The 72,089-nt window shown below is 39.8% G+C and overlaps 1 long non-coding RNA gene across 1 annotated transcript; it reads left to right on the top strand.

Moving 5' to 3' along the window:
• The first annotated feature begins 35,874 nt into the window (after window positions 1-35,874).
• LOC132539301 (uncharacterized) lies at window positions 35,875-47,481 on the top strand. The gene is made up of 2 exons (XR_009550557.1): window positions 35,875-36,011; window positions 47,288-47,481. It is a non-coding gene; the product is annotated as an uncharacterized LOC132539301 (long non-coding RNA).
• Window positions 47,482-72,089: the final 24,608 nt, after the last annotated feature.

The raw sequence follows: 72,089 nt of genomic DNA, 5'->3' as shown, positions 1-72,089 counted from the left end.
ATGCATCTGTAAAAATATTAAGAAGTATTCCATAAACAGTTATGGAAGATTTGTGAGATACACTATTTTTTTTAATTTCTTTATTGGGGAATTAATGTTTTACATTCAACAGTAAATCCAATAGTTTGTACATGCATAACATTTCCCAGTTTTCCACATAACAATACAACCCCCACTAGGTCCTCTGTCATCCTTTTTGGACCTGTATTCTCACCGCCACCCCACACCCAACCCAGAGTCATTTACTTTGGTGCAACATGCTAATTCCAGTCCAGGTTCTACTTTTGTTTTCTCTTCTGATCTTATTTTCAACATCTGCCTGAGAGTGAGATCATCCCATATTCATCCTTCTGTTTCTGACTTATTTCACTTAACATGAATTTTTAAAGCTCAATCCAAGATCGGCTCAAAATGGTGAAGTCACCATTTTTAATAGCTGAGTAGTATTCCATTGTGTATATATACACCAACTTGCTCAACCACTCATCTGTTGTTGGATACCTGGGTTGCTTCCAAGTTTGTTTATTACAAATTGTGCTGCCAAGAACATATGTGTACACAGACCTTTTTGGATGGGTATGTTGGGTTCCTTAGGATTTATCCCCAGAAGAGGAATTGCAGGATCATAGGGTAGGTCCATTTCTTTTTATTTTATTTTATTTTATTTATTTATTCCCTTTTGTTGCCCTTGTTGTTTTATTGTTGTAGTTATTATTGTTGTTGTCATTGTTGTTGGATAGGACAGAGAGAAATGGAGAGAAGAGGGGAAGACAGAGAGGGAAAGAAAGACAGACACCTGCAGACCTGCTTCACCGCCTGTGAAGGGACCTGCCTGCAGGTGGGGAGCTGGGGGCTCGAACCAGGATCCTGACAGGTAGGTCCATTTCTAGCCTTCTGAGAGTTCTCCAGACTGTTCTCCACAGAGGCTGGACCAATTTACATTCCCAGCAGCGGTGGAGGAGGGTCCCTTTGAACCCACAACCTCCCCAGCATTTGTTGCTGCTACCTTTTCTGATGTATGACATTCTCACAGAGTGAAGTGGTATCTCATTGTTGTCTTTATTTGCATTTCTCTGACAATCAATGACTTGGAGCATATTTTCATGAGTTTCTTGGCCTTTTGTACCTCTTCTGTGGTGAATATTCTGTCCATGTCTTCTCCCCATTTTTGGATGGGGTCATTTGTTTTCTTGTTGTTGAGTTTGGCAAGCTCTTTATATATATTTTTGGTTATTAAACTCTTATCTGCTGTATGGCATGTAAAGGTCTTCTCCCATTCTATGAGGGGTCTCTGTGTGGGTAGTAGTTTCTTTTGCTGTGCAGAAGCTTTTTTTTTTTTTCCTCCAGGGTTATTGCTGGGCTTGGTGCCTGCACCATGAATCCACCGCTCCTGGAGGCCATTTTTCTCCCTTTTGTTGCCCTTGTTGTTGTAGTCTCGTTGTGGTTATTATTATTGCCATTGTTGATGCTGTTCATTGTTGGATAGGACAGAGAGAAATGTAGAGAGGAGGGGCAGACAGAGAGGGGGAGAGAAAGATAGACACCTGCAAACCTGCTTCACGGCCTGTGAAGCCACTCCCCTGCAGGTGGGGAGCCGGGGGCTTGAACCGGGATCCTTATGCCGGTCCTTGCACTTTGCTCCACTGCCTGACCCCCGTACAGAAGCTTTTTAATTTGATGTAGTCCCATAGGTTTATGCTTGCCTTAGTCTTTTTTGTAATTGGATTCATCTCATTAAAAATGTCTTCGAAATTTATGCAGAAAAGAGATCTGCCAATTTTTTCCTCTAAGTATCTGACAGTTTCTGGCCTAACATCCAAGTCCTTGATCCACTTGGAATTTACTTTTGTAATTGGTGAAATATAGTGGTTCAGTTTCATTCTTCTGCATGTTTCAACCCATTGTTTCCAACTCCATTTGTTGAAGGGACTCTGCTTTCCCCATTGAATAGAAGGGGCACCTTTGTCCAAGATTAGATGTCCACAGGTGTGGGGCTTACTTCTGGGCTCTCAATTCTATTCCACTGGTCAGTGTGTCTATTCATGCTCCAGTACCAAGCAGTTTTAATGACAATGGCCCTATAACACAATTTGAGATCTCGGAGTGTGATGCCTCCAATTCTCTTATTTCTTCTCAAGATTGTTTTGGCAATTCTAGGTCTTTTTTGGTTCCAGATAAACATTTGTAGTAGCATTTGTTCTATTCTCCTAAAATATGTGGTTGGGATCTTGATGGTGACAGCATTAAATTTGTAGATGGCTCTGGGTAGTATATTCATTTTGATGATGTTAATTCTTCCAACCCATGAACATGGAATGTCTTTCCACTTCACTGTGTCTTTTTTCAATTTCCTGGAGTAGTGACTCATAATTTTCAGTATACAAGTCTTTCACTTCTTCGGTTAGGTTTATTCCTAGATATTTTATTGTTTTTGTTGCTATAGTAAAAGAAATTCATTTCTGAATTTCATCTTCTTCTAACTTAGTGTTTGTATAGAGAAATGCCTCTGACTTTTGAATGTTAATTTTGTAGCCTGACAACTTACTGTATTGCCTGATGATTTCCAAAGCTTCTTGCTGGATTCCTTAGGTTTTTCTCTGTATACTATCATGTCATCTGCAAATAGGGAGAGTTTGACTTCTTCTCTTCCAATCTGCATCCCTTTAATTCCTTGATCCAGCCTGATTGCTATGGCAAGAACTTCCAACACTATGTTGAATAGTAATGGTGATAGTGGGAAGCCCTGTCTAGGACCTGATCTGAGTGGAAATGCTTCCAGTTTTTACCATTGAGTATGATGTTGGCAGTAGCTTTGACACACACACACACACACACACACACACACACACACACACATATATATATATATATATATATATATATAGAGAGAGAGAGAGAGAGAGAGACTCCACTATCTTCAGGAATTTTTTGTATTCCACCTTTTTTAGTGTGTTGATCATAAAGGGATGTTGTATTTTGTCAAAGGCTTTCTCTGCATCTATTGATATGACCATGTGGTTTTTGGTACTGCTTTTACTGATGTGGTGGATCACGTTGACTGATTTACGTATATTAAACCAACCTTGTATCCCTGGGATAAACCCCACTTGGTCATGATGAATAATCTTTTTAATATACTGCTGTATCCCATTGGCAAATTTTGTTCAGTATTTTAGTGTCTATGTTCATCAGAGATATTGGTCTGTAGTTTTCTTTTTTGGTTGTGTCTGTGTCTGCTTTTGGCATCATAATGATGTTGGCTTCATAGAAGCTGGAAGGGGTGTTCGGGCGGTAGCACAGCAGGTTAAGTGCACATGGCGCAAAGTGCAAGGACCAGCATAAGGATGCCAATTCAAGCCCCAGGCTCCCCACCTGCAGGGGGTTTGCTTCATGAGCGATGAAGCAGGTCTGCAGGTGTCTATCTTTCTCTCCCCCTCTCTGTCTTCCCCTCCTTTCTCCATTTCTCTCTGTCCTATGCAACAACTACATCAATGGCAATAATAACAATAATGACAACAACAAAGACAACAACGAGGGCAACAAAACAGGGGAAAAATAGGTCTCTAGGAGCAGTGGACTCGGAGTGCCGGCACGGAGCCCCAGTAATAACACTGGATGCAAAAAAAAAAAAAAAAGCTAGAAGTGAGTATTCCAGTGACATCAATCTTCTGGAAGTCTTTTAATAGTAGAGGTTCTTCTTTGAATGCTGTGTAGAATTCATTTGTAAAACCGTCTGGTCCAGGACTTTTATTCTTGGTAAGGTTTTTGATAACTGTTTCAATTTCATTAGCTGTGATGGGCCTGCTCATGTTATCCACTTCCTCTTTACTTAATTTGGGAAGTTCGTAGGTTTCTAGGAAACCGTCCACTTCTTCCAGGTTCTCTAGCTTGGTAACATAGAGTTGTACATAGAAGTCTTGCATGTTATGCTGAATTTCTGTGTTGTCTGTTTTGATATCTCCTCTTTCATTTATGATAGGATTTATTTGGGTCTTCTCCCTTTTTTGTTTTGTGAGTCTGGCTAAACGTTTGTCGATTTTGTCCACGCTTTTGAAGAATCAACATTTACTTTCATTGATCTTTTGTATGGTTTTCTTATTTTCAATGTTAGTGATTTCTGCCCTAACTTAGTGATTTCTGTCCTTCTGGTTGCATTAGGTTCCCTTTGTTCTTCTTCTTCTTCTAGGTCTTTAAGATGTACAATCAGGCTGTTTATTGTTACTTTTTCTTGTTTTCTAATGTGTGCTTGTATGGCTATGAACTTCCCTTTCAACACTGCCTTAGCTGTGTCCCAAATATTTTGATAGCTTGTGTCTTCATTTTCATTGAACTCTCGAAACATTATGATTTCTTCCTTTATTTCCTCTTTGACCCAGAAGTTGTTCAGAAGTGTACTGTTGAGCTTCCACATTTTGGGACTATTACCAATTTTTTTTGTTGGTTGTTAAGTGTTCGTTTAATTCCACTGTGGTGTGAGAAGATGCTTGGGATGATTTCAATGCTCTTGAATTTTCTTTTTATTTTTTTAAATTTTTTTTAAAGTTATTTCTTTATTGGGGAATTAATGTTTTACATTCAACAGTAAATACAATAGTTTGTACATGCATAACATTCCCCAGTTTCCCATTTAACAATACAACCCCCATTATGTCATTTATCATCCTTCGTGGACCTGTATTCTCCCTACCCACCCACCCCAGAGTCTTTTACTTGGGTGCAATATGCCAATTCCATTTCAGGTTCTACTTGTGTTTTCTTTTCTGATCTTGTTTTTCAACTGCTCTTGAATTTGCTGATGCTGTCTTTGTGGCCTAACATATGGTCTCTCCTTGAGAATGACCCATATAGACTTGAGTAGAATGTGTATTCCAGTTTCTTGGGATGAATGACTATGAAAATGTCCAATAGTTCTAGTTTATCTATCTCTTCATTTAGCTCCCTCATGTCTTTATTGATTTTTCTGCCTGGATGATCTGTCAAGTTGAGAGAGTGGGGTGTTGAAGTCCCCTACTATGACTGTGTTGCTGTTAATATATTGCTATAGCTCTTTCAGTAGACGTTTGATGTATTTAGATGGCTTCTCATTGGGTGCATAGATGTTAATTATTGTTAAGTCCTCTTGATTGACTGATCCTCTGAGTATTAAGTAGTGTCCATCCCTATCTTTTTTAATTTTATTGATTTTAAAGTCTATCATGTCAGATATGAGGACAGCTGTTGCTGCCCTTTTTTGTGGGCCATTGGCTTGTATGATAGTTTTCCATACTTTCACTTTGAGTCTGTGTTTGTCTTGTTGAGTTAGGTGGGTTTCCTGTAGACAGCATGTTGATGGGTTGTATTTTCTCACCCATTTCCTACTCTGTGTCTTTTAATAGGTGAATTCAGGCCACTGAAATTTATTGATATCAAAGATTGAAGATATTTTAACGCCATTCTTGTAGAGTTTTAGAGTGTTCTGATATATGACACATTTATGGTGGTCTGACTGCTTATAGGAGACCTTTCAGAACTTCTTTCATGGCAGGCTTGGTGATAGTTGATTCCTTCAACTGTTGCTTGTCTGAGAAGGTTTTTATGCCACCATCTAGTCTGAATGACCCTCTAGCAGGATATAGTATTCTTGGTTGAAAGCCTTTCTCATGGAGCACTCAATAGATATCTTGCCATTCTCTTCTGGCTTGTAGTGTTTGTGTGGAGAAGTCTGCTGCTAATCTTATGGGTTTTCTTCTGTAGGTGACTCTTTGTTTTTCTCTTGCAGCCTTCAGGATCCTTTCTTTATCCTTATTCCTCTCCATTCTAAGTATGATGTGTCTTGGTGTCTTTAAGTCTGGGTTAATTCTGTTTGGGACCCTCTGGGCTTCTTGAATCTTTATGTCTTTTATGTTGTCTAGACTAGTGAAGTTTTCAGCTATTATGGCATGAAGGATGCTTTCGTCCCCTCTCTCTCTTTCTTCCTCTAGTAAGCCAATAATGCATATATTGTTTCTTTTGACGTCATCCCATAGGACTCTGTTGTTGTTTTCAGCATCTCTTAATCTCTTTTTGAGATCTCTTACTTCTTTTTTAGTTGTCTCTAATTTGTCCTCGATCTTGCTAATTCTGTCTTCAGTCTCATTGATTGTATTCTCTCTGCCCTCTACTGTTTTCTGGAGTTCATCTATTTTGTTACCCTGTTCTGATACTGTTTTAGCTTGTTCAACTAGTTGTGTTCTTAGCTCAGCTATTTCAGCTTTCAGCTCTCTAGTAACCTTGAGATAATTAGTGTTTTCTTCCAGAGTCTCAGTTGTTGTTCCTGTATTTCTGATGACAATTCTTTCAAACTCTTTACTCACTCCTGTGATTATTTCATTAGCTAGTGTTTGGATGTTGAACTCGTTATTTTGTGCTTCACCCTTTGGGGTTTTTTAGCTGGACTCTTGTCCTGGTTTGTTTCTCCATGATTTCTTCTTGTTGGTTTAACCATTTTATATATTTGTTATGAGTTCCCTCTCTCAGTACTTTTCAAATTACTGATTACTCTTGCCTGGATTGACTTGTGTCTAAGTAAGGTAATTAAAGGGTTCACAGTTGTGGAAACTGACATTTGTTTCAATAGTATTTTAATCTCTGAGTTGGAGCTCAGTGGCCTAAAAGTCTTTTTTTTTTTTTTTTCTTTCTTCCCCTGTAGACTATGGGAGCCTGAGGGCTTTTAAACTAAAAGTAGGCTTCTTAGCTTAATCACTGACTCCTCACCAAGAGATAAAGCAGAGATAATCCATTGGTTATGCAAAGAGACTGTGAGATATACCATTAAGTGAAAAAGAAAGATACCAATAAGTACTTGCAGTATGTATTCTTTCTTAAGAGGAGGAAATTGAGTCTGTATAACTAGTAAAGTATACATAGAAAAAGTATATAAGTACTGTGGTAAAATCTGAATATATAAAGAGGAAAAATACGCAAAATCAAATTTCCACCTTCAAATGTTCTGTTTTCTTCATTTCTTTTTTAAATCATGAGGATGTATTAACTAAGTATTCAGTGTAAGAAGGCAGGGGCACAGGGGTGGAACCAGGGAAATACCAGAGAATGCCTAGAAAAACAAAAAGTAGTGAAATACAAATTTACATTTCAGTTGCCCCATGCTGCCTTCGGTGGTCAATAGGCATTAGTGCAAGGAAAGAAAAAAGAAAGAAAGAAAAAGAATGAATTAATGATGAATGAGTTTTGTACAAAGTAAATAATGAATTAGAAAGGATGGTCATATAAGCTACCATAAGGAAGGCATATTATTTATTCTCAACATTTAAAAACAAAAAGGAAAATTTTGCTTGCAAATGGAAACCATCACTGTGTACATATAGTGTTGAACATCATAAACAGAAATTGCTCCTAGGAATTAACAATCTATAAGAAGTATGGGGTTATACTAGCTTCTTAGTATAAACCAAGGGATTTCTTTTTTTTATTTTATTTTATTATTTATTTATTTATTTATTTTTAATTTTTTATTTAAGAAAGGATTAGTGAACAAAAACATAAGGTAGGAGGGGTACAACTCTACACAATTCCCACCACCCAGTCCCCATAACCCACCCCCTCCCATGGTAGCTTTCCCATTCTCTAGCCCTCTGGGAGCATGGACCCAGGGTCATTGAGGGTTGCAGAAGGTAGAAGGTCTGGCTTCTGTAATTGCTTCCCCGCTGAACATGGGCGTTGACTGGTCAGTCCATACCCCCAGTCTGCCTCTCTCTTTCCCTAGTAAGGTGTGTCTCTGGGGAAGCTGAGCTCCAGGACACATTGGTGGGGTCTTCAATCCAGGGAAGCCTAGCCAGCATCCTGGTGGCATCTGGAACCTGGTGATTGAAAAGAGAGTTAACATATGAAGCCAAACAATTTGTTGAGCAATCATGGATCCCAAGCTTGGAATAGTGGAGAGGAAGTGTTAGGGAGGTACTCACTGCAAACTCTAGTGTACTTCTGCCTTCAGGTATATATTTTGCAGTAGTTTATGGATACGTGTGCACATAAGCTCTCTCTCACAGAAACTGGTGTATATCTAGGTTATGGGACTTTGTTAGAAAGTGAACTACCTGAGATGAAATTAGAGTGTACTATAAAAGGAAAGGTCTCACCCGAGTAATGAAGCTGAAGGGTTGTCATTCCACACGTGAAGTCTCTGCATACAGTCTGAGGTGAAGCATGTTGAGGTGGCATTCGTTGCTTTGGTTAGGTTGTGATCGGCGGATGCAATATTATTTGGTTTGGATTGGGAGATGCATACGGGAAAGTGGGCCCTATCCAAGGGTTCCAGGACTGGGGGAAGTAGGGGCTCTATAGTGAAGATGTGAGGTTCCTGCTGTCTTAGGGTTCAAAAAGACAGTCGATAGTTAATATTATCATCACATTATTTGTTAATTGGGTTAACTTTGAAAAGTCCCTTTGTTATGGTTTGCTGTACAGTACCCAGTATCTTGTATATAGCTGTGCTATTGGATGCTTCTAATCTACTTGGTCTAGGCTTTTGAGAGAGTCCGCATATCAAATACATAGCCTATATATTAAAAAGATTCAGTTTGTCTTTTGAGAAACTTTGAGACATACAATTGATTTCCCCCTCTCATATTAATTAACTACTGATTTATATGTCTACATTTTGCTAGGAGTGTACATAAACACCATTCCCACCACCAAAGGAAACCAAGAGATTTCTGTCCTGTTGTTTTCACTATGTTACCATGCAAATAATTCCTTAAAATTATACATCTCTAAGTAGCCTGTTTTATAAAAATATCACTAGACTCAAATGACCTTTTTTTTTAAATGTGGATTTCATTGCAGTATTATCTCATAATCCCCAATGACTTGTGATGTTCTAGTCCTTAAATGTAGTTTTCAAGTAGGATGTAGAAGAAAGTGAGCACATTTGTCTTTTAAAAATTTTTTCAAATGACCTTTTTATTGAACATGAAAGCCCCCCAACTGATAATAATTTAGTCTAAATAAAACTAAAATCCTACTGTTAGCAAACATCAAAAGTATTGCCCCATCCTGAGTTTATCAGCAAAGACATTCACAGTCTATGTTACATTTCTAAACCTAAAATAGGGTGCAATCAAGCCTATTTACAGATCAAGTACAATTGATCTCCCCCAGTTTCTCTTCCTAATAACTGAAGGATTCTACTTATTACATCAGCAACCAGCTTTAGAGTCTGAGATGGGGTTCTCTAGGGTTGAAGTTTTAACCAAAAAGAATGAGAGGCTAGAGAGATAACTCACTGGATAGGGGACATACCTTATTATATTTAGTACCTAGGTTTGAATTCTAGTGCCAAATGAGATGCCCCATGGCACCTGAAGAAGCCTTAGTACTATGGTGTCTCTCTATATATATTTCCTTTTCTGAATGGAAAAAAAAAAAAAGGAAAACATGAGAATTAAGGTCTTAACACTGGGGTGGGGGGAGAGAAAGAAAGATGGGGAAGGAAAAAGGACAGAAAGGAAGGGGAAGGGAGGGAAGGGGAGGGAAGAAAAGACAAATTACTGTATTTCACTATAATTCTATCTACAGCCTTTAAAAAAGTTCATCATAGACTCCACTATAATCATAGTGACAACTAGCCTCTCAGCAGAAACACTGAAAACCATAAGACAGTGCAATTATATCATCAAAGGACTAAAAGGAAAAATGGCGATTTAAAATTCTTCTCCAGAAAGAAAAACCCTCAGAAATACAAGTAAAGTTATTTTAAGTCAAATGACAGCTAAATGATCACACCAACACCAGTACTAATGTTCTTCATGTCACAGTAATTAACTCCAGAAGCTCTAAATTGTAGGAATACCTTGGAACAATGTAAGGGGAAATTTCTAGAGAATGTAAATAGATAGATTGTATGGAATAGTACTAAAGAAATCTTATAGAGGGGGCTGGGTGGTGGCGCACTTGGTTGAGCACACACGTTACAGTGTGCAAGGAGTCAGGTTCAAGTCCCCAGGCCCCACCATAGGGTGGAAAGCTTCACAAGTGGTGAAGCAGAGATGCAGGTGTCTCTCTGTCTGTCTCCCTCTCTATAACCCCCTTCCCTCTCAATTTCTGGCTGTGTCTATCCAATAAATAAATAAATAAATATATTTTTTAAAAAATGTTAAAAGAGGGAGTCAGGAGGTAGCACAGTGGGTTAAGCGCAGGTGGCACAAAGTGCAAGGACCAGTGTAAGGATCCTAGTTCGAGCCCCCAGCTCCTCACCTGCAGGGGAGTCGCTTCACAAGCGGTGAAACAGGTTTGCAGATGTCTATCTTTCTCTCCCCCCTCTGTCTTACCCTGCTACCTCCATTTCTCTCTATCCTATCCAACAACGACAACAATAACTACAACAATTTAAAAAAATACAGCAAGGGCAACAAAAGGGAATAAATAAATAAATATTAAAAAAGAAAATCTTTAAAAAATTAAAAAATGTTAAAAGAAATCATATAGTGATTAAAATTGATAGACTTCAAATATGTAACAATCACATAAAAGTTTGGATGGGATTAAATTGTTCTCAAATATTTGTATTTTTCACACATGGTAAAGCGTGCTCTCTACTGAGTGAGCTAGCTCATGGCTCCAGTAAGCCCAGTTTTCTGGGACCAAGCTCTGTCCAACATGCTACATCTTCCTCTTTACACTTCTGCTATAGTAGACAGAAATTGTCTCTAATTCTTGAGCCACCGGCACACATGATACCCCTCATACATATATATATATATATATATATATATATTTCTTTTAAAGAGCTATTTTTAACCTTGTACTACAAATAAATTGCAAGAGTAAAGGCATCTAGAAAATGGAAAACAAACCAACAACCTTTGACTAAACCACCTGCCCGTGAGGATTGTTGCACTTTTCACTATTGTGTCAAAGTGACACCAGATAAAGAATCAAAATTCCTTCCTTCTGGCAAAGGACCTGGTCCTTTCACTCTAAACACAGTGTTTGCTGTTATCATTCTGGGACATCAGAAATGACGCTAGATTTACATCTGAAATGTACTTTTAAAAATGTTTTTATTTTTTATTTTCTTTATTTATTAGATAGAGACAGCCAGAAATCAAGAGGGAGGGGATGATAGAAAGGGAGACAGACACCTGCAGCTCTGCTTCACCACTCCTAAAGCTTTCCCCCTGCAGCTTGGGACCTGGGGCTCCAACCCAGTTCCTTGAGCATTGTAATACATGCGTTCAACCAGGTGTGCTACCACCTGGCCCCTAAACTGTTTATTTTTTACCAACGTTGTCAGCTATTTAATTTTTATTATTTAATTTACATAAGTAATGTAATTAAATTAGATACTATAAAATATTAACTGGTCCTTTTTCCAGCCATGACATCATCTCCCCAGACAACAACTTGGGTTCACCTGCATATCAGATGTCAGACTCAGGTTAAAAAAAAAAAAAAAAAAAACTAGTAAAATCATAGGCCCTTTGGAATATAACTAAAATAGGCCTACGAACTATCTACAAAACAGCGACCCCCAAATCTTCATCTGCACTATTCCAGCCTTTAGGTTCATGATTAGTCAACAATTTGTTTGGCTTTATATGTGCCAGTCTAGTGTGGGAGTGCCTCTTCTCGGGCAGGTACTCTCTGGGTTGGAGCGAACGTGACCGGAGCCAGCCTGAGTTGCTACTCAGCGGCGCTAGAGAGATGACCCAGGAAGAGAGCTGGTGGTGGCGAGGCGATTCAATCACATCTGAAATGTACTTTAACCACCTCACCCCACCCCGTTTTTTCATAGCTCACAGTACATTTAACTATCAATAATTTTGTATTGATAGAAGATTTGCACACAGTAAAGCAGACTTCAGGCCTGTATCTCTGAACATATTTGTCATTGTAGGGGTGACAAAAATGTCTTCTCAATTGGGTTCTAACATACAAAAGTTATATAAACATTCCACAAAATGGAAGGACTTTTCTTTTTTTTTTTTTTTTTTTTGCCTCCAGGGTTATTACTGGAGCCCGTGCTTGTACTACGAATCCACGGCTTCTGGAGGCCATTTTTCCCATTTTGTTGCCCTTGTTGTTATTATTGTTATTGTTGTTGGCTAGGACAAAGAGAGATTGAGAAAGGAAGGGAAGACAGAGGGGAGAGAAAAACACCTGCAGACCTGCTTCACCGCTTGCGGAGCAAACCCCCTGCAGGTGGGGAGCCAGGGGCTCCAATGTGGATCCTTATGCCAGTCCTTGAGCTTGGCCCCATGTGCACTTAACCCGCTGCGCCACCTCCTGGCCTCGGAAGGGCTTTTCTTTACACACTAATGTTGACGAAGCATATTCTTGACAGAAACAAGTTCTAGAAATTCACGTGAGAAGAGAGTTTTTCAGATAGGAAATCACAGACCATTAATGAATCCCAATCATTTTGGGAAAGAAAAAAAAGAGCACCAACCCCCAGCATTAACCCTGGGAGCAAAATAAATGAATAAATAAATAAATAGAAATGATAATAAAATGACCTACACCAGAATATATCAGAGTAAATTGCCTATAGTAAGTGCGGTTTCATGAACCCTTTGTTTCACGTGATGTGTCTGTGTGTGGAAGTATGTATTTCCACATGCATACATACATTTGCATGTATTGAATTGTAATATAAAATGCTTGTCTTAACGTGAGATGGGGTAAAAAAATTTCTGAAAAGCCTTTCTTAGATTATATTTTCCTTCTGTACCCTACAAGATTCATATTAAAGCTATAGTCACTTGTTCACTTCTTGTGGTAATTTAGATTGGAAGAAAGAAATGTTCAAATGGATAGTGTGTCAGAGCACTGGCTTAATCCATCTGAGCCAGTAACTTGATAGTGGCTCAGAAGCAAATGGATGGCCAGCTGACTAACATGAGCTCAAGAATTCTGTAACTTCACTGAGCTAACGCAAGGAACAACTATTCTGCACTGTTATTTTTAATCTGGTTCAAAGGCAACAAAGAAAGGCACAGCTGACTACAAGATTAGTCCTCTAGCTGATCCTGACAACCACCTGACTGCAAAACCACTCAGGTTATCATCCTTCAGTTACAGATGTCAACTGAAAAGTCTAAAGAGAAACTTCATCATCTGTTACAGCAATCCTCATATCGTGATGTTTTCTATCTTTATTCCTAATGGGAAGGGGGTTAGCTTTATTTGATTTATGAAGGAGATTATAGGCCGATAGCACGGTGGGTTAAACGCACTTGGCGCACAGCGCAAGGACCCGCATAAAGATCCCAGGTTGGAGCCCCCGCTCCCCACCTGCAGGGGCGTTGCTTCACAAACAGTGAAGCAGGTCTGCAGGTGTCTATCTTTCTCTCCCCCCTCTGTCTTCCCCTGCTCTCTCCATTTCTCTGTGTCCTATCCAACAACAATAACATCAATAACAATAATAACTACAACAATAAAACAAGGGCAACGAAAGGGAATAAATAAATATTACAAAAAAATTAAAGGGTTGGGGGTTCAGGTTCTGGAACGAGGTGGCAGAGGAGGACCTAGTGGGGGTTGAATTGCTATGTGAAAAACTGGGAAATGTTATGCATGTACAAACTACTGTATTTTACTGTTGACTGTAAACCATTAATGCCCCAATAAAGAAATTAAAAAATAAAATAAAGATGGGGTAGGGCTAGTGAAGTAGCTCATTTTGATACAATGGCGTTTTGCCATGCATCATGTAATCACCACTGCTCTAAAAGGAAGCTGTGGTTTCTTTTACTCTCCCTCTTTGCCTCTCTATCTCTATTCAAAATAAATAAATAAATAATACTAGTAAAGCTCTGGATCCTGTATTTTTCCAAGATCAGATGAAATCAGGGTGTATTCGGGGTGGTTTGGCCATAGACTGGATCCTGCTTTTTTTTTTTTTTTTTTTTTTTATCAATGAGAGGGATAGGAGGAGAGAGAGAGGACACCAGACATCACTCTGGCATATGTGCTGCCGGGGATTGAACTTGGGACCTCCTGCTTAAGAATCCAATGCTTTATCCACTGCTCTGCCTCCTGGACCACCTTTTTACTTTTTTAAGGTTTATTTATTGTATGATAAAGACCTTCATGTGTTCATCTTGCAATGTAACGGTGCTGGAGATTGAACCTGGAATCTCTGGGGCCTCATGCATACAAGGCCTGCGTTCTAATACTGAGATATCTGCCTGGCTGTGTCCTGTTTCCTAATTCAAGCATCTCTTTCCAGTTTCAAAGTCATTACCGCATATGCTACAGTTTGATTGAACTGAACTGTTGGGCAGTACGCCAGCTTCCCCCTGCTTATCCCTGCGGTCTATTTATATAACCAGTTACCTAGGAACCACCCTGCCTGCAGGGCATTGGTTTAATCCCCACTGGTTCTCTATGTCTTTTTGCTCCGCCCCCTCTGGTAGTCACCCCGATTTCCATCAGTCTCTTTTCACTCCACCCTCTCTACGTCACATCCTGTTTCCACCCTACTTTGCGAGTATATATACAGCTGCTCTTCTGGTTTTCTTTTGGTTTTTTTTTGTTATCTTTATTTATTTATTGGATAGAGACAGCCAGAAATTGAGAGGGAAGGGGGTGATAGAGAGGCAGAGAGACAGAGAGACACCTGCAGCCCTGCTTCACCACTTGCAAAGCTTTCCCCCTGCAGGTGGGGACCGGGGGGCTCGAACTCAGGTCCTTGCGCACTGTAATGTGTGCGCTTAACCAGGTGTGCCACCACCCGGGCCCTGCTCTTCTGTTTTAACACACTGGCATTGCCTTCTGGATCCAAGAGTTCCAGAGTCTATTTTCTGCGACACTACCTCAGCACGAGTTCCTGGTCCCTCTCCCATGCAGCAGCCTAGGTTGGCTCCAGTTGAGTTCTCTCCAACCCAGAGGGCACTTGCTCGGGAAGAAGCACCCTCAGGCTATCCCGGCACTGAACCTTAATTTCACAGGATTATCTGCACTATCCCCAAAACAAGAAACTTCAACAACTGAAAGACAAAATAAGGGAGAGTTCAGGTCCTGGAACATAATGGTAGAGGAGAACATAGTGGGGGGTGAACTGTTATGTGGAAAACTGGGAAATGTTATGCGTGTACAAACTACTGTGTTTTACTGTCAACTGTAAACCATTAATTTCCCGATAAAGGAATTTAAAAAAAAGACAAGATGGTATGTACATCTACAAACCGTAAACTAACTACATATAGTCATGTGTTTGTTGGAAAACTATCGTGCACATATAGAAATTATTTTTTTGCTGTATAAATGAATATTATTTCATATTATCACCCAAAAGTTTTTATTAAGCACTTCATATTCTAACAATTTGTTATACTGTTGAAAAAAATACTATTTATTTTAGTCTAGTGTTTGGCTTATTCTTCAAGAAATAATTTCAGAAAAGATGAGTGTCAGACAACACTCAAACAGTGCCATAACTGGTATAGAAATTAAATTTCTTAGAGTACATCTTGTCAGGAACAAAATGCACTTTCTGAAAAGATGCAAATGTCACAGCTCACCATTACATAAGCAAGGACTTTGTGTTTATTTCTTACACGGTAGATGATAAACACTTTCGATTCCAAGATTACATGTATCCAGACAGGAAACTCATTACACAAAACAACAAACTTGATAGCATGTGCTGGTAGAATTTAGAAACCAAGACAAAAATCAGTTTATTTTGTACCTGAACATTTAAATGAAAAGATTTTTATGTTGGAGAATTCTTAACCTTTCTGATGAAAAGAATATGAGAAAAACTCTTGGAGATATCAGTGTTAAATGTATGCAGGAAAAGACAGAAGACAGAATCAGAAAGATTTATATAAATTATAAAGTGTTTCATTAAGCTTCTGATATATATATTATATACATATATAATATATATATATATATTTACTGGTTATCAATAGAATCATTAAAGTAAAATTAGATTTAATAAAATTACCACCATCCACCTGACCAGACTCTCAATTTCACCAAAACAGTCTGACTGCATTTGGTGAAATGCTTCTGAAGCATTTGGTGAAATGCTTCTTAGAAAGGGGAGGGTCAGGAGTCGGGCTGTAGCGCAGCGGGTTAAGCGCAGGTGGCGCAAAGCACAAGGACTGGCATAAGGATCCCGGTTCGAGCCCCGGCTCCCCACCTGCAGGGGAGTCGCTTCACAGGCGGTGAAGCAGGTCTGCAGGTGTCTCTCTTTCTCTCCCACTCTCTGTCTTCCCCTCCTCTCTCCATTTCTCTCTGTCCTATCCAACAACAACAACAATAATAACTACAACAATAAAACAACAAGGGCAACAAAAGGGAATAAATAAATAAAATAAATATTTTATAAAAAAAAAAAAAGGGGAGGGTGACCGGAACAAGATGTTACTTAGTCATTTATTAAAAGAATTCCTAAATACCAGGTGCTTTTTTGAGGTCGGTACACACTGCTTAATCTGTTACTGCTACTCTTCTAGAGACTGAAAACTGGTACAAGCATAGTAATCCTGAGACCTTATGGAATGCTTTATTAGGGAAAAAAAAAAAAGGACCAGAGTAAGGATCCCGGTTTGAGCCCCCAGCTCCCCACCTGCAAGTGGTCGCTTTACAGGTGATGAAGCAGGTCTGCAGGTGCCTATCTTTTTGTGCCCCCTCTCTGTCTTCCCCTTCTCTTTCCATTTCTCCCTGTCCTCTCCAACAAGAACATGGACAACAAGGGCAACAAAATGGGAAAGATGGCCTCCAGGAGCAGTGGAATCATAGGGCAGGTACCGAGCCCCAGTGACAACTCTGGAGGCAAAAAGATAAATATATATATATATATAATAAATATAAATAAATAAATAAGAAAAAATAACAAATAGCATCTACATCTGACAGTAAAGTTCTTTTCTGGAACCAAAGCAGGTAAAAGAAGCACTACCACTTTTATACATTTTATGTTCTGCTAGATTCAAAACTGTTCAATAAATCAAAGTAGAGTGCTTAATTTCACTACACGTTGCCATTAATTATTCGATATTATTAATCTCAGACTGATATATCCAGGCAATACAAAGCAAAACCATGGCTGAGGGATGTGGAACATTTTTTAAAACCTTTCTGTAAGTGTGAAACAAGTATAAAAGTCTAAATCTATCTCACAAGTCAGCTTAGTCTCTGAGAGAAGATAATGCTATGTGAAACTAAGAGTTTAGGCCATTCCTGATGTGGAACCGAGCCTGCCAGAACTCTCACAATAAAAGATGCAAAGGGCACCAAAGATCCTTGTACTTTTTTGAGAGTCACATCAATTTTTAAAGAGAGAGCTAGGGGATGTGCCCACAGAATGAGGAACTCCAGGTTCTCTTAAAGCTGATGCAGGCACTCTGCAAAGTGAGAGAAAGGCTTCACCATCTCCTTCTAGACCAGTGTTTTTAACTACACATGCCTAAAAATTAAAAAAAGGAGTAAAACCACACAAAAACATTAATTCTAAAGGGTAGATGCACTCCCATGTTCATAGCTGCATTATTCACAATAGCCAAAACATGGAAGCCACCTAAATACCCATTCCCAGACAACTGGATAAAAAAGTTATGGGAGATTTGGGGCCCAGTTTACTGTCCTAGTATATCCTTCCAGATTTCCTTTGTAAGACAGCCTATGATTCAGGGACACTGAGGCACTACAGATGTGAAAAGCAAAAAAAAAAAAAAAAAAAAAAAAAAGAGTTTTGAGCATAATTAAGACTAGAATGCAATGAAGAAAAACTGAGAAGTGCTCCATGTTTGTTTAATTGCCCTGAATAATCAATCCCTTAACAAATTGTACAGAGTGGGGTAGGGGTAGATGGCATAATGATTATGCAAAGAGACGCTCGTGCCTGAGGCTCCAAACATCCAGGTTTAATCCACCACAAGCCAGAGCTGAGCAGTACTCTGGTAAAAAATAAATACATTTTGAAAGAAGGGAGTCATGCGGTAGCGCAGTGGGTTAAGTGCACATGGTGCGAAGCTCAAGGACTACGTTAAGGATCCCGGTTGGAGCCCTGGCTCCCCAGCTTCAGGGGAGTCACTTCACAGGCAGTGAAGCCGGTCTGCAGATGTTTATCTTTCTCTCCCCATCTCTGTCTTCCCCACCTCTCCCACTTTCTCTCCTATCCAACAACAAAGGCATCACTAACAACAATAAAAATAACAAGGGCAACAAAAATGAAATAAATTGATTAATTTTTTTTAAAAGCAGGGGCCGGGTGGTGGCGCACCTGGTTGAACATACTTGTTACAATGGGCAAGGACCCAGGTTTGAGCCCCCGGTCCCCACCTGCAGGGAAAATGCTCTGCAAGTGGTGAAGCAAGACTTCAGGTGTCTCTCTATATATATCTCTCTATCTCCCCCTTCCCACTTGATTTCTGGCTGTTTTATCCGATAAATAAATAAAGATAATAAATTTTATTTTTTAAAAGCATGTATGTCTCCTCTCTTCTCCTGGATCAACTAGGAATACCAAAGGAGACCACTTGGGACCAAAACCAGACAGGACTGGAATTACTACAGGAACCCACCAGGTCACCGGTGAGTGCAAACACGTGTGGCTGGTGACAGAGAGGAGCCTAGGGAGAGATTAAGTGGCTGGTAATAGTCAAGCAGTTTATGAGTTGAGGCACCACCTCCAGTCTGTTCCACCAACAAGGGGACAGCTGAGGGGAGGAGAGGACTCCCCAGAGACTCACCAAATGCAACTCTGGGTCTCCATTGCTACTGCACTCAGAGTCTGGAGCAGCAGCAGAGAGGGACACCAGGGGACAGAGATCTAACCGGGAAACTCAGGAGAAGACCTATACCTCGGTGGCATAGCAGTGGGGCTGTGAAAGTCTCTTTGCACAACCACTGGAGTATCTCTACCACACCCTGCTTTATCTCTTGATCAGGAGTTAGTGATTAAACTAAGAAGCCTACTTTTAGTTTAAAAGCCCTCAGGCTCCCATAGCCTACAGGGAAGAAAAAGAAAAAGAGGCTTTTAAACCACTGAGCTCCAACTCAGGGATTAAAATACTATTGAAACAACTGTTAACTTCTACCACTGTAAACCCTTTAATTACCTTACTTAGACACAAGTCAATCCAGGCAATAGTGATAAGTAATTTGAAAAGTACTGAGAGAGGGAACTCATAACATAATATATAAAATGGTTAAACCAACAAGAAGAAATCATGGAGAAACAAACCAGGACAAGAGTCCAGCTAAAAAACCCCAAAGGGTGAAGCACAAAATAACGAGTTCAACATCCAAACACTAGCTAATGAAATAATCACAGAAGTGAGTAAAGAGTTTGAAAGAATTGTCATCAGAAATACAGGAACAACAATTGAGACTCTGGAAGAAAACACTAATTATCTCAAGGTTACTAGAGAGCTGAAAGATGAAATAGCTGAGCTAATAACACAACTAGTTGAAAAAGTTAAAACAGTATCAGAACAGGGTAACAAAATAGATGAACTCCATAAAACAGTAGAGGGCAGAGAGAATACAATCAGTGAGACTGAAGACAGAATTAGCAAGATCGAGGACAAATTATAGACAACTAAAAAAGAAGTAAGAGATCTCAAAAAGAGATTAAGAGATGCTGAAAACAACAACAGAGTCCTATGGGATGACGTCAAAAGAAACAATATATGCATTATTGGCTTACTAGAGGAAGAAAGAGAGAGAGGGGACGAAAGCATCCTTCAGGCCATAATAGCTGAAAACTTCTCTAGTCTAGACAACATAAAAGACATAAAGATTCAAGAAGCCCAGAGGGTCCCAAACAGAATTAACCCACACTTAAAGACACCAAGACACATCATACTTAGAATGGAGAGGAATAAGGATAAAGAAAGGATCCTGAAGGCTGCAAGAGAAAAACAAAGAGTTACCTACAGAAGAAAACCCATAAGATTAGCAGCAGACTTCTAAACACACACACTACAAGCCAGAAGAGAATGGCAAGATATCTATTGAGTGCTCCATGAGAAAGGCTTTCAACCAAGAATACTATATCCTGCTAGAGGGTCATTCAGACTAGATGGTGGCATAAAAACCTTCTCAGACAAGCAACAGTTGAAGGAATCAACTATCACCAAGCCTGCCATGAAAGAAGTTCTGAAAGGTCTCCTATAAGCAGTCAGACCACCATAAATGTGTCATATATCAGAACACTCTAAAACTCTACAAGAATGGCATTAAAATATCTTCAATCTTTGATATCAATAAATTTCAGTGGCCTGAATTCACCTATTAAAAGACACAGAGTAGGAAATGGGTGAGAAAATACAACCCATCAACATGCTGTCTACAGGAAACCCACCTAACTCAACAAGACAAACACAGACTCAAAGTGAAAGTATGGAAAAGTATCATACAAGCCAATGGCCCACACAAAAGGGCAGCAACAGCTGTCCTCATAGCTGACATGATAGACTTTAAAATCAATAAAATTAAAAAAGATAGGGATGGACACTACTTAATACTCAGAGGATCAGTCAATCAAGAGGACTTAACAATAATTAACACCCAATGAGAAGCACCCAATGAGACGCCATCTAAATACATCAAACGTCTACTGAAAGAGCTATAGCAATATATTAACAGCAACACAGTCATAGTAGGAGACTTCAACACCCCACTCTCTCAACTTGACAGATCATCCAGGCAGAAAATCAATAAAGACATGAGGGAGCTAAATGAAGAGATAGATAAACTAGAACTATTGGACATTTTCAGAGTCATTCATTCCAAGAAACTGGAATACACATTCTACTCAAGTCTATATGGGTCATTCTCAAGGAGAGACCATATGTTAGGCCACAAAGACAGCATCAGCAAATTCAAGAGCAGTTGAAAAACAAGATCAGAAAAGAAAACACAAGTAGAACCTGAAATGGAATTGGCATATTGCACCCAAGTAAAAGACTCTGGGGTGGGTGGGTAGGGAGAATACAGGTCCACGAAGGATGATAAATGACATAATGGGGGTTGTATTGTTAAATGGGAAACTGGGGAATGTTATGCATGTACAAACTATTGTATTTACTGTTGAATGTAAAACATTAATTCCCCAATAAAGAAATAACTTAAAAAAATTAAAAAATAAAAAGAAAATTCAAGAGCATTGAAATCATCCCAAGCATCTTCTCACACCACAGTGGAATTAAACGAACACTTAACAACCAACAAAAAAAAATGGTAATAGTCCCAAAATGTGGAAGCTCAACAGTACACTTCTGAACAACTTCTGGGTCAAAGAGGAAATAAAGGAAGAAATCATAATGTTTCGAGAGTTCAATGAAAATGAAGACACAAGCTATCAAAATATTTGGGACACAGCTAAGGCTGTGTTGAGAGGGAAGTTCATAGCCATACAAGCACACATTAGAAAACAAGAAAAAGTAACAATAAACAGCCTGATTGTACATCTTAAAGACCTAGAAGAAGAAGAACAAAGGGAACCTAATGCAACCAGAAGGACAGAAATCACTAAGTTAGGGCAGAAATCACTAACATTGAAAATAAGAAAACCATACAAAAGATCAATGAAAGTAAATGTTGGTTCTTCGAAAGCGTGGACAAAATCGACAAACGTTTAGCCAGACTCACAAAACAAAAAAGGTAGAAGACCCAAATAAATCCTATCATAAATGAAAGAGGAGATATCACAACAGACAACACAGAAATTCAGCATAACATGCGAGACTTCTATGTACAACTCTATGTTACCAAGCTAGAGAACCTGGAAGAAGTGGACGGTTTCCTAGAAACCTACGAACTTCCCAAATTAAGTAAAGAGGAAGTGGATAACATGAGCAGGCCCATCACAGCTAATGAAATTGAAACAGTTATCAAAAACCTTACCAAGAATAAAAGTCCTGGACCAGATGGTTTTACAAATGAATTCTACAAAACCTTCAAAGAAGAACAAATACCTCTACTTTTAAAAGTCTTCCAGAAGATTGAAGACACTAGAATACTCCCTGCCAGCTTTTATGAAGCTAACATCACTCTGATACCAAAAGCAGACATGGACACAACCAAAAAAGAAAACTACAGACCAATATCTCTGATGAACATAGATGTGAAAATACTGAACAAAATTCTAGCCAACCGGATACAGCAGTATTTTAAAAAGATTGTTCATCATGACCAAGTGGGGTTTATCCCAGGCATGCAAGGTTGGTTTAATATACGTAAATCAATCAATGTGATTGATCCACCACATCAACAAAAGCAAGACCAAAAACCACATGGTCATATCAATAGATGCAGAGAAAGCCTTTGACAAAATACAGCATCCCTTTATGATCAAAACACTACAAAAAATGGGAATAGATGGAAAATTCCTGAAGATAGTGGAGTCTATATATAGCAAACCTACAGCCAACATCATACTCAATGGTGAAAAACTGGAAGCATTTCCACTCAGATCAGGTACTAGACAGGGCTGCCCACTATCACCATTACTGTTTAACATAGTGTTGGAAATTCTTGCCATAGCAATCAGGCAGGAGCAAGGAATTAAAGGGATACAGATTGGAAGAGAAGAAGTCAAACTCTCCCTATTTGCAGATGACATGATAGTATACAGAGAAAAACCAGAGGAATCCAGCAAGAAGCTTTGGAAATCATCAGGCAATACAGTAAGGGGTCAGGCTACAAAATTAATATTCAAAAGTCAGTGGCATTCCTCTATGCAAACACTAAGTTAGAAGAAATTGAAATCCAGAAATCAATTCCTTTTACTATGGCAACAATAAAACAATAAAATATCTAGGAATAAACCTAACCGAAGAAGTGAAAGACTTGTATACTGAAAATTATGAGTCACTACTCAAGGAAATTGAAAAAAGACACAATGAAGTGGAAAGACATTCCATGTTCATGGGTTGGAAGAATTAACATCATCAAAATGAATATACTACCCAGAGCCATCTACAAATTTAATGCTGTTACCATCAAGATCCCAATCACATATTTTAGGAGAATAGAACAAATGCTACTACAAATGTTTATCTGGAACCAGAAATGACCTAGAATTGCCAAAACAATCTTGAGAATAAAGAACAGAACCGAAGCCATCACACTCCCAGATCTCAAATTGTATTATAGGGCCATTGTCATCAAAACTGCTTGGTACTGGAACATGAATAGACACACTGACCAGTGGAATAGAATTGAGAGCCCAGAAGTGAGCCCCCACACCTATGGATATCTAATCTTTGACAAAGGGGCCCAGACTATTAAATGGGGAAAGCAGAGTCCCTTCAACAAATGGTGTTGGAAACAATGGGTTGAAACATGCAGAAGAATGAAACTGAACCACTGTATTTCACCAAATACAAAAGTAAATTCCAAGTGGATCAAGGACTTGGATGTTAGACCAGAAACTATCAGATACTTAGAGGATAATATTGGCAGAACTCTTTTCTGCATAAGTTTTAAAGACATCTTCAATGAAACAAAGCCAATTACAAAGAAGACTAAGGCAAGCATAAACCTATGGGACTACATCAAATTAAAAAGCTTCTGCACAGCAAAAGAAACCACTACCCAAACCAAGAGACCCCTCACAGAAAGGGAGAAGATATTCACATGCCATATATCTGACAAGAGGCTAATAACCAAAATATATAAGAGCTTGCCAAACTCAACAACAAGAAAACGAATAACCCCATCCAAAAATGGAGAGAGGACATGGACAGAATATTCACCACAGAAAAGATCCAAAAAGCCAAGAAACACATGAAAAAATGCTCCAAGTCTCTGATTGTCAGAGAAATTCAAATAAAAACAACAGTGAGATACCACTACACTCCTGTGAGAATGTCATACAACAGAAAAGGTAACAGCAGTAAATGCTGAAGAGGGTGTGGGGTCAAAGGAACCCTCCTACACTGCTGGTGGGAATGTCAATTGGTTCAACCTCTGTGGAGAACAGTCTGGAGAACTCTCAGAAGGCTAGAAATGGACCTACCCTATGACCCTGCAATTCCTCTCCTGGGGATATATCCTAAGGAACCCAACACATCCATCCAAAAAGATCTGTGTACACATATGTTCTTGGCAGCACAATTTGTAATAGCCAAAACCTGGAAGCAACCCAGGTGTCCAACAACAGATGAGTGGCTGAACAAGTTGTGGTATATATACACAATGGAATACTTCTCAGCTGTAAAAAATGGTGACTTCACTGTTTTCAGCCAATCTTGGATGGACTTTGAAAAATTCATGTTAAGTGAAATAAGTCAGAAACAGAAGGATGAATATGGGATGAACTCACTCTCAGGCAGAAGTTGAAAAACAAGATCAGAAGGAAAAAAAAAAACACGATAGAACCTGAAATGGAATTGGCATATAGCACCAAAGTAAAAGTCTCTTGGGTAGGGGTGGGTAGGTGGCGAGAATACAGGTCCAAGAAGGATGACAGAGGACATAGTGGGGGTTGTATTGTTATATGGGAAACTGGGGAATGTTATCCATGTAAAAACTATTGTATTTACTGTTGAATGTAAAACATTAATTCCCCAATAAAGAAATAATTTTTAAAGAAAAGCATGCACACACATTATATGTGGTTAGGCAGGTGGCACACTGGATAAAGCACTGGACTCTCAAGCTTGAGCATGAGGGCATGAGGTCTTGAGTTCAGCCCCCAGCAACACATGTACCAGAGCAATGTCTGGTTCTTTCTCTTTCTCCTCCTTTCTCATTAATAAATAAAATCTTGGGAGTCCGGTGGTAGCGTAGCGGGTTAAGCACAGGTGGCGCAAAGTGAAGGGCAAGGGCAGGTGTAAGGATCCCTGTCCCCGGCTCCCCACCTGCAGGGGGAGTCGCTTCACAGGCGGTGAAGTAGGTCTGCAGGTGTCTATCTCTAACCCTCTCTGTCTTCCCCTTCTCTCTCCATTTCTCTCTGTCCTATCTAACAATGACAATGACGACATCAATAACAACAACAATAACCACCACAACAATAAAAAACAAGGGCAACAAAAAGGAAAATAAATAAAAATAAATAAATAAATAAATAAAATCTTTTTTTAAAAAAAGTTATGTGACAGTGGTCCGGGAGGTGGTGCAGTGGATAAAATGAGGTTTTGAGTTCAATCCCCAGAAGCACATGCACCAGAGTGATGTCTGATTCTCTCTCTACTCCTATCCCTCTCATTAATAAAGAAATGAAACATTTTTTAAAAATTTATGGGACATATACTCAATGGAGTACTGATCAACAATAAATAACATGATATAGTTTCCTTTGGGGTAAAATAGATATAACTGGAGGATATTATGCTTAGTGAAGTAAGTAAAATGAAGGACAACTACTGGGTAATTTAATTCATATGTGGAATATAGAGAATTGAACACATGAACTAGAAAAAAAATGTCAACCCATCTCTAAGATCATAGGAGAACTATAGTGGAGGGTGGATTGGGAACACAGAACTTTAGTGGTGGGAGTGGTGTGGAATTATACCCTTTTAATCTTATAATCTTATAAGCCACTATTAAATCACTATGAAGAAGAAAAAAGATTTAATATTTCAAGTTCTTAAACTTCCTAGATTATAATAATGAGTATAATTTGTTTAGTCTAAATATTTAATACTTCAGATTTATATGTTGACTGAATTCTGACACACTGGGCTTAAATTATTAAACAGTCCTTTTTCTTTTTCTTTTTTCTTTTCTTTTCTTTTTTTCTTTTTTGCCTCTACAGTTATCGCTGGGGCTTGGTGCTTGGTGCTGGCACTACAAATCCACTGCTCATGGCAGACATTTTCCATTTTTTTGGATAGGATAAAGAGAAATTGGGAGAGAAGGGGGAAACAGAGGGGCAGAGAAAGATAGACACCTGCAGACCTGCTTTACAGCTTGAGTACCCCCTGCAGGTGGGGAGCCGGGGACTCAAACCAGAATCCTTGTGCTTAGTACTAGTGTTCTTAACTGGGAGCACCACCACTCAGCCCCCTTTTAAGTAGTTTTTTATTTAAAAAAATTCTTTTAGGGGGCTGGATGGTGGCGCACTAAGTTAAGCATACATAGTTCTTCTTCTTCTAGCGTTTGCCCTTCTTCCGTAGCCAGTCAACATGTAAAGTTTCGAGACCTCCTTTGAATCTGGAGAGGTGGCAGTCATTGACTATGTGGGTCATAGTCTGTCTGTAGTCGCAGGGGCAGTTCGTGTCGTCTCTGGCTCCCCAGCGATGGAACATAGCGGCGCACCAGCCATGTCCTTCTTCTTCTAGCATTTGCCCTTCTTCCGTAGCCAGTCAACAGCGTCAGGTTGAGCCTGATGTAAAGTTTTGAGACCTCCTTTGAATCTGGAGAGGTGGCATGTCCTGTTCGATAACGATTGAGGAGAGCCCAATCATAACGTGCTAGGCCAAAGCCGGGTTGACGCTTGCAGGGGTCTGTGATGAGGTGTTTGTTCTTTACCTCAGCTGAATGCTAACTCTGTTTCCAAGAGTCTGGAACAGAGAAGTTCATTGTAGGCGTAGGGGACCAGATTGGGTGACGAGATGTCAAGCGTTGGACAGGGTGGGCGAAGATATCTATGTATATTGGCAGGTCCAGTCGAGCGTAGACGTGGGAAATGAACTTAGATGATGCCGCATCCCAACGAATATCTGGCGGGGCGATGTTGCTAAGAACTGGCAGCCATGGAACCGGGGTGGAACGGATGGTTCCAGAAATTATCCTCATGGAGGAATATAATTTGGAATCGACCAAGTGGACATGGGGGCTGCGGAACCATAATGAGGCACAGTATTCTGCAGTGGAATAGCATAATGCCAGAGATGATGATCATAGTGTGGAAGCGCTCGCGCCCCATGAGGAGCTGGCCAGTCTTGCAATGATGTGATTCCTCGCGCCCACCTTTGCTGTAGTTTTTATGAGATGTTTGTGAAATGACAGGGTGCGACCGAGAGTAACGCCAAGACAGACTGGCTGGGCTTCATGCCGGATTCTCGTATCGCCAAGCTGCACATTAAGCTCACGCGAGGCCAAGGCATGGTGTAGATAGAAAACAGATGATACCGTTTTTGCGGTGCTAGGGATTAGTCGCCATTTTTTACAGTAATCAGATATCAGAGACATGTCTTTCGTGAGTGTTTTCTCAAGGATGTCAAACTTGGATGCCTGAGTTGCACAGCAGATGTCATCGGCGTAGATGAACTTCCTTGAAGAAGTTTCTGGGAGGTCATTGATGTAAATATTAAATAGCGTAGGAGCCAGAACAGAGCCCTGGGGGAGGCCACTTGAAACAAGTCTCCATCTGCTAGACTTGTCACCCAGATGCACCCGGAATCTTCTGTTTTGGAGAAGAAACGATATAGTGTTGGCCACCCATGGAGGCAGGCATACATAGTAAGAAGTGCAAGCACACACATAAGGGTCCAGGTTCAAGTCCCTGGCTCCCCACCTATAGGAGGAAAGCTTCACAAGTGGTCAAGAAGGTCTGCAGATGTTTCTCTTTCTCTCTCTCTCCCTACCTCCCCTCCTCTGTCAATTTCTCTCTGTCCTATCCAATAAAACTGAAAAAATGGCCACCAGTAGCAGTGGATTCATAGTACAAACCCTGAACCTCAGTGATAATCATGGAAACAAAAAAACAAAAAAAATGATACATAAATTAACTTATGTTATATATATAATTTGGTCCTGTAAGTTCCTAAGACATTGCTATTAATAGAAATACTAAATTTTCATAAAGTTTGCTAAAACCAGGTATGTTATGGTTAATTCAAACCATTAAGTTATCAAAGAAAAATAAGCTCCTCACTAACTTGGTTATGATAATAATTGACTATTGTAATTTTAAGTTCTCTATAAAACTACAAAAAAAATTTCCCCTTCTCTAAGATCCATATCCCTCCTTGTATTGGAATCACCAGGACACTAAATGCCTTGATGCCTCTCCTCCTGCTCCTTTACCCCATCATACTGCCTCTGTTGGTCTCGACTAAATCAATGCTACCTGTGCCACCATGCAAGTTATGCTGCTAGTATTTTTTGCTGTGGACTGTTTCCTGAGATGCCAACCTCCCACTTTCTTTGGGCCGTTGAATTTTTTGCTAACATAAAGGATAATACCGAACTCCATTTTGGCTTTTGCATTTTCCAACAGCGTTAAAGATTCTAGAAAAGTGATAGGGCCTGTGTACTGTGTATGTGTGTTCGTTTCTCCATAGTTTGGAGGCAATTCTATCCTTAAAAAAAAATTCACAGACCTTTGGTGGTGGGAATGGGTGTTAATGTACACTCCTATTAACTCACAGTCTCACAAATCACTAATTAATATGAGAGGGGAAAAAAATGGATTGAATGTCTCAAACTTTTTGATGCATAGACCATAGCTCTGAGTATATATGCCTTCAAAGTAACCACTTAAGACTTCAAATTGGTAATCACATTGAATTTTAACAGTGGGCTCAAACTGGTAATACAGCTTTAATAATGACTTGTGCTTTGAAATATTAAATCACCTATAAGCTTAGACCAGGAAGAACAGAAGCAACTGTTGGCATCATTTTATAAGATAACAGCTGCATCTAAATAACATCAAAAGACAAATTATGGTATGATACAGCAAATGCTAACAAAAGGATTTTCAAAGTTAACCCAACTGCCAAATAATTTGGTTATAGCAATAACTACCTATTGCCTTTTTAAACCCTAAAATAGCAGGAATCTTCCCCTTTCTCAATAAATCCCATATTTCTCCCAGTCCTGGAACTTCTAGGGTGGGGCTCACTTTCCTGCTTGTTTCTCTCAATTCATACCAACTGATACTGCAACTATTGATCCCAACCTAATCAACGCAGCCACTACCACCTTGACATGTTTCACTTCAGATTGTGTCCAGAGATGTCAGGCATGGAATGTCAGCCTGCCAGCTTTATTACTCTGGTGAGACCTTTCCTAGCACATAGGACTCCTTAATTTCATTTCAGCTGGTGAACTTCCTAACAAAACCTCAAAACCTAGATTATAGACAGAGCCCATGAGGGCATATATACATGTTTCCATAAGTTAGGGGGAAATATACACCTTAAAGCAGTAGTGCATGATAATTTGCAGTGAGTCAATAAATGCAGCAAGTAAAAAGACCTGAAAAAAAGATACCATAAAGTACCTAATCAAATAGTTTCTACTTAGACCCAGACACCCTCCTCACCTACTTCCTATTTCACTTCCCTCAATCACTCCAAAGCTAACCTTGTCAGAAAAATTAAGGACTACAAAAGCTGAATAAGGGCAAGAGACCAGCATACTGTAATTATGACTCTTTAGTCACTACCAAGCCACCCCACCACCTGGGACCCTAGTCAGGGAGTCCTGGGATTCCCACACAGACATGATGGGCCTAGACCTCTAACAGATCCCTCTCTCCACAGTCACTGGTCATCTCCATCAGGAAAAACATAATGGGCCCCTTTTTAAGTCCCTAATAGGACCTTGCCCTCAATGTGGATCAACAATGGCAGGGACTGTTCCATTCTCTGGAGAGAGGTTGGATAACATACTCTACCTACTACCCAAGGAAGATGGGTCGCGAAATTAGTGCAGCCTGGTATGTTCCTCACTGTTACCACAGAATGCGAGCTCAGACCTACAGGGATGCAGAGGTTACATTGGCTCCTGTGCTGAATATGGACCCCATATCAAATCGGTGGGATTTACAATTAACAATATTTATATACTTTTCCCATTTTGGGGAGCTATTCTCTTCCCTGATTCAGCTTTCTAGTCCTTTTTTCAACTATGACACCATCTCCTCATACAGTATCTTGGGTCCACCTGCATGTTAGCTGTCAGACTCAGGCAAAAACTAGTAAAGTCATGAAATCCTTGGAATATAACTAAATTAGACCTAAGAGCCTTTTCCAAAATAGAAACCCCAAATCTTCATCTGTAATATTTTTGCCTTTAGGTTCATGATTAACCAATAATTTGTTCTGCTTTCTATATTAACTCTTTTTCATCCACCAGGTTCCAGATGTTACCACAATGCCAACTGGACTTCCCAGGGCAGACAGCGCCACCAATGTGTCCTGAAGCCCTGTTTCTCCAGAGCCCTGCCCCACTAGGGAAAGAGAGAGACAGGCTGGGAGTATGCCACTGCCCATGTTCAGCAGGGAAGCAATTACAGAAGCCAGACCTTCCATTTTCTACAGCCCATAATGATTCTGGGTTCATACTCCCAGAGCGATAAAGAATAGGAAAACTGTCAAGGGAGGTGATGGGATAGGGAGTAATGATGGTGGGAACTGTTTGTACCCCTCTCATCCAATGTTTACAATTGACCAAGAGATATTCTGGCAAAAAAAAAAAATCTACTTCTCACTGGCATCTCTGGACTTAGATACCCTTAGACTTAGATACCCTCCTCACCTACTTCCTATTACACTTCCCTCACTAACTCCAAAACTAACCTTATCAAAGCAAGGACTGCAAAAGCTGAATAAGGGCAAGAAACGGGCACACTTTAGTAGTAGTAGTAGTAGAAGTAGTAGTAGAGGTAGTAGTAGTGGTAGTAGTAGTAGTAGTAGAGGTAGTAGTAGTAGAGGTAGTAGTAATAGCAGTAGAGGTAGTAGTAGTAGTAGTAGTAGTAGAAGTAGTAGTAGAGGTAGTAGTAGTAGTAGTAGAAGTAGTAGTAGAGGTAGTAGTAGAGGTAGTAGTAGTAGTAGAAGTAGTAGTAGAAGTAGTAGTAGAGGTAGTAGTAGTAGTAGAAGTAGTAGTAGAGGTAGTAGTAGAGGTAGTAGTAGTAGAAGTAGTAGTAGAGGTAGTAGTAGTAGAAGTAGTAGTAGTAGTAGAAGTAGTAGTAGTAGAGGTAGTAGTAGTAGTAGTAGAAGTAGTAGTAGAGGTAGTAGTAGTAGTAGTAGAAGTAGTAGTAGAGGTAGTAGTAGTAGTAGTCAACATGAAGCATACTCAATGTTGTCGTCTACTACTACTACTACAACTACTCTTCTACTCCTCTTCCTCCTCCTCTTTACTTAATATTTATTCCCTTTTGTTGCCTTTGTTTTATTGTTGTAGTTATTACTAATGTCCTTGTTGGATAGGACTGAGAGAAATGGAGAGAGGAAGGGAAAACAGAGAGGAGGAGAGAAAGATAGACACCTGCAGACCTACTTCACCACTTGTGAAGTGACTCCCCTGCAGGTGGGGAGCCCGGGGGCTCGAACCGGGATCCTTACGCCAGTCCTCGTGTTTTGTGCCACTTGCACTTAACCTGCTGCGCTACTGCCTGACTTCCCAAAGGAAACTTCATAGTCTTTTTTAACTGTTGATAACATAGATAGAACTGGCATAGTGATTATACGTAGTAAAATTAGTAAGGGAGTGCTAGAAAACTACCAGATGACTTCACTTATATGTGGAATATAGAGAATTAAAATACATGAACTTGGAAAAAAATGTCTATATATAGTCAGTGACCTTGAAAGGACCATGGTGGTTACTGATGGGAGGGGAGTGGGGGCACATAACTATTTTTTTAAATACTTTATTTATTCATGAGAAAGATAGGAGAGAGAAAAAAAATCAGATATCACTCTGGTGATGTGCTGCCAGGGACCTCATAGTTGAAAATCCAATGGTTTATCCACTGTGCCACCTCCCAGACCAGCACAAAACTTTATAATCTTGTAAATCACTAATAAAAATCTTAAAAGAAGAAAATAATGAGGCACGTCTTCCAATACTTATAGATGCAATGAATTATGAACTATGTCTAGATCTACAGGTAAATGTACTGTAACTATTACCCTAATAAAGTATAAAGAGGTCAGGAGACAACTCACTCAGTAAAGTGCACACCTGGCCCCAGGATCTCTCTGCTTCTATCCGTCTCTGTCTGTTTCTGTTTGTGGTTAAAAGTCAAAAGTGTTCTAATGAAGTAATTAGGGGGGCCTGTGGTGGCGTACCTGGATGAATGCACATATTACAATGCTCAAGGACCTAAGTTCAAGCCCCCAGTCCCCATCTGCAGGAGGAAAGTTGTGGAAGTGGTGGAGCAGGGCTGTAGGTGTCTTTCTGTCTCTCTTCCCCTCTGCCTCCCCCTTAATCTCCATTCCAGACTGTCTCTATTTAATAAATAAATAAATATTTTTTTTAAAAAAGTAAATAGGACAGAAGCCCTGGCAAAGTCTTAGTGGCAAACAAAACTAACAAAAAGCCAGCATGTCACTTGTATAAGTAGAATTTTAAAATTTTAAGTTAAATATATAAACAAAAGTTTTCATATTTTCTAGCTCCCTTTTCCTCTCTCTCTCTCTTCCACAGCTCTCTGAGCACTGATCCTTCCCTTCAATGCAGTAGAGGCCGGGCTTGAAGCTGGATAGGAAATGGTAAAGTAGTACACTATTCAAGTGAGTGATTCACCAGCCCTCTAGCTATATTGCAATAGGGTGTCTTGAACAAGCGCTAGAGTGCACACTGTTCTATACTGGCCACATAAAGGGGTCTAATTGTTCTTACAAATTCCTAAGTCCCCTGATTAGCAAGTATCCAAATGTATTTTTTATAAGGAACAAGATTAATGGGTATTTGAAAAAAGTTACATTTGTTCAGGAACATTCAATCTTTCTAAAAAAAAAAAAACATTGCATGCAATAACAAAGAAAAATCTCTGGCAATTAAGCTGTTTCTCATACTGAGAAACAGTCCACTTAAAACTAAGTTAAACTAGTTCGACTTAAAACTATGCAAGATTTAATTACAAAGGACCCGGCAGTAGCACAGTAGGTAGAGCTCACATGGTAGCATGCACCAGGACATGGGCGTTGATGGGTGATCCATACCCCCAGCCTGTTTCTATCTTTTCCTGGTGGGGCTGAGCTCTGGGGAACTGGGGTTCTAGGACACATTGGTGAGGTTATCTGCCCATAGAAGTCAGGTTGGTGACAAAGTAGCATCTGCAACTTGGTGGCTGAAAAGCATTAAGATACAAAACAGAGGGAGTTGAGTGGTAGCGCAGCAGGTTAAGCACACATGGCACCAAGTGAAGGGTCAGGAGCAAGGATCCTGGTTAGAGCCCCAGGCTCCCCACCTGCAGGGGAGTCGCTTCACAAAGGGTGAAGCAGGTCTGCAAGTGTCTTTCTCTGCCCCTCTCCATTTTCCCTCCTCTCTCCATTTCTTTCTGTCCTATCCAACAACAATGGCATCAATAACAACAATAATAATAACCACAACAACGATAAAACAGCAAGGGCAACAAAAGGGGGAACATAGCCTCCAGGAGCAGTGGATTCCTGGTGCAGGCACCAATCTCCAGCAATAATCCTAGAGGCAAAAAAAAAAAAAAAAAAAGAAAGGAAAAGAAAAGAAAAAGATATAAAGCAGAGAGGCCTCGAGGTGGCGCACTTGGTTAAGGTGGCAAAGCACATAGACCAGCACAGGGATCCCATCCCAGTTCAAGCCCCCGGCACCCCGCTTGCAGGCTCTCCTCACTTTGCCAGCAGTGAAGCAGGTCAGCAGTTGTCTTTCTCTCCTCTTCTCTGTCTTCCCCTCCTCTCTCAATTTTTCTCTGTCCTATCCAACAACACAACAGCAGCAACAACAATAATAATAATGGAAAAAAGATGACAGCCAGTAGCAGAGGATTTGTAGTGCAGGCACCAAGTCCCAGCTGTAGCCCTGGAGGCAAAATAAAATAAAATAAAATAAAATAAAAATCAGAACAAATTTTTTAAATATTTTATTTTATTTATTTATTCCCTTTTGTTGCCCTTGTTGTTTTATTGTTGTAGTTATTATTGTTGTTGTCGTTGTTGTTGGATAGGACAGAGAGAAATGGAGAGAGGAGGGGAAGACAGAGAGGAGGAGAGAAAGATAGACACCTGCAGACCTGCTTCACCGCCTGTGAAGGGACTCCCCTGCAGGTGGGGAGCCAGGGTTCGAACCAGGATCCTTATGCCAGTCCTTGTGCTTTGCGTCACCTGCGCTTAACCCCCTGCGCTACAGCCCAACTCCCAGCAGAACAAATTTTTAAGTAATCAGGAACCTAAAGATAAGAATATAGCAGATGAGATTTGGGGTTTTCATGTTAAAAGAAGCCAGCAAGTCTATTTGAGGTATATTCCAAGGGGCCCATGACTTTACTAATTTTTGCCTGAGTCCGATAGCTAACGTGCAGGTGGGCTGAAAGTATTGTCTAGGAAGATGGTGTCAGAGTTGGTAATAGGACTACAAAGCTCTGGTTGTAGGGATTATGTAGAATTATACCCCTCTTATCCTACAATCTTGTTGATCATTATTACATTACTAATAAAATAATAATTTTAAAAAATGCACCAGGACCCAGGGTTTGAGCCCCCATTCCTCACCTACAGGGTGAGAAACTTCCTGAGCAGTAAATCAGTTCTGTAGGTGTCTATCTTTCTCACTCCCTCTCTATTTCTCCTCCCTCAAATCCTCTCTGTCCTATCAAATAAAATAGGAAATAAGTAATAAAATATTACATAAGAAGATTTAATTATGTTTAAAGAACAGAACATAATGGATTTAAGAAAACTATGTATAGAATTCCCCAACTATTTGCTTTATTTTTTACTTGAGTTATAATTGACATGTAACATATTAGTTTTATATGTATCACATAATGATATTTGAATTAATTACAAAGCAGTCATCACAATAAATAGGTATCATCTCTCCCCATACACAGAATTTTTAAATCTTTATTAATTGGATAGAGACAGCCAGAAATCAAGAGGGAGAGAGACAGAGAGTCACCTGCAGCCCTGCTTCACCACTTGCAAAGCTTTTCCCCTGCAGGTGGAGACCAGGAGCTCGAACCCGGGTTCTTGTGCATTGTAATGCATGTGTTCAAACAGGTGCACCACCACCCGGCCCCAGAATTTTTTTAGTTTTTATTATAAGCTCTAATCTAGGAATTGCCAAAATATGAAATACAGCTATCAACATCATTTGTGACTAGAAGTTTGTACATGTTGATCTCTTCCACTAATTTTATCCACCCACATCTCATCCTTCCCCCATCTCTAATCTCTGGCAACCAAGAGTGTATTTTGTATCTATACGAGTTTGGTGTTTTTGTTTTGTTTTTAGATTTCAAATATGAGACCTTAGAGTATTTGTTATTCTCTGACTTTATTTTACTTGGCAGAATGCCCTCAGTGTTTTTCCACATTATCAAAAATGACAGGATATCCTCATTTTGTATTGCTGAATAGCAGATATATATATATCCATTCATCCAACAGTGGATATTTAGGTATTTAGGCTGTTTCTGCAACTCTACGATTGCAATAGTGTTGCTATGAAATAGGGATGGAGATATCTTCCCAAGATAGTGTTTACGTTTTCTTTGGATATATTCCCGTATGTGGTATCACTAGATCTTATACTAGTTCTGTTTTTAATTTTATTGAGGTGTCTCCATACTGTTTTCCACTATGACTTTATCAACTTATATTCCCACCAACATTGCACAAAGGATCCCTATTTCTCCATGTTCTCATCAACACGTGTTATCTCTTATGGCTTTGAAGATAGACATTCTAACAAGTATGAGGTAATACCTATAATAAAGATGGAGTGTGTCTTGCTATGAGTTGGCCACTTTTGGAACAAGTACCCTATATACCGGAATAGTCACAGTTATTTAGTGTATTGTAAGTGGTTAAATAGTTACATTCAAACAGGCCTTGGGAGGACTGGCCCTCCCATTCTCAGTAAGATTAATGTGTTTTCTCCTCAAGTGGGTCATTCTGGGTACAGCCTGGCCCTCTAGTTCTGGAACTACACACAAGAAGACAAACATCTTATTATATTGTCTAGCAATTATTAACTTTGAAAAAAAAAAGTCCTTCTAAGGGAAAGAACATGTCAAAGTAACAAACTAAAAACAAAAATGGTGTACTTATGTATATAAATTGACTCTGCTAGAGATAGTTGGTGGGAGTTTCACCTGTGGAGAGGGAAACTGCCCAGGACTCTAAATCAAGATTCCACCCAGCTGCTTTGAAATACGGCTCCCACAGCTAGAAATAGTGGACATTGTAAGTAACCCAACTGGATATTTAACTGCTTGTATATGTGCTGCTTCCTATTTTAAAAAAATTATGCTGCTTCCTAGTTATATAGGAAATATTTCTATAAGCTACATTTATATACCTTCTTTGTTTTGCCCACAGCTAGAAATAGTGGACATTGTAAGTAACCCAACTGGATATTTAACTGCTTGTATATGTGCTGCTTCCTATTTAAAAAAAAATTATGCTGCTTCTTATTTATATAGGAAATATTTCTATAAGCTACATTTTTATACCTTCTTTGTTTTGCCCCTGTGCTCCCCTTAATACATCCATATTAAGAAATCACTTTCTTGGTATTGAAACTACAGTGATTGCATCTCACTTCCATACCTGCCAAGAACATTTCTCACTGTTATTTTAACTACTGATGATTACAGAGGTTGAATATATTCTCTTATCCTTGCTGGTCATTTCTGTATGTCTTCTTTGGGGAGAAAAAAAAAAAGCCTATTTGGATCTTTTCTGCCCATTTTTTACTCCAATTGTCTGGATTATTTTGCTGGGGGGATGGAAGGTAATATGTCCTAGTGGCTAGAATGTTGGACTTGGGTGCATGGGGTCCTCAGCACTGAATGTGCCAAGCCTGAATGCTCTGGTTTTCTTTCCTTTTTTCTCTTACGATAATAAATAAATCTTTAAAAAAAAAAGTACTTGCATTTATACTTGATCATAACACTAAAATATTCGCTTGAGTATTTCATAAAATATAGGCACAATTACTGTTGTTTTATAGAATAGTATTTATACTGATTAAATGTGCTTTTTTATTTTTAAAATCACTTCATTGGAGTGATTAAATGTTAAAGTTAAGCGATATGACACAGGTACTTTTTTTAATGGATGTATCTATTTATTAATTAAAGAGAGAGAACTAGATCACTCTGGCACATGCAATGCTGAAGATCAAACTTAGGAGCTCAAGTATAAGAATTCAGTGTTCTATCCACAGTGCCACTTCCTAGGCTGCTGCTGTAGCTTTATATCTTTTTATTTTTATTTTTTAATATTTATTTATTTATTTCCTTTTTGTTGCCCTTGTTTTTATTATTGTTGTAGTTATTATTATTGTTATTGATGTCGTCATTGTTGGATAGTACAGAGAGAAATGGAGAGAGGAGGGGAAGACAGAGGGGAGAGAAAGATAGACACCTGCAGACCTGCTTCACCACCTGTGAAGCAACTCCCTTGCAGGTGGGGAGCCCTGGGCTTGAACCAGGATCCTTATGCCAGTCCTTGAGCTTTGCGCCACGTGCGCTTAACCCACTGCGCTACCGCCCGACTCCCTTTATTTTTATTTTTAAAAATTATTTCACTTATTTGATAGAGACAGAGATAAATCAAGAGGGAAGGGGAAGGTAGAAAGGGAGAGAGACATCTAAGCATTGCTTTACCTCTAGTGAAGCTTCCCCCCACACTCTCCTCCCTGAAGGTGGGGACTAGGGATTTGAACCTGGGTCCTTGTAATGTGTGTACTAAACCAGATGTGCCACCACCCAGCCCCGCCTTTTTATTTTTAATCTGCCTGTGGAAATTAAGCCCAGAATCTCATGTTTGTCAGGCATATGTTAAACCACTGGACCATCTCCCCACCTGCCCTTTCAAAATGTATACAGTAGAACTCATCATTTGACTTTCTTTTTATATTGGTGTGTCAGAGGTTAAACCCAGGTGCTCCCATACGTAAGGCATGCACTCTAACACAGAGCTGTTAGGCCCCCTTCCAACCACTGACATTTAGACTTTGGATCTTTTATTTATAATCCTAAGAATTTTCTTTTGTTCCTGACTATGCTCTAGTTCAGCTTCTGCAACTCTACCTATGTTTCTTTCTTTTTTTTTTTTAAATTTTTTTATATTTATTTATTTTCCCTTTTGTGGAACTTGTTTTTTGTTTTATTTATTTTTATTTTTATTTTTTTATTTTTTATTTAAGAAAGGATTAATTTAAAAAACCATAGGGTAGGAGGGGTACAATTCCACACAATTCCCACCACCCAATCTCCATTTCCCACCCCCTCCCCTGATAGCTTTCCCATTCTCTATCCCTCTGGGAGCATGGACCCAGGGTCCTTGTGGGTTGCAGAAGGTGGAAGGTCTGGCTTCTGTAATTGCTTCCCCACTGAACATGGGCGTTGACTGGTCGGTCCATACTCCCAGTCTGCCTCTCTCTTTCCCTAGTAGGGTGGGTCTCTGGGGAAGTGGAGCTCCAGGACACATTGGTGGGGTCTTCAGTCTAGGGAAGCCTGGCCGGCATCCTGATGACATCTGGAACCTGGTGACTGAAAAGAGAGTTAACATACGAAGCCAAACAAATTGTTGAGCAATCATGGACCCAAAGCTTGGAATAGTGGAGAGGAAGTGTTAGGGGGGTACTCACTGCAAACTCTAGTGTACTTCTGCTTTCAAGTATATATTTTGCAGTAGTTTATGGATATGTGTGAACATATGCTTTCTCTCACAGAAACTGGTGTATATCTAGGCACTTGTTTTTTTATTGTTGTTGTAGTTATTATTGTTGTTGTTATTGATGTCATCATAGTTAGGACAGAGAAAAATGGAGGGAGGAGGGGAAGACAGAGAGGGGGAGAGAAAGACAGATACCTGCAGATCTGCTTCTCTGCCTGTGAAGCAACTCCCCTGCAGGTAGGGAGCTGGGGGCTTGAACCAGGATCCTTATGCCGGTCCTTGTGCTTTGTGCAACGTGCGCTTAACTCATTGCTCTACCACCCAAATCCCAACTCTACCTATGTTTCAAAATTTCTCTCTAATTCTATTTCTTTATCAATTATTTTCAAGTCTATCCTTCCTATAGTCAAAACTAATTACTTCCCTCCAGCTAACACATTGTATATTGTGGCATTGCTATTATAGGCCTGAATAACATTAGCCATTCTGTCTATGGTCACTGTAAATGATAGATAAAAGAAGAGCTCAAACCTATCTGACTTCAAAGTCCATTCCCCTCTGCCACACTGTATCTTAAGAATTATAATGCCTGAATTGGGGCCCACCAAAGGGCTGGCATGATATTCCAGCATCTAGCATAATACCTTGTATGTACAAAATGGGCAATCCTATGTTAATGTGAACTGACAAATGCAAAAGTCATTCTGAGTATATGTATTCAAATAATATGTACTCACATTGTTTCATTGACAGTTTGAATTCTTATTGTTGCAGCCCAGGATGTTGTGGCACAGTGGCTAAAGCAATGGACCTAAGTACATGAGGTCTCGTTTGATCCCACCATTACATGTACTGAAGAGAAATTTGATTTCCTCTCTCTCTCATAAATAAATACACATTTAAAAAAAATTTTTAAATAAAATTCACATTTTAAAAAATGTATTTTTGCTGTCCGGGAGGTGGCACAGTGGATAAAGTGCTTGACTCTCAAGCGTGAGGTCCTGAGTTCAAGCCCCAGTGCACATGTACCAGAGTGATGTCTGGTTCTTTCTGTCTCTCCTCCTATCTTTCTCATCAATAAATAAATAAAATATTTAATAAAAAATAAATAAAAATAAAAAATGTATTTTGTTAGCATAATGATTATGAGGTTCTGGGGTCCTAGGTTCAATCCCTTGTACCACCATAAGTCAAATCTAAGTGGTGCTTTGGATATAGCTGTAGATGTATGCATATAGACATATTCACAGATATAGGTAGATATAGATATTTGTTATTTTAAAGGAAGAGAATAGGGACTATGGGGATAAAAGTAGTGGACTATAATAATGTACTATTCTAAAGAAAAGTATGGAGGCCAGGTGGTAGTGCACCTGGTTAAGGGCACACATTACAGTAAGCAAGGACCCAGGTTCAGTCCCCTGGTCCCCGCCTGTATGGAAGAAGCTTCACAAGTGGTGAAGTAGAGCTGCAGGTGTCTCTCTGTCTCTTCCCCTCTCCATTTCCTCTTCCCTTCTCTCTGTCTCTATAAAATAAATAAATAAACATTTATTTTAAAAGACTTATCAGAAAAGTATTAGAAATGCACTTAGGGGGAGTCCGGCATATGCGCAGCGGGTTAAGCGCACGTGGTGCAAAGCACAAGGACTGGAGAAAGAGGGTTAAGCGCACGTGGTGCAAAGCACAAGGACTGGAGAAAGATCCAGGTTAGAGCCTCCGGCTCCCCACCAGCAGGGGAGTCACTTCACAGGAAGTGAAGCAGGTCTGCAGGTGTCTGTCTTTCTCTCCCCCTTTCTGTCTTCCCCTCCTCTCTCCATTTCTCTCTGTCTTATCCAACAATGGTGACATCAATAACAACAATCATAACTACAACAACAATGAAAAACAAGGGAAACAAAAGGGAAAATAAATAAATATAAAAAAATAAAATAAGATAAATGCCTTAGGAAAATATAACTTAAGTGGAAAAAAGACTGAAAAGAAAATCAATTCGCCGAGTGAATATTCTCACTTTAATATCTATATCTAATTTTTAAAACTCCAATGTCATTTTATTGAGGAAGTATTGATTTCAATGATTTTTGTTGTCACCTATATCTAATTTGTAAAAAAAAAAATTATTGAACTTTACCAATTCACAATTGGTAGTAATTTGTTCTGGCAGCTCTAGGAAACAAGTACAGAGGTTTATTTCCAATTTGCGCTGCTAATGATGATGTCTATGGGGAATGCACAGGTGGAGAGAAACTTAGCCAATTGCCAGGGGCCCAAGATTAGATGAGTTCCAGAGTAGAGAGAAAGTAACCACAGTTAGTTGCCATACAGTTGATCAGAAGATGTCAGGTGGTACTGAATAGGGACCCAGATCAAATTGATGGGGTTTACAGTTAATAATATTTACATATTTTCCCATATTTGAGAGTTACTCTCTTCTCAGATACAGCTTTCTAGTCCTATTCCCAACTCTGACACCATCTCCCCAGCCAATATCTTTAGCCTACCTTCATGTTAGCTGTTGGGAACAGACAAAAATTAGTAAGGTCATGGACCCCTTGAAATATACCTAAAATAGACCTACTAGCCTTTTCCAAAATGGATACCCCCAAATCTCATTTATTATAGTCCTACCTCTAGATTCCTGATTATTAAACAATTTCTTCTGCTTCATATCTTAATGGTTTTTCAGCCACCAAGTTGCAGATGCTACTATGATGCCAACCTAACTTCACTGGAGAGATGACCTCACCAATGTGTCCTAGAACCCCACCTCTCCAGAGGCCTGCCCCACTAGGGAAAAAGAGAGAGGGGCTGGGACCGTGGATCGACCTGCCAATGCCCATGTTCAGCCGAGAAGGAATTACAGAAGCCAGACCTTCCACCTTCTGCACCCCATAATGATCCTGGGTCCATGCTCCCAGAGGGATAAAAGACAGGAAAGCTTCTGATGGAGGGGGTGACATATGGAACTCTGGTGGTGGGAACTGTGTGGAATTGTACCCCTCTTATCCTATGGTCTTGTCGATCATTATTAAATCAATAAAAAAAAATCCAAATTTTTAAAAAAAGAAAGAGAAAAGAAAGGTCAGGTAGGAATACCCACATATGATGTCCCTAGCTAGGACAATCTCAATTGTATGCCCCCTCATCCCAAGCTTCAAGAAGTATTTGTAAAACTTATACATTACATAATATACATCAGAAGTAGATGTTCAAACAAAATAACAGGAGACAAAGATCAGAATACATTTTTTATGACAACACATAACACTTTTTTTTTTGCCTCCAGGGTTATCGCTGGGGCTCGGTGCCTGCATTAGGAATCCACTGCTCCTGAAAGTCTTTTTTTCACCTTTTGTTGCCCTTGTTATTTATCGTTGTTGTTGTTATTATTGTTGTTCTTGGATAGGACAGAGAGAAATGGAGAGAGGAGGGGAAGACAGAGAGGAGGAGAGAAAGGCAGACAACTGCAGACCTGCTTCACTGCTTGTGAAGCGACCTTCCTGTACGTGGGGAGCTGAGGGCTTGAATCGGGATCCTCTTGCCAGTCCTTGCACTTTGCACCATGTTGGCTTAGCTCACTGCGCGCTACAGCTGGGTCCCCTAGAATACATTTCTTTTTTCAAAAAATATTTATTCCTTTTTGTTGCCCTTGTTGTTTTATAGTTTGTTGTTACTGGTGTCATAGTTGTTGGATAGGACTGAGAAATGGAGAGAGGAGGGGGAGAGAAAGAACCCTGCAGAACTGCAGACTTGCTTCACCGCTTGTGAAGCAAATCCCCTGCAGGTGGGGAGCCAGGGGGTCGAACCCAGTTCCTTGCGCTTTGCGCCACGTGTGCTTAACCCGCTGCTACCGCCCAACTCCCCAGAATACATTTCTAAGGGAGAAAACATCAGGGTAAAACTATAACCAAATGTCATTATGGCAGGTATATTCTTTTGATGCTATAAGATATTGAGTATATTCTAGTTATCCCATGCACAATCTCCAGACCCTTAGGGCAGCAGCCAGATATTCAGATTTAGGGGTGATCGCTATAGCAGATCCAACTCTGTCCTGCCTGTGGGTAGAAGTCTGAAATATCCAGAGCAGAATTTTGTGATAATGGGACAGAGCCTGAAATGCAGGCCTTGTGGTATATATTAGTCAGTAACTTGTGGACAAATAACAAGCAAAACATATACATAGATACAAAGGTAACAATCAGCAAGATTTCCAAAAACAAGTATCAGAAAGTATGGAGTTAGAAAACTTCAACAGGTATCTCAATCTTGTCAAAAAATTATGAATATGAATAATGATGGCCTTTTTCTGGATAGTTACTTATTCCTACAGGGATTCTTCCTCTTTTATTCTGTTCTTCTCCAGATGGCATGTTGCTATACAAAACTATTATTCCTCTTTCTCCTCCTTTACCACCTCCCTCCTCCTCCTTCTAGACAGAGACAGGCAGATAGATAGATATAGAGGGAGAGAGAGAGAGAGAGAGAGAAAGAGAGATGGAGAGAGAATTACAGCACTGAAGCTTCTTTCAGTGTGGCAGTGTTCCTGGTCAACGTGGGTCATGCACACAGCAAAGCTGCAGGCTATTTCATCAGTTCACTACACAGAATTCTCTCATATATGTCGTGGCCAACTTACAGGAAAATTATCTGGCCTTCTTTGGTCTATGGTTGATGTCAGTAGTGATTTTTTTTTTTTTTTTTTTTTTTGCCTCCAGAGATCCTCGGTGCCTGCACCACGAATCCACTGCTCCTAGAGGCTATTTTTTCCATTTTGTTGCCCTTGATGTTTTATGGTTGTGGTTGTCATTATTGTTGTTGGATAGGATAGAGAGAAATGGAGAGGAGGGGAAGACAGAGAGGGGGGAGAAAGATAGACACCTGCAGACCTGCTTCATCACCTGTGAAGCGACTCCCCCGCAGGTGGGGAGCCGGGTCTTGAACCGGGATCCTTACTTCGGTCCTTGTGCTTGGTGCCACGTGAGTCCAACCCACTGCTACCGCCAGACTCCCCAGTAGTTATTTCTTAACTTACAGTCTTGGGGCACTGGTCTTCAACCTTGCTGCATTTACTGTGGTAAAGCATTTCTCCTTTCTAGGTGTCTACTAGTATTGACGCAGCTTCTACTGGCTACAAGGTCCTATCTGGAGTTTTGTGTTTTATACTAGCACCCGCTGTTGACAAATGTGACCTTTCTCCTGACTGGTATTCCAAAGTCTTCATTCTCTATATCCTGCTATAACTGACATGTTTCATTATAAAACAAACAAAAAAACTTTCCTCTGTGGGCTCAAGATTTTTCAGTCTTGAAGTCCTCTGTATCAAGCAGTGCTCTTCAGGACCCTCAGATATTGTCCACCAATCCAGGGCCCTCTTTCAGTCACTCCTACTCTCCCACAACACTAAGCTGGAGTCTGTGGTGCCATTCTAACCACAGATTTCTCCAAGAAGCAAAAAGAACATTTGGGCTGCACCTGAAGAAGTCATCAACTGCCTTGTGATAGCAAATTCTCTTATCTTGATGTGTCTTCCTCTGAAATTAACTCTACTGGGAGTGCAGAGAGCTACTCTCTTGGATTTATACCCTAGTAATGGGCAGATCATTCCCTTTACAGTTTAACAAGAAATGGTCCAGACCATTGTCTGATAGTTTTCTGCTATATATTTACTTCATGGTCAATGTTTCATACTTAGACTTTGGAGTAAAGATCAAACTTCGGTGGTGATAAGAAAGTCCTTTTATCTATCTTGCAAGTCACCTTTCAGGTTCATTTTCCATCTTCTTTAAAAACAAAACTATTTAACTTATTATTTATTGGACAGAGACAGAGAAATCAAGAGGGAAGAGAAACACCCTACTTCACTTCTCAGGAAGCTTTCCTTGCAGTTGTGAACAGAGGCTTGAACCCAGGTCAGTCCTTGTACATGATGACATGTGTACTCAACCCAGTGTGCTACTGCCAGGCCCCTTATTATCCACCTTCTGGATTTATGAAAGTCATATTTAAGACTCTTAACTGAGCAGTGACTTTTTCTTTCAAAGCACTAGTTGTCTCTTCTCCCATGGAATAGGTGTCCCTGGCTATGGCCAACTTTCTGACAGAAGGACTATGAAAGTTAAAGATAAATTGTTGTGGTCCAGAAGGTGACTCAGTGGCTAAGGCACTAGACTCTCAAGCATGAGGTCCTGAGTTCAATCCCTGGAAGCACATGTACCAGAGTGATGTCTGGTTCTTTCTCTCTCTCCCCTATCTTTTTCATAAATAAATAAATAAATAAATAAAGTCTTTAAAAAAAAGATAAATTGTTGAGAAAAAAAATATACCAGGTGAAATTTCAAAATCATATTCTGGGCTGGGAGATAACATAATGGTTATGCAAAAAAGAAAAATTTCATGCCTGGGGCAACAAAGATCCCACATTAAACCATCAGCAGACCACCATAAGCCAGAGCTGATCAGTGTTCTGGTTTCTTTTAAAAAAAAAATGGATACATCAAAACAGTATTCTGTGTCAGTGTTATTTCTGATTTTGTTATCACAGCTTCATTACATTAAGAGCTTCCCTAAGCATTCAAACTTTGTATCTGAAAGATTAAAGAATTTGTTTCTTGGGGGCTGGGTGGTAGTGTAGCAGGTTAAGCACACATGGCACAAAGAACAAGGACCAGTGTAAGAATCCTGGTTCGAGCCCCCAGCCCCTCCACCTGTAGGGGGGTTGTTTCACAAGTGGTGAAGCAGGTCTGAAGCTGCCTATCTTTCTCTCCCCCTCTCTTTCTTCCCCTCCTCTCTAGATTTCTCTCTGTCCTATCTAACAACAATATAAATGACAACAATAGCAATAACGGCAACAAGGGCAAGAACAAGGACAACGAAATGGGAAAAAATGGCAAAAAATGGCCTCCAGGAGCAGTGGATTCATAGTGCAGGCACCAAACCCCAACAATAACCCTGGAGGAAAAAAAAATTATTTCTTATACTTCTTAGAAAACCCAAAACATTGACATAATCTTCTCTAAAGAAGAGATACAAAGGGTCAATAAACATGAAAAAATGAGGCCCCAAATTTAATCCCTTGTACCACCATAAGTCAGAGCTGAGCAATGCTCTGGAGATAAGATAGATAGATAGATAGATAGATAGATAGATAGATAGACAGATATACATACATATATAGAGATATGCATATATAGATATACAGAAATAAATACATATATCTACATTTGCTATACATATATCTATATTTGTTAGAACATATCATTTATAACTGAAAGAATTTCATACTTTAGGAAAGATAGAAACGCCAATTCTTGGAGAGGTTTGGGGGGAAAGGAACCTTTGCCCTGTCCTGCCCTTCTCTGCAACAACACACTGGCCAATGTTTTCATACCTTGGTCAACATACTCAAGAACTTTGTACAATATTTCCACTTTAACTTGATTCTATCTGGACTTTCACTAGGAAAAGTATCCTTCCAGTTTACTCTCATTTATCTTTTTTAAAATTTTATTTGTAAAACAGAAACACTGACATGACCATAGGATAAAAGAGGTACAATTCCCACCACCAGAACTTTGTATCCCATCCCCTACCCAATAGCTTTCCTATTCTTTAACTCCCTATACTCTTCTGGGAGTATGGACCCAGGGTCAGTATGGGGTGCAGAAGGTAGGAGGTCTGGCTTCTGTAATTGCTTCTCCGTTGAACATGGGCGTTGGCAGGTCGATCTATAGTCCCAGCCTGTCTTTCTCTTTCCCTAGTGAGGCAGAGCTCTGGGAAAGCGGGGCTCCAGGATACATTGGTGAGGTCGTCTGCCCAGGGAAATTTACTCTTATTTCTATAAACTACAGTGCATGCTTAAGGTTTCAGCACTAGATATAGAGAGACTTGAAGTCAACTTGATTTCTAAATATGCACAATATGGTTATGAATTGACTGTTAAAAGATCACTATATAATAGATTCATGTATTTAAAACAATTACAATATTAAATGTTTCCCTCCTTTCTGCTGGGTTTTGAACCTGAAGACTTCTAGGTTGCCAAAAAAGGTCTCTAACCAGTAGGCTGCCAGCCTATCTCAAGGAGCCAAGCCTTCTTTTCTTGCCTTAATGCTCTCTTAGAAATGAGAGAAAGCTGTGAACATGATGCTAATTTCAATACCTTTAATCACTTTATATGAGATAAATCATTTGATCTACTTCTCTGTCGAGACAATGTAATGTTTCAATAACACTTGACACTCATAACTCACTGGCCACTGTTTTCACATCTGGTCAACACACTGAAGAACTTTTGAATGATATCCCCCTGTAACTTAATTCTATATGGACTTTCATAAGAAAAGGCAACCTTCAAATTTATTGTCACTACAATAGACTACAGAAAGTGCTTAAAAGCTTCAAAGCTAAATTTGGGAAGATTTAAAGTGGATTTGGTTTTAAAATACGCACAGGGGAGTCGGGTGGTTGCACAGTGGGTTAAGCCAGGTGGCACATAGTATAAGGACTGGTGCAAGGATCTCGGTTCAAGCCCCCGGCTCCCCACCTGCAGTGGAGTCACTTCACAGGCAGTGAAGCAGGTCTGCAGGTGTCTATCTTTCTCTCCCCGTCTCCGTCTTCCCCTCCTCTCTCCATTTCTCTCAGTCCTATCCAACAACAATGAAATCATCAATAACAATAATAACTACAACAATAAAACAAGGGCAACAAAAAGGAATAAATATTTTTTAAAATCTAAAAAAATATGTACAGTACAGTTATAACTTGTTTACTAAATGATTTATACATGTGTTTGAGAGAATTACTATATTAAATGTTCCCATCCTCTCTTGTAGGTTTTGACCTGAGGACTTCCGGCTTGCCAAGCAAAATCTCTACCAATGGGTTATCAGCCTGGCTCTACTGGTCAGGCCTCCTTCTCTTCCCCTAAGGTTCTCTGGCAAATGAGAGAAATCTGTAAAGGTGGTTATCACTTCACTACCTTTAATCATTGTTGGAAATAAATAGCTTGTTCTAAGTCTCTACCAAAGCAATGTGTCAGCATCTCTTAACACACTCAAGAACTCTGGAATGATATTTCCACTTCAATTTTACTCTATCTCAACATTTACTAGGAAAACAGTCCTTCACATTTACTCTCAATGCAATAGACTAATGAAAGTGCTTTAAAGTTTTATCATTATATATAAGGAGACTTGCACTTGTAAAATGTATGCATAGTATAGTTATGAATGTATTTTTTTTGTCTCCAGGATTATCACTGGGGTTTGGTGCCTGCATTACGAATCCACTGCTCCTGGAGATTATTTTTCCCATTTTGTTGCCCTTGTTGTGGTTGTTATTATTGTTATTGTTGTTATAGCTGTTGTTGTTGTTGGGTAAGACAGAGAAATCGAAAGAGGAGGGGAAGACAGAGAGGAGAGAAAGATAGATACACGAGGACCTGCTTCACCGCTTGGGAAGCGACGCCCCCTGCAGGTGGGGAGCTGGGGGCTCGAATTGGGATCCTTACGCCAGTCCATGCGCTTTGCACCATAGGCGCTTAACCCACTGTGCTACCGCCCAGCCCCCATGAGTGTATTTTTTAAGATCACTGTGTAATTTATACATGTGTTTGAAATATTTGCAGTGTTAAAAAAAAGGTTTGTAGTATTTTTGAAGAAGTAACATAGTATTATGGTGCCTGAAATCCCTTAAACAGAGCTCTAGTCTTGGGGGGGGGGGGGGGGGGGTAGGGTAGGAAGGATCCCAGACTCCTTTTCCCAGACTTCCCTGAGTAGGAACTCTTCTGTGAGATCAGTCACTTTCCCAACTGAAGGGGCAGTCTGACCCCATTCACCAGAGTCTCCATGGCAGCAGGTACATCTTAAAATGTGCTTGGTTTCCAAGTTAACACAAAATACAAAGTTTATTTCCCTGTTTTCCCCAAATAGTTTCCTGTTTAAGAGCCTGTGGCTTTTAGAGCTCTAAATATCAGTCTTGAGCTTCTTTTTTAAGTCACTTAGCACCAGAGCAGTTCCAAGCAGGCCCTTTAAACAGGCTGTGTAGATGTGAAGCCACTGCAAATATGGTGCCCACAGGCAATGCAGTGCTGTGTTTCTGCTTGAGTCCTTCGCTTCCTCTCCTCCTGTTGCTCTCTTACAATCACTTTTAGTCAGTTTTCTTACTTTACTAGAAATCCCAGCAGTGCTCAGAGTTGTCAATATTTTACAAAAATGGGACATTTTTTTAATTTTGAAATTCTCACTCAAGAATAATGCAAAATCTTTGCAAGTCAATGGTATAGTTCTAATCCATTCTTTCTACTAGCTATATGATATTCCATGATCTCCTATAATGAGCATTTATTTCATTTTCAAACTTTTATACTAGAAAACAGCTCAGGGTGGGGGTAGATAGCATAATGGTTATGCAAAGAGACTCTCATGCCTGAGGCTCCAAAGTCCCAGGTTCAATACCCAGCACCACGATAAGCCAGAGCGGAGCAGTGCTCTGGTAAAAAGAAAAAAGAAAACAGCTCACAAAAAGTCTATGTTTATATGTGTGAACATTGTGAATTTTTCTAGGAGACAGATTACCTGAAGTATAATCAAGAATCTAAGGATCATTTTTTAATGATTAACATTTATGCTTTATTCTGATTTTCCATGTTTCTAATCAAAACTGCCTGACACTGGAACCAAAACAGATACACAGACCAGTGGAATAGAATTGAGAACTTAGAAATAAGCCCCATATACACACACTCCTGAAGACATCTAATTTTTGGCAAGGGAGCCAAAAATTCATATGAAGAAAGGAGAGCCTATTCAACAAATAGTGTTGGAAAATTGGGTTGAAATATTTAGAAAAATAAAGCTGGACTACCACATTTCACCACATACAAAAGTAAGCTCCAGGGGGCTGGGTAGTAGTGCACTGGGTTGAGCTCACAGTACTAAGCGCAAGGACCCGTGCAAGTATCCCAGTTCAAGCCCCAGCTCCCCACCTGCAGGAGGGTTGCTTCATGATCAGTGAAGCAGGTCTGCAGTTATCTATCTTTCTCTCTTCCTCGCTATCTCCCCAACCCCTCTCAATTTCTCTCTATCCTATCAAATAATTTTTTTAATTACTGAAAAGCTTCCACACAGCAAAAGAAATCAGCACCATAATGAGAGACTTCCACAGAATTGGGAGAAGATCCTTATGTGTCATATAGTAGACAGAGGGTTGACAACCAAAATACACCAAACTCAACAATAAAAGGACACAAAAAACTGACTGAAAAATGGGGGAAAGACATGTGCAATCTTCTGAGCCAACAGATATATGGGGGAAAAAGCTCAACTTCACTAATGATCAGGGAAATGCAAATAAAAACAGCAGTGGGACACCTGTGGGAACATCACATATTAGAAAAGACAGATACACCAACAGATGGAGAGGATGTTCCAGGAAAGAAATTCTCCTAGATCGCTGGTGGGAATGTAAATTGATTCAACCCCTATGGAAAACAGTCAGGAAATTTGTCAGACTGCTAATATGGATCTAGCTTATGATCCAACAATCTCTCCTGGGGATATATCCAGGAAAAACACTTATCTGAAAAGACCTATGTTCCAAGCAGCACAGTTTGTAATAGCCCAAACTTGGAAGCAATCTAGATGCCCAATGACAGATGAGTAGCTAAGAAAATTGTGATACATATACACAATGGAATACTATGAAACTGTTAAAAATGATAAAGCTCTCTTACAGTATCTTGGTCAGATCTTGAAGGTATCATGTTGAGTGACATAAGCCAGAAAGAGAAGATTCAATACCAAATGACCTCATCCATAGGTAGAACTTAAGGGGAAAAGACAGTAAGGGGGAAACATAAGGTAAAACTTGGACTGGGTGTGGTGTGTTGCACCAAAATAAAGGGCTCTGAGGAAGGAGAGAAAAAGATGGGATGAAGAGACATTGGGGTCCTGGTGTGTGATGGATGAGGGTGCTCTAGGTTGGGGGGAGTGAATGTCTTCCAGACACCTATGAAGGGGAGCTGAGAAGTTGTGCCTATATGTCAAAGATTGTACTGTAAACCATTAACCTTCCCCATTTAAAAAATTCCATTTTAATAATAAATAAAAAAGACAATGTGAGAAAGATCAAAAACAACAAAGAGAATACTTTCAGGTTTCAGATGACAGAATATCATTATAACTGCCTCCCCTTTATTTAATATATTCTTCAACAGTCTACAAAACTTCCTATGTTATTTATTGAAATATAATTTGTAGCACAGTGGGTTAAGCACACATGGCGCCAAGCGCAAGGATCAGAGTAAGGATCTCGGTTCGAACCCCTGGCTCCCCACCTGCAGGGGAGTCACTTCACAGGCGGTGAAGCAGGTCTGCAGGTGTCTATCTTTCTCTCCCCTTCTCTGTCTTCCCCTCCTCTCTCCATTTCTCTCTGTTCTAACCAACAATGATGACATCAATAACTACAACAATAAAAAAAAAGAAATATAATCTATTCTTTTATCTATCTTTGGAAAATCACCACCTTTTACCACTTACAAATAGTCTGTCTTACTTAACTAATCACTCCATGAACTCTGCATTCTTATCTTTACTATATTTTCTCTTTAAGAATTAGGGTCATCTGGGAGTCGGGCTGTAGCGCAGCGGGTTAAGCGCAGGTGGCGCAAAGCACAAGGACCGGCATAAGGATCCCGGTTCAAACCCCGGCTCCCCACCTGCAGGGGAGTCGCTTCACAGGCGGTGAAGCAGGTCTGCAGGTGTCTATCTTTCTCTCCTCCTCTCTGTTTTCCCCTCCTCTCTCCATTTCTCTCTGTCCTATCTAGAAACGACGACAACAACAATAATAACTACAACAATAAAACAACAAGGGCAACAAAAGGGAATAAATAAATACATAAAATAAATATTAAAAAAAAAAGAATTAGGGTCATCTTTGATTTACCTTGTCCATCTTCTAAAATACTATGTTAAGATCACATGTATAGTTTCTTATTTTTCTTTGCATGTAGATTCTACTTAATATACCCCTTCTTTGGAGTTTACATACAAATTCCAAATTTTCCTTTCTATCTGATTTGTTACTATAGAGATTCAGTAACAATGATTTCTAGTTCTTTTAATTATTCCTGACTATAAGAGATGAATAGGACCATTTAGGATTCTAAGGAATTGTATTACTTTTTTGTTTCAGAAACTTTTCTACAGGGGTCCAGGAGCAAGTTCACCCCCAAAGAGCTCATGCTTTGCCATGTGAGTGTGACACCCCAATACCTGGGGAACTCCATGGCTAGTAGAGGAATGCTTCAGTGTCTCTCTCCTATATCTTTCTCTCCTTTCTCTTTCTAAAAATCTCTTATTTAAAAAAAAATCAGCTTTTGGAGGGTCAGGCAATAGCACAGTGGGTTAAGCACACATGACACAAAGCACAAGGACATGCACAGGGATCCCAGTTCCAGTCCCCTGGCTTCCCACCTGCAGAGGGGTCGTTTCACAGGTGGTGAAGCAGGTCTGCAGGTGTTTATCTTTCTCTCTCCTTCTCTGTGTTCTCCTCTTCTTTCTTTCTTTTTTTTTTTTTTCCTCCTCCAGGGTTATTGCTGGGCTCGGTGCCTGCACCATGAATCCACCGCTCCTGGAGGCCACTTTTTTCCCCTTTTGTTGCCCTTGTTGTAGCTTTGTTGTGGTTATTATTATTGCCCTTGTTGATGCAGTTCGTTGTTGGATAGGACAGAGAGAAATGGAGAGAGGAGGGGAAGACAGAGAAGGGGAGAGAAAGATAGACACCTGCAGACCTGCTTCACACCTGTGAAGCGACTCCCCTGCAGGTGGGGAGCCAGGGGCTCGAACCGGGATCCTTACGCTGGTCCCTGCGCTTTGCGCCACATGCGCTTAACCCACTGCACCACCACCACCCGACCCCCCTCCTCTTCTTTCAATTTCTCTCTGTCCTATCTAAAAACAATGACAGCAGCAGCAACAACAACAATAATAATATAGCCAACGACAATAAACGAGGGCAACCAAGGGAAAAAAATAATCTCCAGGAGCAGTGGATTCCTAGTGCCGGCACCGAGCCTCAGCGATAACCCTGGAAGCAAAAACAAAAACAAAAAAAAAAACTTTTGGGGAGGTTGACATAGGTGAGTTCTTGGGTTCATTTCCCAGAAAATAAATAAACAGGAAAGTTAGATCAAGTTTTCTAAAGGGTCCCTTCCTTTTTTTTTTTTTTTTTCCCCTCCTGTGCTGGGGCTAGGTTTTGACACTGAATCCACAGTTCCTGGAGGCCATTTTTTTCCTTTTTTTTTTTTTTATAGAATAGTACAGAGAGAAATTGAGAGAGGAGGAAAAGATAGAGAGGGGGAGAGAAGGATACACACCTACAGACCTGCTTCACCACTTGTGAAGTGACTCCCCTGAGGTGGGGAGCAGGGGGCTCAAACCGGGATCCTTGCTCCAGCTTTTGTTCCTTGTACTGAGTGTGCTACCTTCCTTCCTTCCTCCTTTTTCCCCCTCCTCCTAAGTACTTCACTGCTCCAGGCTAATTTCAGATAAAAAGATAGAGGGGCCAAGCAGTGGCACACCTGGTTAAGTGCACACATTCCTATCTGCAGGGTGAAGCAAGGCTGTAGGTGTACCCCCCTCCCTTCTTTATCCCCCCTCTCCTCTCAATTTCTCTCTTGTCTCTATCCAATAATAAATAAATGACAAAAAAAATTTCCTAATGAAAATATTTTTAAAGAAAGAGACAAAGAAACCATGGCACCAAAGGAAGGATCCCTCAGTACAGTGGGGACCCCGTTTGAACCAGCTTCATGCTCATGCCAAAGCAAGGATACTACCCAAATGAACCTTCTTGCTGATTTTTAAAGCATCATTTTTAAAAATATGGAATAAATTCCATGATTGCTCAACAATTTGTTTGGCTTCGTATGTTAACTCTCTTTTCAGTCACCAGACTTCAGATGCCATCAGGATGCCGGCCAGGCTTCCCTGGACTGAAGACCCCACCAATATGTCTTGGAGCTCCGCTTCCCCAGAGACCCACCCTACTAGGGAAAGAGAGAGGCAGACTGGGAGTATGGACCGACCAGTCAACACCCATGTTCAGCGGGGAAGCAATTACAGAAGCCAGACCTTCTACCTTCTGCAACCCACAACGACCCTGGGTTCATGCTCCAGAGAGATAGAGAATGGGAAAGCTATCAGGGGAGGGATACAGAAATTGGGTGGTGGGAATTGTGTGGAGTTGTACCCCTCCTACCCTATGGATTTGTTAATTTATCTTTTCTTAAATAAAAAATATATATATATGGAATAAATTAACCTTCCAAGGTCAGATACTTCTTCTATGGCATAATTTTATCCTCTCTTGGGAGTAGTACCCTTTTTAAAATATTATTTTCTTCTTCCTCCTCCCAACCCAGCAGTACTGGGGCTTCATAATTTCACTGCTCCTGGGGAACTATTTTGTTTGGTGGTGCAAGAATCTCAGGTATACGCAGTTTCACGGCTCTTAGACTCCCCCCCCCCCCTTTTTTTCTTTTTCATTCAGAGGAAGGGAAAGACAGAGAGAGGTAGAGGGACAGCACAGTACTGGAGCTTCCTCCACTGACCAGAGCATTTCTCATGTGGTGCCTGAGTTAAGGAGAGGACCCCACCCACTGAGCTATCTTCTCCAGACCCAGCTGATTGCTTTCATTCTTTTTAAGTGTCAGAGATGGGGGTTGGGTGGTGGTTCAGTGCGTTAGGTGCACATAGTACAAAACACAAGGACCTGGGCAAGGATCCTGGTTCGAACACCCGGCTCCCCACCTGCAGTGGGGGAATCACTTCACAAGCGGTGAAATAAGTCTGCAGGTGTCTATCTTTCTCTTCCCCTCTCTATCTTCCCCTCCCATCTCAATTTCTTTCCGTCCTATGAGGAAAAAAATAAATAAATAAAAAGGCCACCAAGAGCAGTGAATTAGCACCAAGACCCAGCAATAACCTTGGAAAAAAAAAGTGTCAGTGATAGAGAAAGAGGGTGGACCATTAAAGCACTTGATCACAGTCCCCCTCACCCCTGCTGTAACAGCCCTGTCCATGTGGTACCAGTTCTCAACCCTGACTGTGCACTTGACCTACCCAGTGAGCTATTTTCTGATTCTCTCCATTGTTTCATAATCTCCCACCAATATCCTCAAAGGTCTAGACAAGGAATCTACATGGTTTCTCCTGGAAAGCCTCAAATTGGACTTCTGGTGGCTTCTTCTGACATGCCAGAATTATTGAGAGCTTATGTAAACACTACTACATGGCAGGGAATGTCCTCTGTAGAATTCTGTGTATATATATTTTTTAATTCTGTATTTTTTATTTTTTTTGTATTTATTTATTCCCTTTTGCTGCCCTTGTTTTATTGTTGTAGTTATTATTGTTGTTGTTACTGATGTCATTGTTGTTGGATAGGACAGAGAGAAATGGAGAGAGGAGGGAAGATAGAGAAGGGGAGAGAAAGATAGACAACTGCAGACCTGCTTCACCACCTATGAAGCGACTCCACTGCAGGTGGGGAGCCGGGGGCTTGAACCGGGATCCTTCTGCCAGTTCTTGCGCTTTGCGCCACATGCACTTAACCCACTGCGCTACCACCCGACTCCCTGAATTCTGTATTTTTAATGTGCATCCTTAACCATCTACTGTGGTAAAGCCAAAGAATAAAAAAAGAAAAACATTAGATGTACATTATAATATGAGCACATTCTCTCATGTAATGAGTTTATTTTCTTTTTGCTATTTCCCCACTTAAATTGCATTCTTTTATATGCATGCATTTCTAATCTTTTTCTGAGAACAGTACTTTGTTGTAATCCACTGATTTCCTCCCTGTACTATCTTCCTTAAAAGTAAAACAAAAATATACTTAAAGAGCAAAATTAATTTCAAGTGCCAATGAAATGACTTTAAATTATATGTGAACACATACAATTGGACTGCATGTAATTAAAGTGGTAGTTTTGCAGTTATCAGTTCAAGTTAACAAACATTTGTGTTTTTTCTTTTTTTTAATATTTATTTATTTTATTTATTTATTTATTCCCTTTTGTTGCCCTTGTTGTTTTATTGTTGTAGTTATTATTGTTGTTGTCGTTGTTGGATAGGACAGAGAGAAATGGAGAGAGGAGGGGAAGACAGAGAGGAGGAGAGAAATATAGACACCTGCAGACCTGCTTCACCACTTGTGAAGCAACCCCCCTGCAGGTGGGAAGCTGGGGGCTCAAACCGGGATCCTTATGACAGTCCATGCGCTTTGTGCCATATGCACTTAACCCACTACGCTACTGTCCAGCCCCTGGCAAGTACCTTTTCTAAGTACCAGGAATTAGTTTTTATTTTGGGAAAGGGTGAGAGGAGGGAGACACAGTTTAACCCATGAGAGTTACCAACAGAAAAACGGATTTAAGACTTACAACTTGAAATACAGCATTATCAATTTTTCTGCTAACTGTAGTGTGTATTTTGGCCCCATCAGGCTGATGAGAACTACAGTACTCATATGAATCCCATCCATTCATCTGCTTAATTTTGTTTTGTTTCACCAGCTCTGGATTGTAACAGTGCCAGGGATTTAACCTCAGACTTCTAAGCCTCAGGTATGAATATTCCACAAAACCACTTTGCTATCTTTCCAGCTCTCAACTGCCTAAACTGCTAGCTTATTTTTTAAAATAAATAAAAAATACTTTATAACATAAAAATGTATATAAAACCCCAAGATAAGTGTGCACAATTACAAATTTATAGAGACAGAGTCACATTCATTGGTTTATATACTTCCTATAACTGCTTTTGTGCTACGATGGTTATTTACAAAGAATCAAGTAAATAGAACAAAGGCAGCATGCTAAGAATGTCTAAATAATTATATCTGTATTTTTATAGAAAAAGTTTAACAGTTCTTGATCTATGGTGATGAAGAGAAAGGCAGTTAAAAAATGTGAAGAGATAGGAAAAGGTTTCTAAAAATTCTTCACATTAGGAGAAATGGTTTTTCTTTGTGAGTTAGGAAGACAAGAATGGTGTTTACGCCTCCCACTTGTGGTGAACGGCACAGTGCTACTGAATTGAAGCAAGTAAGTAAAATGACCTGACTCTTCAACTCTTAACTCCTTAAATCTGTGTATGTCTTTTCTGGGAAGATTTATCATCACTTAGGGAAAAAAATAGTAATAACCAATAACAAGAAGTGGAGACCAAGAAAGCGAAATCATAAAAGAAATATCTACATTTTCTTGTCCATCCCCAAGCCTGGGTGAACAGTATCTTAAAAGTCTCAAAGATACTATCTTCTAGTCCCTCAAAAAGTTATATACTATTACTAAGTAGCTGTGGAAAGTCTTCAGATGCAGAAATTTGAAGAGAACTAGAAAGGCCCTGAAAGCATAGAGTTAGAAAATTAAAACACAGGAGTCGGGCGGTAGCTCAGTGGGTTAAGTGCAGGTGGCGCTAAGCGCAAGGACCGGCATAAGGATGGGTTCACATCCCCCGCTCCCCATCTGCAGGGGAGTCACTTCACAAGCATTGAAGCAGGTCTGCAGGTGTCTGTCTTTCTCTCCCCCTCTCTGTCTTCCATTCCTCTCTCCATTTCTCTCTCAACAACCACCACCACCAATAATAACCACAACAATAAAACAAGGGCAACAAAAGGAAATAAAGAAAAAAAAGAAAAAAGTCCAAAAAAAGAAAATTCACACACACACACACACACACACACACACACACACCCCTCTGCAAACTAATGGATTGAGAGCTTCCTGTATTTGCCAGTAAGGTTCTAGAATGAATTACTGACTCTTTAATAATCAAGAATGGAGTAGCCTGGGTGGTGGTGTAGCAGAAGAGAGTAGTACTTGGAACACAAGGTCCTGAGTTCAGTCTCTGGCACCTCAGGTATCACCAGAGTGATACCTTGTTTTTGTTTTTCACTATCACTAATAAGTAAAGCAATCCTGAAAAAAAGAAATAAATAAATAAAGATTTGTGACTAGTAAAAAGTATACAGATTTAGAAAAGAAAGAGAAAAAAATAAATAAAAGAAAATCAGGGACTTAGCTTAACTGGGAAGGCACCTTTTTTGCCATACATTCAACCCAGAGTCAAGCTTCTGGTACACCACAGGCAAGTACTACAGAAGCTTTGGTGATGTGGTTTTTCTCTCTGTGTCTGTCTGTCTGTCTCTCTTTCTATCTGAAAAAGTCATCCCGGAGCAGTGACAATCCAGTTCTTCTTCTTCTTCTAGCGTTTGCCCTTCTTCCGTAGCCAGTCAACAGCGTCAGGTTGAGCCTGATATAAAGTTTCGAGACCTCCTTTGACAATCCAGTGATAACAACTACAACAACAACAAATCAGATAAACCTTATACCAATTTATATATTATACCATATCTATTCATTTTCAGGATCCGGCAAGCTATGACATAATATCTTTTGTAGAAGAATTAGAAGAAATGATATTTACAGATTAAGTGGTATCATCAGTGCATTTATTTAGATTTGTAGAGGACTTGATTAACCATATTCCCCAAAGAGCTGATGGGTGTTTTTTTAATTTACATTTTATTTGTTTTTCTTTATTTTAGTGAGAGAAACAGAGAGGAAAATACAGAGAGAGATTAGAGTACTTACTGTTCAACTCTGGCTTATAGTGATACAGGGGACTGAATTTAGGGCTTTAGAGTATCAGGCATGAAAGTCTCTTTTTTTTTTTTTTTTTGCCTCCAGTGGCTGGGGCTCAGTGCTAGCACTATACTCCTAGTGGACATTTTTTTCCTTTTTGTTAGGTAGGACAGAGAGAAATTGAGAGAGGACAGGGAGATAGAGAGGGAGAGAGAAAGATAAACACCTGAAGACCTGTTTCTCCACTCCTGAATCAGTTCCCCTGCAGGTGGGAAATGGGGACTCAAACCTGGGTCACTGCGCTTGGTATTACGTGCGCTTAACTGGGTATGCCACCACCCAGCACCCATGAAAGTCTTTCTGCATAACCATTATGCCCTCTCCCCAACTGCCTCTGATGAATGAATTAATACCAAAGTTTAGTGAATTCTCCAGTGATGTTACTGATTTTTTATTATTTAAAATTTAGCTGTGATTAATAGTATGTTACAAAATTGTTAAAATTACAATGAATAGTTCCACATCACAACCACCAACATTCTGTATTCCCATCCTCCCAAGATAAACACTACAGTTCTCACAATTCTTACAAATAGTTGGCTTTCTTCTGTTCATGTGTGTGCGTGTGCGTGTGCGTGTGCGTGTGCGTGTGTGTGTGTGTATTTTCTTTTTGGCAAGCTCATGTGAATCAGATCTCTAGATTCCACATGAGTGAAACCATCTGGTAGTTTTTTTTTTTTTTCATCTATTTACTTATTTTGCTAAACATAATCACCTCCAGTTCCAAACATTTTGTCCCTATGGACACAATATCATCTTTTTTGGTTGCAGGGTAGTATTCTACCTGTCTGAAAAAGTTGATTTAATAGCAGTAAAATCCTGGTGGTGGCCAAAAATAAATAAATAGTAAGAAATAAAGCAAACTGTAACCACTTGCTGAATTCTAACACTTCCTGCTGCATTTTTCTGCCAAAATTGACAACCAGTTTTACACTTATAAAGTTACATTTTAATTGTCTGAATAATCTTATAGTCCTCTTATAATATGTACATACTAACAAATGTCATGGTTTTAAAATTCCAGATGATGGTTAATATTATCAAGGTTAAAAGTAAGACTAAAAAAGGTAGATATTCCACAGGAAACACTTTGTGACATAAATAATCTTTGTAATTTTTCTCTAAGATGTTTCAAAAGTGTTTCTCATTCTAAAAAGAATAATCCCTTCATAGAACAGCAATTACATTTGAGTTAAAGCACCACTAAAAAAAAATCAACAAAATGTTTCTAGTAGTTATTTTAAAAAGAGTAGATAAGAGGAAAAACTCTAGTTGCTGGGTCATTCCCAACCAACTGGAAATAAATCTTAAGATTAGTCTTAAGTAGCACTTATTTCAATGTGCATCCTTGTTAACTCAGTACTAAAATTATTTGTAAAAAGAAAAATTCTGTTTTTGAGTGGAAGCTTTTTACACAGAAACACAAATCAGAGCTGTCTTTTACCTCTCCTGTGAGATCTCTTAACATCTAACAAGTAACTATTTTTCAGATATTAACATCTGGTTGAAGAAGTATACCTCTATTTATCTTTATTTCCTTTAATTCAATTTATATCCAAGGTGCGAACTAAGCACAGACCATATTTACTTGGAGGAGCGGTATTTGAAAATGAATGTTAAATTTTTCTATCTTTTCTTCTACTCTCTTAAAGAAATTTGGTGGGACTTTGATAGGGATTGTGCTAAATCTGTATATGGTTCCGAGTAGAATATTTTGGTGATGCTAATTCTTCATGAGCATGGGATGTTTTTCCATCCATGTAACTGTTTGGTTTCCTTGAGAAGTGTCTTCTAGTTGTTGGTATAAAGGTCCTTCACTTCCTGTGTTAGGTTTATCCCTAGATATTTGGCTGCTTTCTCTGCTCTGGTGAATGGGATCAATTTTTGGATTTCTTTTTCTTACTTGGTGTTTTCATAGAAGAATGCCACTGATTTCTGTACGTTTGTTCTGTAGCCTACCTATCACCTTACTATATTGTTTAACAATTTCCAAGAGTTTCCTACTGGATTCATTTATGTTTTCTATTTATACTGTCATCATCTGCGAGTAGTGACAGTTTGACATTCCTTTCAATCTGTATCCCTTTAATCTGGTGCTCTTTCCTGACTGCTATGACTGGTGGCCAAACTTGGAAGCAACCCCAATGGTTAGTGGCAAATGAATGGCTGGGAAGTTTGTAGTACATATACACAGTGAAATATTATTATTATTTTTAAAATATTAATTTATTTATTCCTTTTTTGCCCTTTTTATTGTTGAATTTATTCTAGCTATTGTTGTTGTTGTTGGACAATATAGAGAGAAATGGAGAGAGGAGGGAAGACAGAGGGGGGAGAGAAAGATATAGACACCTGCAGACCTGCTTCACCGCCTATGAAGCGACTCCGCTACAGGTGGGGAGCTGGGGGCTCAAACCAGGATCCTGCGCCTGTCCTTGTGCTTTGTACCACATGTGCTTAACCTGCTGTGCTACCGCCAGACTCCCTATAGTGGAATATTATGCAGTTGTTAAAAGTGATTAAGTCATCTTCTTTGCAATATCATGGTCAAAATTTGAAGATACCATGCTGAGTGAGATAAGCCAGAAAAAAAAAAAGAACCAATAGCAAATGATCTCATTCATAGGTGGAACTTAAGAAAAAAAGATAGTAAGAGAAAGCATAAGGCGAAACTTGGACTGGGTATGATGTATTGCACCAAAGCAATACACCAAAAGCAATTCTGGAGAAGGAGGAAGAGAGATGGGATGAAAGGACAGTGAAGTCCTGCTGTATTATGGGGGATGAAGGGGGAGAGGTCTAGGTTGGGGGAGAAGAGTGTGTCTAAATGTCAAAGGCTGTACTGTAAACCATTAATCCTCCAATTACAAAATTTTAAACCAATTTATTGTCAACCAATATTCCTCTCTCTTCCTACTACCTATTCAGCATTCATTTTAAGGGAAAAAAATCTAACAATGGAACCATGATTTTCAAATATGTCCACTATATTCTCATGCTTCAAGAGGCCAATGTATTTTTTAAATTTTATGTTCAATTGTGTCAAATCAAGCTGTATCATACAGTAAGATGACATAACAAAATACTATAGACTGGAGGCTGTGTGTGAACAATTCTTCTTCTAGCGTTTGCCCTTCTTCCGTAGCCAGTCAACAGCGTCAGGTTGAGCCTGATGTCTCCTTGTTGCTGGCTTTGAAAGTGACTGGGATCCATGTGGATTCAGTCGGCTAGGAAGGATCGTCAGTTTCCCCAATAAATGGGTACTCACGGGATGCACCACGAGAAGGTCGATCCAATGAAAACTTACTTATCGGTGCTAAAGGCTGATAGTCCCCAGTGAAGGTGCCAAGACAGTTGAATTCTCTTCTGGACCCTCAGATAACCACCTTCTTTCTGTGCTATCACGGCCTATGGTGAAAAAAAAAAAGCAAGCTCTCTCTGGTGCTTTGACTTATAATGGTCCAAACCTCATCATGAAGGCTCTATCCTCATGGACTCATTTAAATCTATCTCCCAAAACCCAGTTTCCAAATACCAGTGTATTGGAGGTTAGGCCTTCAATCTTTGAATTTTTAATCACTGTGAGGGAGGGGAAGGAAATGAAAAGCAATTCAATAGCAATTCAATTCAATAACTTATTAACATATAACATGTCCTGAGATGGTATGGAATCAAGAAAACTGTCCTATTTATGTGTTTAAATGATTTATGTATTTCTTTTTATTGCACAGAGAAAAAGATCAGAGCACTGTAGAATTCTAGCATATGTAGTACCAGGAATCATACCAGGGATCTCAAGCTTTCTAGTCCAATGTTCAACTGTTAAACTATCTCTTCAGCCTCTAATTGTTTTAAGTTAATTCATTAATTAATTTTGTTTATCTATTGGATAGAGACAGAGATAAATTGGGGGAAGTTAGACACTGCAGCACTGCTTGTGAAGCTTCTACCTGTAGGTGGGGACTGGGGACCTGAACACGGGCCCTTGAACATTGTTAACACGTGCCCTCAACCAGCTGTGCTGCTGCCTCGTCTCTTTCTTTCTTTCTTCCTTCCTTTCTTTCTTTCTTTCTTTCTTTCTTTCTTTCTTTCTTTCTTTCTTTCTTTCTTTCTTTCAACACCATTCCATGTGCCATCACATCCTCCATCCATCAGGCACAATAAAGAATATATTTTTCTGTTGGTATCTTGTGGGTCTACTGTTAGCGGTTAGTATACAGTTTGGGAAATACTACAGTAGAGCCTTCTTGTAATAAAAAACAGGAGAAGAATGCAAATTGATATAAAGAACTCAATTATCTTCTGGGAAAATAACCTGATCTCACTACCATTCTCTTTGTATCACAGAGAAATTGTATATTACCTACTTAGACCTCAAGAGTTATGACAGACAAAGAAATGATATCACTCCAGATCTGTCATTTCCCTGTCCAACAATCAACGCCATTCTAAAGTCATCTTTTTTATTGCATCTCCACATTTGCTCCTTTTATATACATGTGTATAAAATCAGATACTGCATTTGCCTTAGAAGCCCCCAATGAAATGTTAGACATGAAAATGAAATGTTGGATATGAAACATGCTACTCCCCTGCCCTGTTTTTATTAGTGATTTAAGCATATTTTTGCAAATTTGCAAAATTTCATGGGTATAATTTCAAAACCACACATAGTATAAGTAATTATACCCTCCACCAAAATTCTGTGCTCTTTTCCCTCCCCTTATGGTTCTCACAAAGTACAAGAGACAGTTTGATTACTTTTTTTTTTGCAAGTTGATTGGTTTGAGTCATCTATATGCAATATATGAGCAAAACCATCCAGTAGTTGTCTCTCACTTTTTTTTTGGCTTTTATTTATTTCATTTTTGCCCTCACCTCTTTATTAATTTCACTAAATATGATTATCTCCAATTCCATCCATTTTGTTCCCTATTTGGTTTTTTTTCTTTTTTAAAAAATTTTTTAATATTTATTTTCCCTTGTTTTTTTTATTGTTGTTTTAGTTATTATTGTCATTGTTATTGATGTCGTCCTTGTTAGATATGACAAAGAGAAATGGAGAGAGGAGGGGAAGACAAGAGAGGGGGAAGAGAAAGATAGACACCTGCAAATCCTCTTCACTGCTTGTGAAGCAACCCCCCTGCAGGTGGGGAGCCGGGGCTCAAACTGAGATCCTTAGGCAGGTCCTTGAGTTTTGCGCCACGTGCACTTAACCCACTGTGCTACTGCCCAACTCCCTATTTATTTGATTTTTTTTTACCACAGCACTGTTCACCTATGGCTTATGGTGGTAGCTGGGGGCTGAACCTGAGAACTCAAGAGCTCAAGGCTTGACAGTTTACATAACCATTATGCTGTCTCCCCAGCCAAAAACAACCTGTTTTAAAAGATATCCACTAAGGAGGGCTGTACACCCCTACTCATTCACATTATTCTAGAAATGACTTTATTATCGTCATCATCCTACTAAGCAGTAAGTCTATAGAATATAACTGCCATGGGGAAAGAGGACTCAATGAGAAATACCTGTCAATTTAATATGTGGAGAGTGCTGGGCACTGGGTCGTACTTCTCACACAAAAACAAAAATATAAAACAAATAAAAGCAACACCAAACAAACAAAAACCCTATAATAGTCAAAGAAAATGAGAATCCTTATAGGAATGAAAGGAATTTTGAGAGCTTTGAAAAATCTTTGAAAAACTGTGTTTAAGACAGTGACTAAAAAACTAAATAATAGGACATGGGTGTGAGGGATCCCAGATTCAGTCCCAGCAGTCAGCTGTAGTCAGAGCAGAGTGGTCCTCTGGTAAAACAAACAAACAAACAAATGCCACAACAACAAAACTCAAAGGTTGGAAACATAGATAGATAGTTACAGAAGTAACAGTCAAGAGTGTGAAGTGCAAGGGCCAGTGTAAGGATCCCAGTTTGAGCCCCTGGCTCCCCACCTGCTGGAAGGTGGTGAAGCAGGTCTGCAGCTGTCTTTCTCTCCCTTCTCTGTCTTCCCCTCCTCTCTCCATTTCTCTCTGTCCTATCCAACAATAGCAATAACAATGACAACAACAACAAAAATGGAAAAAAATGCTGTCAGGAGCAGTGGATTCACAATGCAGGCACTGAGCCCCAGCAATAACCATGAAGGCAAAATAAGAAAGAAAGAAAAAAAGAAAAAAGAAAGAAAGAAGGAAGGAAGGAAGAAAGGAAGAAAGGATAGGAAGTAAGGAAGGAAAGGAAGGAAGGAAGGAAGGAAGGAAGGAAGGAAGGAAGGAAGGAGTAATAGTCAACCCCTATCTATGATCTTGGGAGAACTAATGCAGTTTCCAGTGAAGGGGGTGGGGACACATCCCTGGCCGGGGGAAAGCTATGGAATTATACCCCTTTTATCTTATAATTTTAAAAATCAATATGGAATCACTAATGAAAAAAATTTTAAAGGTGGGAGTAGATAGCATAATGGTTATGCAAACGTACTCTCATGTCTGAGGCTCTAAGACCCAGGTTCAGTCCCCCACACCACCATAAACCAGAGCTGAGCAGTACTCTGACAAAAAAAAATAATAATTATCAATAAAAAATAAAACTAGTGGTCCAGGAGGGAGCAGTGGCTAAGGCACTAGACTCTCAAGCATGAGGACTTGAGTTTAATCCCCGGCAGCACATGTACCAGAGTGATGTCTGTTTTTTTTCTCTCTCTCCTATCTTTCTCATAAATAAATAAATAAATAAATAAATAAATAAATAAAGTGGTCTGGGAGGTGGCGCAGTGGATAAAGCATTGGATTCTCAACCATGAGGTCCCGAGTTCAATCCCTGGCAACACATGTACCAGAGTGATGGCTGGTTCTTTATCTCCTTCTATCTTTCTCATGAATAAATAAATGATTAAAAAATTAAAATCTTTTTAAAAATAAATAAATAAATAAAACTAAATAATAAATGTTTTGGTTGGTATCTCAGGATCTTCAGATTCTTCATCAGTTTGTGCCCTTTGGAGAGAAGAGGAAAAATGAGGAAGAAGTTAAGTGATTGAGGTTGCACGTTCCCCACAGGCAAAAGAGTCAGCTCCCTTGGAATTAAGCTGGGATGGAGTCCTTCTGCAGCACTCCACTTAGAGGAGCTGTGAGCAATCTGGAGGTGATGGAATGCCCAAGTGTTCTGTGCCATGTACTGACTGAAAGCCTCTTAAAGACGCCTTAAGGGGCCGGGTGGTGGTGCACCTGGTTGAGCGCACATGTTACAGTGCACAAGGACCCCGGGTAGAAGCACCCAGTCCCCACCTGCAGGGGGAAAGCTTCACAAATGGTGAAGTGGTGGTGCAGGTGTCTCTCTGTCTCTCGCCTCCTCTGTCTCCCCCTTCCTCTCAATTTCTGGCTGTCTCTATCAGGAAGGAAGGAAGGAAGGAAGGAAGGAAGGAAGGAAGGAAGGAATGAAGGAAGGAGAGAAAGAAAGAAAGAAAGAAAGAAAGAAAGAAAGAAAGAAAGAAAGAAAGAAAGAAAGAGAAAAATTTAGGGAGGCTGGGAGGAAGTGCACCGGGTTAAGAGTCCATAGTGTGAAGCTTGAGGACCAGCGCAAAGATCCCCGGTTCGAGCCCCCGGCTCCCCACCTGCAGAGGGAGTCACTTCACAAGTAGTGAAGCAGGTCTGCAGGCGTGTCTGTCTTTCTCTCCCCCTCTTGTCTTCCCCTCCTCTCTCCATTTCTCTGTCCTATCCAGCAACAATAATAACAGCAACAACGGCAATGGGAAAATGGCGGCCAGGTTCATAGTGCAGGCATCAAGCCCCAGCAATAATCCTGGAGGCAAAAAAAAAAAAATTTTTTTTAAAAGACACCTTATGAACTCACCACTTTGACTCTTTACTAGTTGGTATTCCAGTATCCTTCAGATGGCATCAATAATCTAGGGAGAAGTATAACTATAAAAAAGTAAATGTAGGGAGTCCGGCGTTAGCACAGCGGCTTAAGCGCACATGGTGCAAAGCGCAAAAACCCGCGTAAGAATCCCGGTTCAACTCAACCCCCCCCACCTGCAGGGGAGTCGATTCACAGGCGGTGAAGCAGGTCTGCAGGTGTGTCTTTCTCTCCTCCTCTGTCTTCCCGTCCTCTCTCCATTTCTCTCTGTCCTATACAACAACAACAATATCAACAACAACAACAAGGGCTACAAAAAGTAAAATAATAAAAAATAAATTAAAAAATTAAATGTAAAAACTTTCCTTTTTCACCTTACCTTCTTTCATCACCCCTTTCCTTAGTAATGTGTGATCGACAAGCAGATGTGGGTATCAGGATGAATACTGGATTAATTGGGCTTTCTAAGACTTCAAAAGAAAAGCTATGGAGGTTGCTCAATACATCAAGCGTCATGGAAAATGATTATTTTAAAAACAGAACAACAAGGTAACATTGCATGCTGGTCCCTCAACAGCTTATTCAATTAATCAGTTGTGAACTGTTTCTCTTCAACTCCCCTATGGATATGTATGTCCTAGTTATTATTGATTCAGCTCAGCTTGGCCATATTTATATATTTTAAAGACAGCTGCAGAACCCACTCTCATTTCAAATACAGGATTAACATGTACCTTTATTTTGATTCTATATTTATAGCAAGGAATATTCTCAATTTTATCTTCAACACAAAAATTTTGATATGAAGTTAAAGACTTGGTAGGGCAGGGGTAGATAGCATATGCAAAGAGACTCTCATGCTTAAAGTTCCAAGTACTTTGGTAAAAGAAAGAAAGAGAGAGAGAGAGAGAAAGAGAAAGAAAGAAAGAAAGAAAGAAAGAAAGAAAGAAAGAAAGAAAATGAAAGAATTGGGAACATGAATGTACCTTAAGGTTAAGAAACATGTTTTGGTCATTTCTGCTTCCCAACTGTCTGGTACAGTGCCCAGCACAGCACTCACTATGAGTGAGCTCAGCTGAGTTACTAGTTGATATAAAAAAGAAACTCCGTTAAGAGCACGTGGGGCAAAGTGCAAGGACCAGCATAAGTATCCCAGTTCAAACCCGGCTCCCCACCCGCAGGGGAGTCGCTTCACAGGCAGTGAAGCAGGTCTGCAGGTGTCTGTCTTTCTCTCCCCCTCTCTGTCTTCCCCTCCTTTCTCCATTTTTCTCTGTCCTATCTAACAACGACAACATCATCAACAACAATAACCACAACTACAACAACAAAAAAAACAAGGGCAACAAAAGGGAAAATAAATAAGTAAATAAATATTTTTTTTTAAAAAGAAACTCTCATCAAATCGAAGAACTCCATTTTCTTTCCTCTCTCAAATGTCTCATCTCAGTGTTTAGTTCTGACCATTAACTAGGAAGAACATTGTTAGAGGAGAACCCCGTGTAAACTCATTTCTCCTTTTGCAATTTAAGTTGATTTAGCATTTACAGTTCTTTAAAGGGACATATTTTTCCTCTTAAAAAAGTAATAACCTACATTCAGTGAATAATGAAATGTCTAAGTGGTTAAAATTACAAAATAAAATTAAATACTACTTGTAAATTTGATGTGGGCAAGGTACTTGAAAGAAGCTGAAGTGGTTTAAAGCTGGTATATACTCTTATGGACTTACACTCTAGTTACAAGTTAGCATATTAACACTATAATTGGCTCAAGATCTTAGAAAGGTGGGATGGTGAAAGGCTATCTAAGTGGGGAGAAGAAGTCTACAGAGGTTTGGAAAATAGGCCATAAAGCAAAATTGTGTGGGCTCTCGTCCTGACTATACGTTGCTAGTGACCTTCACACCAAGTAACTTGACCTCTCTCTGCCTGCCACTCCTATTTTAAATGTAGTTTAAATTAGTTAATCCATGTGGTGTGTGCACACACAAACACACACACACACACACACACACACTCACACTCACCTAGTGTGGAACTACTCTCCTAAAATAGTGTAAACCAATTTTAAATCAATAAAAATGAATTAATTGATGTAGTGATTTATCTTTAAATGTTATTATCAAGATGATGGTGACGTACAAAAAGTTAGAGCTGGGTCTTCAAGATAATGAAAATAAAACTGATGAGGCAATTTCTGTACTAGAATAGCAGGAGAAAAGTTGAGGTGGGGAAAAGGTTATGGGCAGATCTGGTCATTGATTGTCAAAACATTTGACCTCTATTCAGTAGCGACTACTGAACTTTTTAAACAAATGAGCTATGCTGTAGGAGTATTTTTCGAAGCTCTAGACTGGTTATATACAATGATATGAAAGACCAAATACTGTAACAGTGCACAACTTTTGCTAGATGCTTTCATCTTGTAAGCATGCAGTGAAAACTAGTCATAAATCTGGTCTAAGCAATATGCCCAGTGCTTTATAACTGTTGTAAAAGGAACTATATCTAACAAAAATTCATATGTTGAAGCCCTAACTAACATATGTTGACAGTATTTGGAGACAAGGCCTTAAGAAAAGTAATGAAGGAGGGCCGGTGGTAGATAGCACAGAGGGCTAAGTGCACATGGCGCAAAGCACAAGGACCAGCGAAAGGATCCTGGTTGGAGCCCTGGGCTCCCCCTATGCAGGTGTGTGTGTGGGGGTTGGGGGTTTGCTTCACAAGCGGTGAAGCAGGTCTGTAGGTGTCTATCTTTCTCTCCCCCTCTGTCTTCCCCTCTTTCCTCCGAATTCTCTCTGTCTTATCCAACAACAACTGCAATGACAACAATAAATACAACAAGGTCAACAAAGGGGGGGGGGAGAAAAGAAAAAGGCCTGCAGGAGCAGTGGATTCCTAGTGCAGGCACCGAGCCCCGGCGATAACCCTGGAGGCAAAAAATAAAAAAAGAAAAGTAATGAAGCTTAAGTGACTATATAAAGGCAGGGCCCGAATTCCACAGGATTGGTGTTCTTACAAGATAGAGCTATCCTATGCAGCTATCAAGAACAATGAACCCACCTTCTCTGACCCATCTTGGACAGAGCTAGAAGGAATTATGTTAAGTGAGCTAAGTCAGAAAGATAAAGATGAGTATGGGATGATCCCACTCATCAACAGAAGTTGACTAAGAAGATCTGAAAGGGAAACTAAAAGCAGGACCTGACCAAATTGTAAGTAGGGCACCAAAGTAAAAACCCTGTGGTGAGGGGTAGACATGTAGCTTCCTGGGCCAGTGGGGGGTGGGAGTGGGTGGGAGGGATGGGTCACAGTCTTTTGGTGGTGGGAATGGTGTTTATGTACACTCCCAGCAAAATGTAGACATATAAAACACTAGTTAATTAATATGAGAGGGGGAAAATCAATTGTATGTCTCAAAGTTTTTCAAAACACAAACTGAATCTTTTTAATATATAGGCTGTGTATTTGATATGCGGACTCTCTCAAAAGCCTAGACCAAGTAGATTAGAAGCATCCAATAGCACAGCTATATACAAGCTACTGGGTACTGTACAGCAAACCATAACAAAAGGACTTTTCAAAGTTAACCCAATTACCAAATAATGTGATGAAAACATTAACTATCGATTGTCTTTTTGAACCCTAAGACAGCAGGAACCTCACATCTCCACTATAGAGCCCCTACTTCCCCCAGTCCTGGAACCCTTGGATAGGGCCCACTTTCCCGTATGCCTCTCCCAATCCAAACCAAATAATATTGCATCTGCCGATCACAACCTAACCAATGCAACGATTGCCAACATGCTTCACCTCAGACTGTGTCCAGAGACTTCACGTGTGGAATGACAACCCTTCAGCTTCATTACTCGGGTGAGACCTTTCCTTTTATAGTACACTCTAATTTCATCTCAGGTGGTTCACTTTCTAACAAAGTCCCAAAACCTAGATATACACCAGTTTCTGTGAGAGAGAGCTTATGTGCACACGTATCCATAAACTACTGCAAAATATATACCTGAAAGCAGAAGTACACTAGAGTTTGCAGTGAGTACCTCCCTAACACTTCCTCTCCACTATTCCAAGCTTTGGGTCCATGATTGCTCAACAATTTGTTTGGCTTCGTATGTTAACTCTCTTTTCAATCACCAGGTTCCAGATGCCATCAGGATGCTGGCCAGGCTTCCCTAGACTGAAGACCCCACCAATATGTCCTGGAGCTCCGCTTCCCCAGAGACCCACCCTACTAGGGAAAGAGAGAGGCAGACTGGGAATATGGACCGACCAGTCAACGCCCATGTTCAGCGGGGAAGCAATTACAGAAGCCAGACCTTCCACCTTCTGCAACCCACAATGACCCTGGGTCCATGCTCCTAGAGGGATAGAGAATGGGAAAGCTATCGGGGGAGGGGGTGGGATATGGAAATTGGGTGGGGGGAATTGTGTGGAATTGTACCCCTCCTACCCTATGGTTGTGTTAATTAATCCTTTCTTAAATAAAAAAAAATTAAAAAGAAAAAAGATAGAGCTATCCAGGGTGCAGAAAAAGGGCCATGTGAGGACATGGTGAGAAAGTGGCAACCCTGCTGCCACGTTCATTTTAGACTTCCAGCTTCCAGAACTATGAGAAAATGAATTTCTCTCTTTAAACAGTCTAATCTCTTGCTATTTTGTTATGGCAATCCTAACAGAATAAGTCAGTAAGATTTCACTCTTAAAACAGCACTATTAAAGGTAGGTACTAGTTTGATGGTCAAGTTATCCATGAAGAAGGAACTGAGAGGAGGTTTAAGTATCCTATGGAATAATACTCAGCTCTAAGAAAAGACGACATTTTACTTTCTACTACAACATAGATGGAACTAGGTAGATGACCTCACTATTCCCAGGGATTTAAGGGAAAAAGCAAGGGAAAAGGTAGGCTGAAACAATGACTAAATCTTTATTCCATGTCTGCAGATCTAAGGTTACTACAGGATAAGAAGGTCAAAAATAGGCAGAGGCTTCTATGTCCTGTGGTGGAGGAAGATGGGAACTTGGTGGCACATGATGTGTGCTAACATAATTGGGGAATTATGTAATTGTTTCACCCCTGAAACAACTAGTCTTATAAAACAGCATCCCTAAAAAAAAGGGGGGGCAAACACAAAAACATGTCTTAAATCATAGAAGGGTTGATAATATGAGAGTAGACAAGAACAATTTGGGGGCAATTTAGGTCTGAACTACGAGGCCAGATCACTGTTCCATCAGTTTTGCTAACTATTACATACTTAGAAGATAATGACACTTGGTGATTACAGACAGCAAGGAATGGTAGAGAAGTGTCAGGTATTTCATGTAATATTTGGAAGATAGTTTTATGCATTATTAACATCGTCACTAAGATTGTGTTTTCCTTCACAATGTGGGCTTTTGGCTTTGAGAAAAGTGTTATTTAGCTTCAATCTCAATAAAGCAGATTAACATATGGAAACTAAAACAAGTTAAGCCTCAATTGCTTTGTGTCTGTCGTTTCTCGGGAGATAATAAGACACGCTGTGGAACGATGATTAAATTCATTCACACTAACCAGAAGGAAGCCCTTCAGATAGGCCCAGTATTTTTAAATGATGGACGTTCTTGCTCTATCAGGAATGGGGGTGGGTCTGGGGAAGAGTGAGAGGTGAGGATGAATAATTCTAAAAATTATTCTTGAGAAGTCCATGGTAGGCCTCTGATACAATCAACAACTTGATCTGCAATGCGCCTGCCCACAGCAGAATGGATCTGCAAAACACCTCATGACAACAAAAGTAGGTGTGAGAGGAAATTTGAATCCCAGTCGGAAAGCAAATGCGCGGGCAGCGAAAGGTTGCATTCGTCACCTCAACCTGGGCGGACTCCAAATCCCAGCATTCACTTCTCCCAGGGAACCAATGAAGAAGCTACAAGTTCCTTCAGCCAATCATATTCTTAGCTACATGCCATCCAGACAGAACTCTGGGACTTGTGGTTTTCACGTGGCAACATAACACCATCGTGGTTTTAATAGGCTATGTAGGCCATGCGTGGTTGCCAAACGAACA

This window comes from Erinaceus europaeus, chromosome 7 (assembly GCF_950295315.1).
Source record: "Erinaceus europaeus chromosome 7, mEriEur2.1, whole genome shotgun sequence".
Lineage (NCBI taxonomy): Eukaryota > Metazoa > Chordata > Mammalia > Eulipotyphla > Erinaceidae > Erinaceus > Erinaceus europaeus.
This window is presented reverse-complemented; position numbering and strand designations above follow the sequence as displayed.